The 71502-nt window shown below is 46.2% G+C and overlaps 4 protein-coding genes across 5 annotated transcripts; 2 read left to right on the forward strand and 2 right to left on the reverse strand.

The window, feature by feature from the left end:
- Positions 1 to 19523: 19523 nt before the first annotated feature.
- LOC125536074 (probable protein arginine N-methyltransferase 3) lies at positions 19524 to 23142 on the reverse strand. The gene is made up of 7 exons (XM_048699198.1): positions 22745 to 23142; positions 21967 to 22419; positions 21742 to 21839; positions 21242 to 21320; positions 20899 to 21159; positions 20653 to 20820; positions 19524 to 20364 (listed from the first exon to the last, which is right to left on the reverse strand). Exons 1-7 carry the CDS (start codon positions 23048 to 23050, stop codon positions 19924 to 19926), a joined length of 1806 nt encoding a protein of 601 aa, XP_048555155.1. The 5' UTR covers positions 23051 to 23142; the 3' UTR covers positions 19524 to 19923.
- Positions 23143 to 23180: 38 nt separating this feature from the next.
- On the forward strand, positions 23181 to 25434 carry LOC125536075 (thymidylate kinase). 2 transcript variants are annotated; one of them, XM_048699200.1, is made up of 7 exons: positions 23181 to 23328; positions 23432 to 23494; positions 23583 to 23912; positions 24081 to 24192; positions 24283 to 24342; positions 24744 to 24848; positions 25087 to 25434. In XM_048699200.1, exons 2-7 carry the CDS (start codon positions 23448 to 23450, stop codon positions 25195 to 25197), a joined length of 765 nt encoding a protein of 254 aa, XP_048555157.1. In that variant the 5' UTR covers positions 23181 to 23328; positions 23432 to 23447; the 3' UTR covers positions 25198 to 25434. The 2 variants fall into 2 exon arrangements, with proteins under 2 accessions (XP_048555157.1, XP_048555158.1); XM_048699201.1 differs by lacking the exon at positions 23432 to 23494.
- A 2164-nt stretch (positions 25435 to 27598) lies between these two features.
- LOC125536077 (chemocyanin-like) lies at positions 27599 to 28466 on the forward strand. Its single transcript, XM_048699203.1, has 2 exons — positions 27599 to 27945; positions 28080 to 28466. The coding sequence occupies exons 1-2, from the start codon at positions 27762 to 27764 to the stop codon at positions 28304 to 28306; spliced, it is 411 nt and encodes a 136-aa protein (XP_048555160.1). The 5' UTR covers positions 27599 to 27761; the 3' UTR covers positions 28307 to 28466.
- A 120-nt stretch (positions 28467 to 28586) lies between these two features.
- Positions 28587 to 31184, reverse strand: LOC125536076 (eukaryotic translation initiation factor 6-2). Its single transcript, XM_048699202.1, has 8 exons — positions 31049 to 31184; positions 30896 to 30961; positions 30170 to 30266; positions 29984 to 30069; positions 29859 to 29903; positions 29363 to 29493; positions 29159 to 29269; positions 28587 to 29068 (listed from the first exon to the last, which is right to left on the reverse strand). Exons 2-8 carry the CDS (start codon positions 30903 to 30905, stop codon positions 28811 to 28813), a joined length of 738 nt encoding a protein of 245 aa, XP_048555159.1. The 5' UTR covers positions 30906 to 30961; positions 31049 to 31184; the 3' UTR covers positions 28587 to 28810.
- Positions 31185 to 71502: the final 40318 nt, after the last annotated feature.

The raw sequence follows: 71502 nt of genomic DNA on the forward strand, positions 1-71502 counted from the left end.
GATCGCTGGAGCTGGCACACTTTGTTAGCTCCCTTTGGATCGACAAAACCTTCTGGTTGCATCATATACAACTCTTCTTCCAGAAATCCATTCAGGAATGCAGTTTTGACATCCATCTGCCAAATTTCATAATCATAAAATGCGGCAATTGCTAACATGATTCGGACAGACTTAAGCATCGCTACGGGTGAGAAGGTCTCATCGTAGTCAATCCCTTGAACTTGCCGAAAACCTTTTGCGACAAGTCGAGCTTTGTAGACAGTAATATTACCGTCAGCGTCAGTCTTCTTCTTGAAGATCCATTTATTCTCAATTGCTTGCCGGTCATCGGGCAAGTCAACCAAAGTCCACACTTTGTTCTCATACATGGATCCCATCTCAGATTTCATGGCTTCAAGCCACTTTGCGGAATCTAGGCTCACCATCGCTTCTTCATAGTTCGTAGGTTCATCATGATCTAATAACATGACTTTCAGAACAGGATTACCGTACCACTCTGGTGCGGATCTTACTCTGGTTGATCTACGAGGTTCAGCGGTATCTTGTTCTGAAGTTTCATGATCATCATCATTAGCTTCCTCACTAACTGGTGTAGGTGTCATAGAAACAATTTTCTGTGATGTACTACTTTCCAATAAGGGAGTAGGTACAGTTACCTCGTCAAGTTCTACTTTCCTCCCACTCACTTCTTTCGAGAGAAACTCCTTCTCCAGAAAGTTTTCGAATTTAGCAACAAAAGTCTTGCCTTCGGATCTGTGATAGAAGGTGTATCCAATAGTTTCCTTTGGATATCCTATGAAGACACATTTCTCCGATTTGGGTTCGAGCTTATCAGGTTGAAGCTTTTTCACATAAGCATCGCAGCCCCAAACTTTCAGAAACGACAACTTTGGTTTCTTGCCAAACCACAGTTCATAAGGCGTCGTCTCAACGGATTTTGATGGTGCCCTATTTAACGTGAATGCGGCCGTCTCTAGAGCGTATCCCCAAAACGATAGCGGTAAATCAGTAAGAGACATCATAGATCGCACCATATCCAGTAAAGTACGATTACGACGTTCGGACACACCATTACGCTGAGGTGTTCCGGGTGGCGTGAGTTGCGAAACTATTCCGTAATTTTTCAAATGTACACCAAATTCGTAACTCAAATATTCTCCTCCACGATCAGATCGTAGAAACTTTATTTTCTTGTTACGATGATTTTCAACTTCACTCTGAAATTCTTTGAACTTTTCAAATGTTTCAGACTTATGTTTCATTAAGTAGATATACCCATATCTGCTTAAATCATCTGTGAAGGTGAGAAAATAACGATATCCGCCACGAGCCTCAATATTCATCGGACCAGATACATCTGTATGTATGATTTCCAACAAATCTGTTGCTCTCTCCATAGTACCGGAGAACGGCGTTTTTGTCATCTTGCCTATGAGGCACGGTTCACAAGTACCAAGTGATTCATAATCAAGTGGTTCCAAAAGTCCATCAGAATGGAGTTTCTTCATGCGCTTTACACCGATATGACCTAAACGGCAGTGCCACAAATAAGTCGCACTATCATTATCAACTCTGCATCTTTTGGTTTCAACATTATGAATATGTGTGTCACTAATATCGAGATCCAACAAGAATAGACCACTCTTCAAGGGTGCATGACCATGAAAGATATTACTCATATAAATAGAACAACCATTATTCTCTGATTTAAATGAATAACCGTCTCGCATCAAATAAGATCCAGATATAATGTTCATGCTTAACGCTGGCACCAAATAACAATTATTTAGGTCTAATACTAATCCCGAAGGTAGATGTAGAGGTAGCGTGCCGACTGCGATCACATCGACTTTGGAACCGTTTCCCACGCGCATCGTCACCTCATCCTTAACCAATCTTCGCTTGATCCGTAGTCCCTGTTTCGAGTTGCAAATATTAGCAACAGAACTAGTATCAAATACCCAGGTGCTACTGCGAGCATTAGTAAGGTACATATCAATAACATGTATATCACATATACCTTTGTTCACCTTGCCATCCTTCTTATCCGCCAAATACTTGGGGCAGTTCCGCTTCCAGTGACCAGTCTGCTTGCAATAGAAGCACTCAGTTTCAGGCTTAGGTCCAGGTTTGGGTTTCTTCTCTTGAGTAGCAACTTGCTTGCCGCTCTTTTTGAACTTCCCCTTCTTCTTCCCTTTGCCCTTTTTCTTGAAACTAGTGGTCTTGTTGACCATCAACACTTGATGCTCCTTCTTGATTTCTACCTCCGCAGCTTTCAGCATCGCGAAGAGCTCGGGAATAGTCTTGTTCATCCCTTGCATATTATAGTTCATCACGAAGCTCTTGTAGCTTGGTGGCAGTGATTGAAGAATTCTGTCAATGACGCTATCATCTGGAAGATTAACTCCCAATTGAATCAAGTGATTATTATACCCAGACATTTTGAGTATATGCTCACTGACAGAACTGTTCTCCTCCATCTTGCAGCTATAGAACTTATTGGAGACTTCATATCTCTCAATCCGGGCATTTGCTTGAAATATTAACTTCAACTCTCGAAACATCTCATATGCTCCATGACGTTCAAAACGTCGTTGAAGTCCCGATTCTAATCCGTAAAGCATGGCACACTGAACTATCGAGTAGTCATCAGCTTTGCTCTGCCAGACGTTCATAACATCCGGCGTTGCTCCTGTAGCAGGCCTGGCACCCAGCGGTGCTTCCAGGACATAATTCTTCTGTGCAGCAATGAGGATAATCCTCAAGTTACGGACCCAGTCCGTGTAATTGCTACCATCATCTTTCAACTTTGCTTTCTCAAGGAACGCATTAAAATTCAACGGAACAACAGCACGAGCCATCTATCTACAATCAAACATAAACAAGCAAGATACTAATCAGGTACTAAGTTTCATGATAAATTTAAGTTCAGTTAATCAAGTTAATTAAAGAACTCCCACTTAGATAGACATCCCTCTAATCCTCTAAGTGATTACGTGATCCAAATCAACTAAACCATAACCGATCATCACGTGAGATGGAGTAGTTTTCAATGGTGAACATCGTTATGTTGATCATATCTACTATATGATTCACGCTCGACCTTTTGGTCTCCGTGTTCCGAGGCCATATCTGTATATGCTTGGCTCGTCAAGTATAACCTGAGTATTCCGCGTGTGCAACTGTTTTGCACCCGTTGTATTTGAACGTAGAACCTATCACACCCGATCATCACGTGGTGTCTCAGCACGAAGAACTTTCGCAACGGTGCATACTCAGGGAGAACACTTCTTGATAATTTAGTGAGAGATCATCTTATAATGCTACCGTCAATCAAAGCAAGATAAGATGCATAAAAGGGATAAACATCACATGCAATCAATATAAGTGATATGATATGGTCATCATCATCTTGTGCTTGTGATCTCCATCTCCGAAGCACCGTCGTGATCACCATCGTCACCGGCGTGACACCTTGATCTCCATCGTAGCATCGTTGTCATCTCGCCAAGCTTATGCTTCCACGACTATCACTACCGCTTAGTAATAAAGTAAAGCATTACATCGCGATTTCATTGCATACAATAAAGCGACAACCATATGGCTCCTGCCAGTTGCCGATAACTCGGTTACAAAACATGATCATCTCATACAATAAAATTCAGCATCATGTCTTGACCATATCACATCACAACATGCCCTGCAAAAACAAGTTAGACGTCCTCTACTTTGTTGTTGCAAGTTTTACGTGGCTGCTACGGGCTTAAGCAAGAACCAGTCTCACCTACGCATCAAAACCACAACGATAGTTTGTCAAATAGACTCCGTTTTAACCTACGCAAGGACCGGGCGTAGCCATACTCGGTTCAACTAAAGTTGGAGAGACAGTCGCCCGCAAGCCACCTATGTGCAAAGCACGTCGGGGGAACCGGTCTCGCGTAAGCGTACGCGTAAGGTTGGTCCGGGTCGTCTCGTCCAACAATGCCGCCGAACCAAAGTATGACATGCTGGTAGGCAGTATGACTTATATCGCCCACAACTCACTTGTGTTCTACTCGCGCATATAACATCAACATAAATAACCTTGGCTCGGATGCCACTGTTGGGTTTCATAGTAATTTCAAAAAATTTCCTACGCACACGCAAGATCATGTGATGCATAGCAACGAGGGGGGAGAGTGTTGTCTACGTACCCACGCAGACCGACTGCGAAAGCGATGACACAACGTAGAGGAAGTAGTCGTACGTCTTCACGATCCAACCGATCAAGCACCGAAACTACGGCACCTCCGAGTTCGAGCACACGTTCAGCTCGATGACGATCCCCAGACTCCGATCCAACAAAGTGTCGGGGAAGAGTTCCGTCAGCACGACAGCGTGGTGACGATCTTGATGTACTAAGCAGCAGGGCTTCGCCTAAACTCCGCTACAGTATTATCGAGGACTATGATGGCAGGGGGCACCGCACACGGCTAAGGAATAGATCACGTGGATCAACTTGTGTGTTCTAGGGTGCCTCTACCTTAGTATATAAAGGACCAAAGGGGGAAGGCTGGCCGGCCAAGGTGTGGCGCGCCAGGAGAGTCCTACTCCCTCAGGGAGTAGGATTCCCCCCCCCCCCAATCCTAGTTGGAATAGGATTCGCGGAGGGGGAAAAGAGAGAGAGAGAGGGGGCCGGCCACCTCTCCTAGTCCTAATAGGACTAGGGGAAGGGGGAGGCGCGCAGCCCATGTAGGGCTGCCTCTTCTCTTTTCCACTAAGGCCCATCATAGCCCATTTAGCTCCCGGGGGGTTCCAGTAACCTTCCCGGTACTCCGGTAAAATCCCGATTTCACCCGGAACACTTCCGATATCCAAACATAGGCTTCCAATATATCAATCTTTACGTCTCGACCATTTCGAGACTCCTCGTCATGTCCGTGATCACATCCGGGACTCCGAACAACCTTCGGTATATCAAAATGCATAAACTCATAATATAACTGTCATCGTAACCTTAAGCGTGCGGACCCTACGGGTTCGAGAACAATGTAGACATGACCGAGACACGTCTCCGGTCAATAACCAATAGCGGGACCTAGATGCCCATATTGGCTCCTACATATTCTACGAAGATCTTTATCGGTCAGACCGCATAACAACATACGTTGTTCCCTTTGTCATCGGTATGTTACTTGCCCGAGATTCGATCGTCGGTATACCAATACCTAGTTCAATCTCGTTACCGGCAAGTCTCTTTACTCGTTCTGTAATACATCATCCCCAACTAACTCATTTAGTTGCAATGCTTGCAAGGCTTTAATTGATGTGCATTACCGAGAGGGCCCAGAGATACCTCTCCGACACTCGGAGTGACAAATCCTAATCTCGAAATACGCCAACCCAACATCTACCTTTGGAGACACCTGTAATGCTCCTTTATAATCACCCAGTTGCGTTGTGACGTTTGGTAGCACCCAAAGTGTTCCTCCGGCAAACGGGAGTTGCATAATCTCATAGTCATAGGAACATGTATAAGTCATGAAGAAAGCAATAGCAACATACTAAACGATCGGGTGCTAAGCTAATGGAATGGGTCATGTCAATCAGATCATTCTCTTAATGATGTGATCCCGTTAATCAAATAACAACTCATTGTTCATGGTTAGGAAACATAACCATCTTTGATTAACGAGCTAGTCAAGTAGAGGCATACTAGTGACACTTTGTTTGTCTATGTATTCACATGTATTATGTTTCCGGTTAATACAATTCTAGCATGAATAATAAACATTTATCATGATTATAAGAAATAAATAATAACTTTATTATTGCCTCTAGGGCATATTTCCTTCAGTCTCTCACTTGCACTAGAGTCAATAATCTAGATTACACTGTAATGATTCTAACACCCATGGAGTCTTGGTGCTGATCATGTTTTGCTCGTGGAAGAGGCTTAGTCAATGGGTCTGCAACATTCAGATCCGTATGTATCTTGCAAATCTCTATGTCTCCCACCTGGACTAGATCCCGGATGGAATTGAAGCGTCTCTTGATGTGCTTGGTTCTCTTGTGAAATCTGGATTCCTTTGCCAAGGCAATTGCACCAGTATTGTCACAAAAGATTTTCATTGGACCCGATGCACTAGGTATGACACCTAGATCGGATATGAACTCCTTCATCCAGACTCCTTCGTTTGCTGCTTCCGAAGCAGCTATGTACTCCGCTTCACATGTAGATCCAGCTACGACGCTTTGTTTAGAACTGCACCAACTGACAGCTCCACCGTTTAATGTAAACACGTATCCAGTTTGCGATTTAGAATCGTCCGGATCAGTGTCAAAGCTTGCATCAACGTAACCTTTTACGATGAGCTCTTTGTCACCTCCATATACGAGAAGCATATCCTTAGTCCTTTTCAGGTATTTCAGGATGTTCTTGACCGCTGTCCAGTGATCCACTCCTGGATTACTTTGGTACCTCCCTGCTAGACTTATAGAAAGGCACACATCAGGTCTGGTACACAGCATTGCATACATGATAGATCCTATCGCTGATCCATAGGGAACATCTTTCATATTCTCTCTATCTTCTGAAGTGGTCGGGCATTGAGTCATACTCAATTTCACACCTTGTAACATAGGCAAGAATCCTTTCTTTGCTTGATCCATTTTGAACTTCTTCAAAATTTTGTCAAGGTATGTTGTTTGTGAAAGTCCAATTAAGCGTCTTGATCTATCTCTATAGATCTTAATGCCTAATATGTAAGCAGCTTCACCGAGGTCTTTCATTGAAAAACTCTTATTCAAGTATCCTTTTATGCTATCCAGAAATTCTATATCATTTCCAATCAACAATATGTCATCCACATATAATATCAGAAATGCTACAGAGCTCCCACTCACTTTCTTGTAAATACAGGCTTCTCCAAAAGTCTGTATAAAACCAAATGCTTTGATCACACTATCAAAACGTTTATTCCAACTCCGAGAGGCTTGCACCAGTCCATAAATGGATCGCTGGAGCTGGCACACTTTGTTAGCTCCCTTTGGATCGACAAAACCTTCTGGTTGCATCATATACAACTCTTCTTCCAGAAATCCATTCAGGAATGCAGTTTTGACATCCATCTGCCAAATTTCATAATCATAAAATGCGGCAATTGCTAACATGATTCGGACAGACTTAAGCATCGCTACGGGTGAGAAGGTCTCATCGTAGTCAATCCCTTGAACTTGCCGAAAACCTTTTGCGACAAGTCGAGCTTTGTAGACAGTAATATTACCGTCAGCGTCAGTCTTCTTCTTGAAGATCCATTTATTCTCAATTGCTTGCCGGTCATCGGGCAAGTCAACCAAAGTCCACACTTTGTTCTCATACATGGATCCCATCTCAGATTTCATGGCTTCAAGCCACTTTGCGGAATCTAGGCTCACCATCGCTTCTTCATAGTTCGTAGGTTCATCATGATCTAATAACATGACTTTCAGAACAGGATTACCGTACCACTCTGGTGCGGATCTTACTCTGGTTGATCTACGAGGTTCAGCGGTATCTTGTTCTGAAGTTTCATGATCATCATCATTAGCTTCCTCACTAACTGGTGTAGGTGTCATAGAAACAATTTTCTGTGATGTACTACTTTCCAATAAGGGAGTAGGTACAGTTACCTCGTCAAGTTCTACTTTCCTCCCACTCACTTCTTTCGAGAGAAACTCCTTCTCCAGAAAGTTTTCGAATTTAGCAACAAAAGTCTTGCCTTCGGATCTGTGATAGAAGGTGTATCCAATAGTTTCCTTTGGATATCCTATGAAGACACATTTCTCCGATTTGGGTTCGAGCTTATCAGGTTGAAGCTTTTTCACATAAGCATCGCAGCCCCAAACTTTCAGAAACGACAACTTTGGTTTCTTGCCAAACCACAGTTCATAAGGCGTCGTCTCAACGGATTTTGATGGTGCCCTATTTAACGTGAATGCGGCCGTCTCTAGAGCGTATCCCCAAAACGATAGCGGTAAATCAGTAAGAGACATCATAGATCGCACCATATCCAGTAAAGTACGATTACGACGTTCGGACACACCATTACGCTGAGGTGTTCCGGGTGGCGTGAGTTGCGAAACTATTCCGTAATTTTTCAAATGTACACCAAACTGTTGGGTTTCATAGTAATTTCAAAAAATTTCCTACGCACACGCAAGATCATGTGATGCATAGCAACGAGGGGGGAGAGTGTTGTCTACGTACCCACGCAGACCGACTGCGAAAGCGATGACACAACGTAGAGGAAGTAGTCGTACGTCTTCACGATCCAACCGATCAAGCACCGAAACTACGGCACCTCCGAGTTCGAGCACACGTTCAGCTCGATGACGATCCCCAGACTCCGATCCAACAAAGTGTCGGGGAAGAGTTCCGTCAGCACGACAGCGTGGTGACGATCTTGATGTACTAAGCAGCAGGGCTTCGCCTAAACTCCGCTACAGTATTATCGAGGACTATGATGGCAGGGGGCACCGCACACGGCTAAGGAATAGATCACGTGGATCAACTTGTGTGTTCTAGGGTGCCTCTACCTTAGTATATAAAGGACTAATGGGAGGCTGGCCGGCCAAGGTGTGGCGTCGCCAGGAGAAGTCCTACTCCCTCTGGGATAGGATTCCCCCCCCCCCCCAAATCCTAGTTGGAATAGGATTCGCGAGGGGGAAAAGAGAGAGAGGGGGGCCGGGCCACCTCTCCTAGTCCCTAATAGACTAGGGGAAGGGGAGGCGCGCAGCCCATGTAGGGCTGCCTCTTCTTTTCCAACTAAGGCCCATCATGGCCCATTTAGCTCCCGGGGGGTTCGGTAACCTTCCGGTACTCCGGTAAAATCCCGATTTCACCCGAACACTTCCGATATTCAAACATAGCTTCCAATATAATCAACTTTTACGTCTCGACCATTTCGAGACTCCTCGTCATGTCCGTGAATCACATCCGGGACCTCCGAAACAACTCGGGTATATTCAAAATGCATAAACTCATAATATAACTGTCATCGTAACCTTAGCGTGCGGACCCTAACGGGTTTCGAGAAACAATGTAGACATGACCAGAACATGTCTCCGGTCAATAACCAATAGCGGGACTAGATGCCCATATTGGCTCCTACATATTCTACGAGATCTTTATCGGTCAGACCGCATAACACATACGTTGTTCCCTTTGGTCATCGTATGTTACTTGCCCGAGATTCGATCGTCGGTATACCCAATACCTAGTTCAAATCTCGTTACCGGCAAGTCTCTTACTCGTTCTGTAATACATCATCCCCAACTAACTCATATTAGTTGCAATGCTTGCAAGCTTTAATTGATGGTGCATTACCGAGAAGGGCCCCAGAGATACCTCTCCGACACTCGGAGTGACAAATCCTAATCTCGAAATACGCCAACCCAACATCTACCTTTGGAGACACCTGTAATGCTCCTTTATAATCACCCAGTTACGTTGTGACGTTTGGTAGCACGCAAAGTGTTCCTCCGGCAAACGGGAGTTGCATAATCTCATAGTCATAGGAACATGTATAAGTCATGAAGAAAGCAATAGTAACATACTAAACGATCGGGTGCTAAGCTAATGGAATGGGTCATGTCAATCAGATCATTCACTTAATGATGTGATCCCGTTAATCAAATAACAACTCCTTGTTCATGGTTAGGAAACATAACCATCTTTGATTAACGAGCTAGTCAAGTAGAGGCATACTAGTGACACTTTGTTTGTCTATGTATTCACACATGTATTATGTTTCCGGTTAATACAATTCTAGCATGAATAATAAACATTTATCATGCTATAAGGAAATAAATAATAACTTTATTATTGCCTCTAGGGCATATTTCCTTCAGCCCATGTCGACGCTGCGTCGGATTTCATGAACACTGAGCGGTGTGCCGCGTTGCGCCACTCCCGCTGCGTCGCCTGCCTGGTCGCCCTCTCCTCAAGCATGATGATGTTGCACAATGAGGAGGGGCTGCCATCACCATGACAACCAGGTAGTGGAGGAGGCACCCACACGCCTTTGTGATCGTCGATGACACCTGATCCTTCACGGCCTTGCCACGCCAGTCGTGGCGCAGCGGCGTTGTCAGTTGGTAGAAGCAGCCATACCGTCTGTGCACCGACAACATCGGCTCATTCATCATGCGTCATCAGATTTGGACGCCGTGGTTGCACGGGGGGACAACAGCTCCTCCCTCACACAGTGGAGAGGCAGCGACACAGACTCCTCCTTGATGCAATAGCGCGGCGGCGACGCCATCTCCTCCTTGACGCAGGCTGGTGGCGGCCAGGGCAGCGGCGAACCACAGTAGCACAACAACCACTCAATCATGCGATTGATCTGCTAATGGTACCCCTTGTCTGTCGTCGATGTCTCCGCGAGGAGGTGCAACTGCTGCGATGGCCACTCCTCCTCGTCGGTGAAGATGATGATCTCCTCCTTCTCGGAGGAGCCGAAGGCTGTGAAGGTCAAGCACTGATAAATCTATATTCCGCGCATTTTTAGAGCTTATTTGTTGCATTTTCTTTGCATATATCATGCCTCATTGAACTAAATATGTGTCCATTATGCATGATTACCAATTTTCACACTTTTCATCATGAGAATTGCATATTAGTGTTTTTATTTGTTTTTTATTAATTTTCTTTGTTTTTTCATGTCTATGGGTGTTTTGGAGCAACCTAGGACTAAGCACGACAAAAGGACAAAAGATGGGTTCAATATGGAGGATTTCCGGCACCATACTACGTTTCAAATAGTGGGAATAGCCATTTTTTCAAAACGCTCCAAATCAAGATATAATACCACCCGCGCGTCGGTGTCACTCTCACGATTCCAACAAGCCCAAGAATTTCAAAAACGAAGTTCGGATGAGGAAATTATGCCTATTTTACCGATGAGTCCAGAGCACAAGGCGGCGTATAGTAAGCCCCCGCGCGGTCGTGTCGGCAGTCATACCAGGTGAAATCAAGCCTAAAAGTTGCTCTTTCAGACATAATTCTTCATCGATTTCGTCTCCGTTTGTTCCCACGAGATCCTTCGCCAATGAGGAGGGTTTGGGAGAGGATTTGGCTCACCTTGAGCCCTTGGATGCATCACATCAACGGAGGAGACCGAGGAGGCGTCCTATATATGCACCTTCAACCCTAGACGCCGCCAGCTCATCTCTATCATCTTCCACAAGTCGTCACCATCCAAGATCAATCTCTACTGCTCCATCTCCGCCACCATAGAAGAAGAGACAAGTCCAAGGGAAAAAGAGAAGGCTCCATCACCTTGCGCACTGACCTTCAGGCTGGTGCCATCTCCACCGGCGCCGCCTCCATCACCACCATGGCCTATTCCATCATCATCGCCATTACCCTTAGCGCCGCCACGCCGCCATCACCACCACGCTGATACGTCTCCGTCGTATCTATAATTTTTGATTGTTTCATGCCAATATTATACAACTTTCACACACTTTTGGCAACATTTTATATGATTTATTTGGACTAACTTACTTATCCAGTGCCCAGTGCCAGTTCCTGTTTGTTGCGTGTTTTCGTTTCGCAGAAAATCCATATCAAACGAAGTCCAAACGCGATAAAAATTTACGGAGAATTATTTTAGAATATATGTGATTTTTGGGAGTTGGAATCGCCGCAAACGGAGGCCCACATAGACCACAAGACACCAGGGCGCGCCAGAGGCCCCTGGCGCGCGGTGGTGGGTTGTGCGACCTCGTACGTCGGTTGGAGCTGTACTTCAGGCGCAAGGAAGCTTATATCCGGAAAAAAATCGTGTTAAAATCTCAGCGCAATCGGAGTTACGGATCTCCGGGAATATAAGAAACGGTTTTTGGCTAGATCTGGAGAGTGCGAAACAGAAGAGGACAGAAAGGGAGATCCAATCTCGGAGGGGCTCTCACCGCTCCCATGCCATGGAAGCCAAGGACCATAGGGGAAACCCTTCTCCCACTTAGGGAGGAGGCCGAGGAAGAAGAAGGAGGGGGGCTCTCTCCCCCTCGCTTCCGGTGGCGCCGGAGTGCCGCCGGGGGCAACGATCGGGACGGCGATCTACATCAATAATCTTGCTACCGTCAACACCAACTCTCTCCCCCTCTTTGCAACGGTGTAACACCTCTTCCCCCCGTTGTAATCTCTACTTAAACTGATGCTCAACTCCGTATATTATTTCTCAATGATCTATGGTTATCCTATGATGTTTGAGTAGATCCGTTTTGTCCTATGGGTTAATTGTGATCTTGGTTGGTATGATTGTATATTTTATTTATGGTGCTGTTCTATTGTGCCCTCCGTCTCGCACAAACGTGAGGGGTCCTCGTTGTAGGGTGTTGCAATATGTTCATGGTTTACTTATTGTTAGTGTTGCGGGGGGTGACAGCAGCCTAAACGTGGATAAGTGGGTTATGGCGTATGGGAGTAAAGAGGACTTGATACTTAATGCTATGGTTGGGTTTCACGACCTTAATGATCTTTAATAGTTGCGGATGCTTGCTAGAGTTCCAATCATAAGTGCATATGATCCAAGTAGAGAAAGTATGTTAGCTTATGCCTCTCCCTCATATAAAATTATAAGAATGATTATCGGTACTTGTTATCGATTGCCTAGGGACAAATGACTTTCTTATTGACAAAAACTAACCACTTTTATTACCTTGCAATTTATTCGTAGTTTTATTCTCGCAAAGTACTCATAGTTTTATCCTTGCAAAATAGTTTCATACTTGTTTCCGGTAAAGCAAACATCAAGTGTGCGTAGAGTTGTATCGGTGGTCGATAGAACTTGAGGGATTACTTGTTCTACCTTTAGCTCCTCGTTAGATTCGACACTCTTACTTATCGAAAGATGCTACAATTGATCCTCTATATTTATGGATTATCACACACCTTCTCCCTTCTTCGGCTCGATGTCGGCTTGTAACTTGACTCTTTGCTTTATGTTTCCTGTTTACATGTTTGAGTAGTTATACTTGTTCTCGAGGATACAAATGAACTCTTTATTATTATACTATTTTACTTCAGGCGGTCCTGGTACGACCGCTCCCAGTCGTACCGTTGCTTGTACCAGAGCAAAAATCCATTTGATTCATTTTTTTCGTCTGAGGTGGCAGAGATATTTTCTAACCGTTCGTTTGCTTTCTAATTAGCATTAATTACCTGTGAAACTCTGTAACCTGTAATTCTCTATAGCAATTATGTTCTCTTTTATTTCTTTTTGCCGGTTGGGTATATGAAAATCAGAACCGATGTTTTTATGTTTGTTGTTGTTTTCACACGAGCTTGGACTTTATGTGGTTATATGTATGAGATGGTGCTAACCGTATAAAAGATCCCCATGAACCGCTTGGTTGCTTCAACTTGACACACTCCACCGACAAGTACACGGTAATGTTTTCCAATATGAACTTCGTCCAAATAAAAGTTGCTTAGTATCAAGTTTCTCATCTTAAGTGAGAGTCTCTCTTTTTAAATAAGCATGTAGGAGGTTGCACATTTGTGTTCTATATTTTGTCTCACCTGCACTTCATCCAAACCTAGGAGCGAATATGACTCCTAGACCTAGTGTGTTGACTTAAGCGAATAAATCAATCTTCGTAAAACAATTATTTTTATTCACTTGTCACGCTAATCCTTCATGCTAAATCCTAGGATTTGTTCCTGCTTTGTCTTGTACTTCATATGGTAGTGCCCACGTTGTGACTTTAGCTAATCCTTCATGCTAAACAATTATTTTTCGCCTCGCCCATGTTGTGACCAAAACATCGATCATATCTTCATATGGTAGTGCCCCCTTTAGACTTGGGTCCTCCTTATTGAGTATAATATTTATTAGGAAGTATATGATAGACTAGGATTTGTTCCTGCCTTGTCTTGTACTTCAAGTTTTTTTAGGAAAGGCCATCATGGCTTGCTTTATTAATTGTTCAAAGGCAGTACATCATCCACAAGTACCGGGACTAGGCAGCTCGGTGGCTCCTCAGTCCAACTAACAGAAGTCTTATTATAATAAGAAAATTGAGCAAGCACATGCGCTGCTTTATTAAGCGTACGAGAACAATGCTTAAAGACGACCTTCCCGATCGAAGTAGACACATCCAGGCATTCCGCAAAGATTGCAGCTGCCGCATCCCACCATATGGATTGTCCGTCACAATAATTTATCACCACTTGTGAGTCCGATTCAGCTTCCACCCGAGGAAATCCCAAAGAGTTAGCAAATATGAGCCTGTCCCTCATTGCCATAGCTTCAGCCATCGTTGCATCAGCAGCATAGTCTAAGTAGATGCAATGTGCAGCAAGGAAGTTGCCTTTTCCGTCCCTAATCACAGCCGCGGTTGCCCCTCTTCCTTCATCTGGATAGAAGGCCGCATCAACATTTAGTTTCACATACCCAATATCTGACTTCATCCACCCCAGATGCTTGGTCCCTGATCTAGGTAGAGAAGCTTCATAAAAATTATTTGCAATTGCCAACACCGAAGTATGCCATCGCGTAGCAGGTGTTGGCTTTCCATCATGTGTCAATTCACGTCGTATCCACCACAAGTACCAGCATGCCACCAAAAGGACTTGCTTTACCGATAGGTTTGTTTTGATCGCAAGCATCATCTCTGGCTGAAGGAGTAAGTGCTCCAGGACTACCGATCCTGATCGATCGATCCGCAAAGCATCCCGAATAATGCTAGTCATGCTGAGTCTCTCCCAGAGTTCTCTTGCATTGACACATTCAAACAAGAGATGGCAGATATCTTCTGCTGCTTGATGGCAAATAGGACAAGCTCCATTCCCTCCCACATGTCTGTTAACGAGAATCGACTTTAAAGGGATTATTCCATGTAATGCCCTCCATCCAAAAATCTGAATTTTACGAGGGACTTTTTGCTTCCATAGCATTCTCCATACTGCCGGTGCTGCAGACCCTCCTGGGCGACCCATTATGTTTGCATGGTTCTGAAAAGTATGAATCCACTGTACCCGATATGCTGATTTAACAGAAAAAAAAACCTCGCAGTTCCGGGTGCCAAGCTATAAAGTCATCAAATGCACCATAGTTGAGTGGGATTTGGAGAATTCTAGTGGTGTCCACATGATTGAATATTGATCGAATTAACCCCTCATCCCACTTCCCCGTCATTGGATCAATGAGGTCATTTACCTTAGTCAACAGAGTTTGCCCCCTTGGCGACACAACTCGCTTGTCCGGACTCATCGGGATCCACGGATCAGACCAAATTTTCACATTCTCCCCTGTACCAATTCGCCAAATGTAACCCAGTTTGAAAGTTTCCAGACCTTTTATGATGCTCTGCCAGGTAAACGACGCTCCATTATTTAAGGTGGCTTGAAGCAACGAATTATTTGGAAAGTATTTTGCCTTCAACACTCTCGCACACAAAGAGTCTGGGTTGGTTATCAATCTCCAAATCTGTTTAGATAGCATAGCCAGATTGAAAGAGTACAGATCACGAAACCCCATACCACCCTCACATTTGGGGTAGCAAAGTTTCCACCGTGTGTACCAATGCATTCTTCTATGTTCCTCATCATCCCCCCACCAAAACTGTGATATTAGGTCAGTGATCTCTTTACATAAGCCTTTAGGCAGACAGAAGACAGACATAGCAAACACTGGGATAGCCTGTGCAACAGATTTTAGCAAGATCTCCTTCCCTCCAGTTGATAACTGTTTTCCATCCATCCCTTAAGTTTCTCCTTAATTCTTTCATAGAAGTGTCTAAAACAATCACTCCTATCTGCTCCTACCATTGCTGAAAGTCCAAGATATTTATCGGATAAAGCCTCAGTATCAACATGTAATTCCTGACGGATCTCAGCCCTTGAGGCCTCAGGTACATTAGGACTGAAGAAAATGCTGCTCTTTGCCAGACTCACCATTTGTCCCGAGCTTTGGCAATAGGCTTCTAGAATCTGCTGTAAGGAAGCTGCATTTAACACATCTGCTTTCATGAAAATCAAAGAATCATCAGCGAATAAAAGGTGTGATACTGATGATGCATTCCTGCACACCCTGATTCCCTCTATGCCACCAGCTTCTTCTTCAAACTGCAGTAGACTAGAAAGACCCTCTGCACATAAGAGAAAAAGGTAGGGGGATAGGGGATCCCCCTGCCTGATGCCCCTGCCAGGAACAAAAACATCTGTCTCTTGTGAATTAAATCTTACTCTATATTTGACAGAACTCACACATGCCATCATCATTTCAATCCATTGTTCATGAAACCCTAGCTTCACCATCATATCATGCAGGAAAGACCACTCGACTCTGTCATATGCCTTATGCATGTCCAACTTCACTACACATAACCTAGTTTGGCCACCTCTTTTATTCTTGATTTTATGCACACATTCATAGGCAATAAGAATGTTATCTGTTATCATTCTACCCGGAACGAATGCACTTTGCGAGAGAGAAATTATGTCAGGTAGAATACTCTTAAGCTGGAGGGCTAGCATTTTAGATATTATCTTATATAAAACATTACATAGACTGATGGGTCTGAATTGAGTTACCAGCTCAGGGTTCTCCACCTTTGGAATCATAATAATGGTTGTACTGTTCCACTCTTCCGGGATCTGACGAGCATTAATAGCAAGCAATACCTCCTGGGTAATCTCCTCTCCCAAAATATGCCAATACTTTTTGAAAAATATTGCATGGAGTCCATTAGGTCCTGGAGCCTTCAAATCTCCTATGCTGAACACGGCTTTTTTAACATCTTCAGTCGTATATGGAGCCATCAAAAAGGTATTCATCCGATATGTCACCTTCGGTTGAACTTTTTCCAACACACTTGGATCTGTATGTTGCACCTCAGACGTGAATAACTGTGAGAAGTAGTTCTGCACATGTTGGTTTAACTCAGCCATACCTTCTATCCAATCGCCTCCAGCACTTTTTAGTTTCTTAATGAAATTTCTTTTTCTCCTCGCCGACGCAAAGGCCTGAAAAAAAGTTGTATTTCTATCCCCACTCATGAGCCAAGTTGCACGCGATCTTTGCCGAGACTGAATCTCCTCAAGTTCAAGCAAATACTCAATTAGCTCAGCTAGTTCTTTTCTCTTCACCTCGCTCTCATCATTCATTGGCCCCGCCATTACTTTCTCAAGTTCTCTCTGAGCTCTTCTCAGCCTCTTCTTTGGTTTCTTCAGAAGCCGCTGGTCCCAATCATGAAATCGCTCGTGCATTTTATTTAGCTTCTCATACATGCCATGGGCAGTAGGGTCTGCCTCTACTTTCTCCCATGCCTCACGAACAGTAGCATCAAAGATTTCTTCTCTCAACCAACGTGCCTCAAACCTTTTCACTTTTGCATTGTGTCCACCCGTCGAGCCACCAAAGTAGTCTGTATCTAAGCATAGTGGCCTATGGTCCAAATGATTATACTCCATGTTCTGGATCGAGGCATTAGGAAACATTGCAGACCACTCATCATTTGCAGCCCTCTATCCAGTCTCATCATTAGGAAACATTGTACTTCAAGTTGGTCATTATACTCCTATATATATATGCTCACGAGGCTCAAGCAATACAACAACAATTTCACCAATCCCTCTCTCTCCTTCTAACATGGTATCAGTTGCCGGGTTCTAAACCCTAGCCGCCGCCGCTTCCGCACCCGCGCGCCGCCCCTGGGATGATCTGCCTCCATGACCACCACCGGGGGCCGCGCCGCCCGTACCTAGGCTTCGCCCACCGGTCGTGTTGACCGGCTGCCCTAGAAAGTCCTTTTCCCGAGCCCTTGCTCCGGGTTTTTTCACTCTCTTGCCGGTCGTTTTGATCGACGTTTTTCTTTTTGGTTTTCCGGTCTATGCTTGATCGGTTTGCGTTGCCTGCCGCCGCCGATCCCCGCGCGCCTCTACTCCGACACCGACGCGGCCGGCCGGCCTCTTCACCGACCCGGCAGCCTCGTGCGACAGGCGGCCCCTAACGGCCGTCGTCCGCGCGTCGGCCCGCTCGTCGATCTATGCCGGCCATCACCGCCCTGTCCTCGAGTTCAGCGCGCCCCTTCGTCGATCGAGCAACGGGCTGCCGCTGCGCTGCCCCGTCGGGCCGCAGCGTCGCCGCCCCGTGGTTCTCCCCGTGGCTGCACCGATCCGCGCCGTCGCTGCGTCGCCCCTTCAGGCCGTAGTGCGGCGGCACGTGATCCCCGCCGCCGCCCTGAGGCCGTTCCCGTGGTTGCACCAACTCGCGCGCTGCCGCTGCGTCGCCCCTTCGGGTCGTAGTGTCGCGGCCCGCGGTCAACAGCCGCACCGAGGCCGTCCGCTCAGGGTCGTTCCCGAGGCTGCACCGACCCTCGCGCTGCCGCTGCGTTGCCCCGTCGGGCCGTAGTGAGCGTGGCACGCGATCCCTGCAACCGCCCTGAGGTCTTCCCCGCCGCCGCCCCGACCTGCCCGCCGCCGTTGCGTCGCCCCTCCGGGCCGTAACGTTGTGGCCCGCGGTCCACCGCCGTCCACACGCATTGACTTACACGTGATATGCGTCGCGCCGCCTCCCTTGGCGCGGGAACGTCACCGTCCACGCCGGTCTTCGTCACGCTGTCGGGTTCATGATCGCCTACTTCGAGCACCACCGCCGCGCTCCTTCTCTAGCCGCCGGGTGCCGCCTCCTTAGGCCGCTGCCGTCGCCGTTCTTCTTCCCGGTCCACGGCGACTACCTCGACACCGGCCACCCCGACTCGACATCGACCACGGGTCCCTCGCACGGGTACCTCGACCACGGCTACACCACCCTGCGCTCTCGGCTACCGCGACAAACGGCACAAAGGGCTATCGCCTTGCTTGAGCAACCTCGTCGGTTTTCACTCCAGCCATGACTTCCGCGATACATCGACCGTTACGACTGTGGGGGGTGTCCATCGGCTTACCTTCGGATTCTTCTCCAGTCTCATCGTCTGCGTCGCTACCGTTGTGACTGCGGGGGATGTTGAGTATAATGTTTATTAGGAAGTATATGATAGACTAGGATTTGTTCCTGCCTTGTCTTGTACTCCAAATTGGTCATTGTACTCCTATATATATACCCATGAGGCTCAAGCAATACAACAACAATTCCACCAATCCCTCTCTCCTTCTAACACTCCTCGTTGAGGGCTACGACTGCTTCAAACCACTTCTTCCTTCGGCCTTTTTTTCACGGAGACTTCTTTCTTAGGCCTTGTACAATGTTAGATGCTTCGAGAGGTGTTTTAAAAAATAAACCGGATTTTTTTAAAGCACCGATGTCTATTTCTACAGGAGAGACGTCTAATTAAGTGTCTGCCCGATACATATAAACACGGTGTTTAAAAAATCTGATTTATTTCTCCAAGCACCTTGCATTGTACACGACGTTAGCACACTAGTACACTACTAGAGGACTGCGTCGACGGAACATACCCATCAAAGCCCTTGTTTCAGTCTCGCAGTCTTTCCTTTGTGTAAAAAATTATCTAAAAAACTTCTGTTCCAGAAGAATATTCATTTTAAAAGCTCGTCACAAAAGAAGTTGCACATAACGCTATTAAACCCTACATTTTGCAGTTTATTATGCAGCTAAGGAACAGCGATGGTGATGTACTCCCACTACGAAAGTGGAACATTTCCACTTGTATCATGTGAACATCTTACATTGGTGGATTGATATTCAAATTTGCCCGGGTTCATTTCACAGGTACACACATCTCACAGGACACTAACTCACACTGGCCACTAAAAAGTATACCTTCAGCCCGCTTTCATCTTCACCTGAACTTCAGTTGGACCAAGTGCTCCCTACCACCATAGAGAAGTTTTCAACTCAACCTAAAGATACGAAGAATCGCTGTGGGTGACCGAACAGCTCCGACGGTGGAAAAGGTAAAGGGCAAAATTTCATCACAAGGGCAGCACTTCGCTCAAAGGTTGAAGATCTGAGCTGGCCAGCTGTGCTTCTGGCCATCTGAGCTGATTCCGGTGGTTTCGATTGATATGTCTATGCTGCGGTGCTCGGAGGCCCTCACGATGCTGATGCGGGATCTGATCGTGGCAGCTGGGCACTCTGCTGAGCCAACTGATGCAGATGAGCCAACGACTGATTTCTCATTTGTAATCGCTACGGGCTCTTCAAAGGTGAAGATTGTTTGCGACCAGTGAGTTGGTGTGGAGAAAGGAGAGGTGGACAGGACCACAGGCTTGTCCTTGCAGAATCTGTCCGTGAAGCCAGTGTCAAACCACAAGACAATGCCATGGCACCAGGTTACTCCTGGTACAGCAGCTGCACCGCTTTCAGGAAGCCTTAGCTCCAAGCTCGCGGTGAAATCCATTTCACTTTCCTTCATAGTTGCCAGATCAAAATACTGCATATACAATAAGGAAACCAAGATGTTAGATTACAAATACCTGCATTGTTAGGACATCTGAGCACAGTGGATCAAATATTGTAATTATTGATTCTTTGGTACATTTATTTTTATCAGGAGCCTTTGAGTACATTGACTCTGTGAATTACACTTAGTAGTGAAATATAGAATTTATATCCATAAGTCTATAAAAACTAACTTCTTTAGCTCCATATAGCAATCATCTTCAGCAAAAATGAGGAAGATTGAGAAGTGAAATAAGTATTCAGAGTTCCTAGGACTTACATGGAGTACAGCAGTATCTGTCACAATATCCTTAGAATCAAGTACATCAACTACAGGAAATCGAGCCGAACTCCCTGTTACTTCTTTGCCAATACATGACATATCAAAGCCATACACATTTTCCCAAAATGGTAAGCTAGTTCCACCCCTCCCAAAACCAGCACCAAGCTATGGAACAGAAGAAACAAGTTATCAACTGCAGAAACTGGAGACAAACAATATAGGCAAGCATTGCTACAAACTTACAATTGTTGCAGTATCCGGGAGAATAGCACCACCAGGTTTTAGGAAATGATCGCGTGCATATATGACTGAACTGAGCATGGATTCATACAATAGGCAGTATCCCATCCACTCACTTACTAACACATCAAAGCCATTGGGTGGAACTACTATTTTATGGTCTAGCTCTTCAGCCTTGGTATGCACAACACTTATCACTTGAGGGCTACCTTTTTGTTTTGTTTGCGCATTCTCGTCATATAATAAACCATTATTTTTTGTCACCTGCATTTGTTCTATAACTGTGAGACAGAAATCATGGTACAAAGAGACCAGAAGTTTGGCATTATGATTGGGAAAAGCATACTTGTGTAGCCACAGAAGACATCTTTGCACTCCCATCAACCGCAACAACTCTAGATGCACCAGCCTTCGCTGCAAAAAGACTATGAGAAGAATCTGTCAGCAACAGCCCAAAGGCAGGGACAGAATGACAATTCACTATTAAGAATAATGATATCAGTTAAAGACCAGCCTTGCACTTTGATGATATGAGCACTAGACCACATGCAATCAGTTCGAATCGAATATTGCATTTAGAAATTTAAACCAAATCAGAACTCTCGCTAACAAGCTATTGAGCATACTGGACCTAGTCAAGCGATTATTATTATTTATTTATTGCAAAAGAAGTGATTATTTTACTTTTACTTGTACAAATCATAATTATTACCAGTGTTTTTCTTTCTCAGTAGTTTATGCGCAGTGTGCCTGGGCTGAACCCGAGACTGCCACCAAGCATCAGGCGTCATGGTAAGACAAAGTAAACCACGATTGCAAAAGCATTTCGCATCCTACATTACATACCTTAAAATTCCTGTACCACAACCAACATCCAGTACAGTTGCTCCATTCATGAGGCTAGGGTTGTCCAAAAGGGCATCTCTGTAAGCGTCTGTTCTTACCTGAAAAGGTTGGGCACAGTGGGAGAGTTAGATGATATTGTGAATCATAATAGCCCATATGTGAAATCAAAGCAACACGCATATGTTGAAGGAACCTATTAATCACATATGACAAGAGTTCACGTACTTTGTCGCCCAGCATCTCCCTATGAATGCCAAATGAACTATAAGACCCAAAGTAGTTGTCATCCACTTTTTTAATTTCCTTGGCAGTAACACTAGCACGTGTAATCTTCAGCTGCCTATCAGTCTGTTCCTCTGAAAGAGACCCATTGTTATCTCCACCATTACTTTCAGTAGTAACTGCTTTCTCAAACCTAGCACTGATGTCAGAACAATCGTCGATAATGGTGTTTAGACCATTCCCCTGCAGTTCACCTGACCTCCCATTGCCCGCTGAACACTCCCCTGTTTCCACTGGCATCTCACAGTCCTCGTCATCTTCATCATCAAAGATGGACAAACTGTGCAGCAGCGAGTCATCTTCCATGAATGGCTTCAGGTATGAGTCCTCCGCCCATGGAACCTTCCCCTCAAGTTGGGAAATCTCTGGGCAGCTCCAACACTTATTCTCTGCAACCTACATACCAAAGGACCCATAAGTCATGGAATGCAGCAAACAAGCACAAAATTCAACAAAATTGCTATAGACGCAGCCTATATATCAATCATAAGGCCCATAAGCCATGGAATGCAGCAAACAAGCACAAAATTCACCAGAATTTCTATCTAAGTCAACCATGAAATGGAACTAGTGGATTGGTTCCTGACACTGGTAACCTCATACGACCACAAAAGTTTTAGCACAGCAATTAACTTCGCGCTGTGCGTAATCGATAGTGAAACAATCGAGCTGAGAAGCTGCTCGGCGCGGTCATGGAAGCAAGGGGGGAGAGGAGGCGCACCTTGGAGCGCACAAAATTGATGAGCTTGATGCAACCGTAGAAATCCAGCCCGAGCTCCCGAACGAGCTTGTGGAAATCGAACCCGTGCTCGGAGCCGCAGTGCGCGAAGAGGGGGCCGTCGGAGTCGAACCGCGCGCTGCAGAACAGGCAGAGGAGGCCGCCGCCGCCGCCCGCCGCGTCGTCGCCGTCCGACTCCCAGTCGTCCCACCCCTCCTCCTCCTCCTCATCCTCGTCGTCCTCGTAGTCGTCGCCGTTGTCCCGGGGCAGCTCAGGCTTGGGCGGGAGCTCGCGCGCCTGGGTCGCCATGGCCAATTTGCTTCTTGGTCGAGGGAGGAGCAGCGGCGAGCGGCTCGGTTAAACCCTAGGCGAAAGCTTAAGCCCTGGACGGATGAGGCTAGTGATTGGGCTGGGCCGGGCCGTGATATCCGAAAGAGAGAGGCTGCAAGGTGGGCCCGGCCCATAAGATGTAGAGAAGACCCGAGTCTCCGGTCTCCACCAACCCGCCCTTCGTCTCGCCCCCTTCCTCTCGCCGTCGGCGCCGCCGCCATCCACCGGAGACAGCCGTCCGCCGCTACCCGGCCCAGGTAAGATCTCCTCTCATCTCCTCTTTCCCCCCTCCACACCATCGCGCTTGTAAGAATAGAGCGTCGAGGCCTGGAACAGCACTGATAGAGGGCGGAATCGTAGGTGTACTCGCCTGTGCATGACTGCGTTGGTTCGGCTCGCCGGGAGAGCAGCTTCTTGGAGCAGGTGAGGCTCCAAGACTGAAGCTCCCCTCAACCACAGTCCGCGTGCATACAACCTTGAGCTTACTGTGTGCGTGCGATCTTCCTCGCAGGGGCGCCGCCAGCATCGCGGCTCCACGTGGCCTCGGCTTGTTCCCGCAGCGCAGGGCCGCGTTCCAGGGTGCGAGGATGGACAACGGCGGCGGCAAGGGCGGCCGCGGCGCGCTCATAGTCCTGGAAGGGCTGGACAGGAGCGGCAAGTCGTCGCAGTGCGCCCGGCTGCTGTCCTTTCTGGAAGGGAAGGGCTGCGCAACCGAAGGGTGGCGCTTCCCGGACAGAGACACCAGCGTCGGGAAGATGATCTCCGCGTACCTTTCCAACGAGTCGCAGCTCGATGACCGGACCATCCATTTGCTATTCAGCGCGAACCGCTGGGAGAAAAGGTTTGTTGGTGTTGTGAAATCTCAGTTTATGCAGTCTAATAGGTATTCAGGTCGAAAGAAATTCTTGGGTGGTGCCTATGTGATCTGTAGTATGCACACTGTGTGCAATAGTTCAGATGTTGGTATGGTTCTGAATATGGAGCTGTTTGTTGGGTTTGTCATGTACAGAAGTTTGATGGAGAGCAAGCTACTTGGTGGAACCACACTCATCGTTGACCGCTACTCTTATTCTGGAGTGGCATTTTCTGCTGCTAAAGGACTTGATATTGGGTGGTGCAAGGTCAGCCAGATACCTGTTTAACAAGCTTGAGGCATGCGCCTTCTTATGTGTGAAATGCTGACAAGTATTGCCTATTTTTTAATATTGCAGGCCCCTGAGGTTGGACTGCTAGCTCCAGATCTTGTAATATATCTTGATGTACAACCAGAGGTACTGCATTGCTCCTAATTCTTTCTATGGGTTCAAAGCAACTAATATTTAGGTTATGCATTGCTTGCAATGCTTATTTCATGCTTTTGTACCTTTGAATGGTTCAGTTCCCTCATACTGGGTGATGATGGCCACCATATGCCCATAATCCTATATCAAACAACCATACAGATAAAACTCAGTGATGGTGATGCACCTAAGATGTTCATCTATATTCAGTGACGAAACAAACAATATGTGTCAGTTGTATGTCATTCTGCTTAAGGTAGGAAACATGAAAAATCTGTAGTTGAGCATATTCTTTGCACACTTAGAATCTGTAGCAAAAAGTACCCTTCTCTGCAGTTGATTACTCGGGTAATCCGAATTTCATAAAGGTAAATCTGAAATTCCTGTTTCAGAAAGCGGCCGAAAGAGGAGGCTATGGGGGTGAAAGATACGAAAGAGTTGAGTTCCAAAAGAGAGTTGCTGAGCATTACTATTCACTCCGTGATTCGACATGGAAGGTAACTTATGCCACACAAAAACGTGCTGACATAGGGCCCTGTATTTGCTTTGCCACGTTTGCTCGCAACTCAGAGTCCATGTGAGGTATATAGTCAAGGAGGTGCAAGTTGAAGTGAAGCAGTATACATGTCTAGAATTTATGGAAGAACAAACTGAGGAACCCTGCCGTAGATTCTTTTGCAACCGTTTTTCATGTGAACCTCAATGGCTTACTGCATTTCTTTTTCTGTCATGAAGGTCGTCGATGGTTCCCTTCCCATGGAGACCGTGGAAGAACAGCTAAGAGAACTAGCCATGAATTGCATTTCAGAATGCCAAGACAAGCAACTTACCAATCTTCCCTGGTAGAGTGGGACAAACCAGAGTCACATTGGCACTCTCTTTAGTGTGTGATTGACTGTTTCTCCGTTAGATCTCTTTTAAGTGTGTGATTGACTGTTACTCTGGATGAGATTCAGGCACATCATTTCTTTCCCCATTTATGTGTGTGATGGACCCTCAGCATTGCTGATTGCTTTACCCATTTATTTACTCTGACACCTGCGCGCAGATCCTCGATATATCTATGAAGTGGCATTTTTTTTCCACGGAGCTTTATATAGTGGTCTCGTACCATTTACTGAATCTGGTGTGCTTTTTATTTCGAGTAAAATGTATCTGAAACATTGAAAATGTGTCAATTTAGTCCAATAACTTTGAAATTGCAGTTTTAGGTCCTAAAACTATTGGAAGCGTGCCAGTTTAGTCCTATAACTTTTAAACTGCTGTTTGGGATTCCAAAACTATATAAGTTTGTTCATCTCAGGTCCTAAGCTTGCATAGCTAGCATTGACCTACCGTTGTGTCGCTTGGAGATGCTTGAATTGTTGCGACGTTGACCCAATGGACCTACCAGGTTAACTTCTGCGTCGTCCCGCACTAGTGACTATTTCCCAGCGTGGCCATGCTTGTGCACAAGCAACAACATGCACGACCAACTCTACAGCAAGGGTATAGGGGCAAGGACAATGCCATGAGAGGGGGAGGGGGGGGGGGGGGGCGTCCTCCATCCTGATTGGCTTGATGTCTCTTCAGTGGCCGCGCCCAGGGAGAGGGATGTCATCCTCCATGCTGACCGGCTCGGGGTCTCCTCGGCGTCCACGCCAAAACCTCTTAGCGAGGTTGCCTTGTAGCTCATGGGCGCGAAGGTGGAGGGCATGCAGGTTACAACACACACTATGATGTTGAAGCGTATGGACCACTTTTGGGGGAGTAAACACATATAAAGTGCTCTTTTGAAAAAATGTACTCCCTCCGTTACAGTTTAGAAGGCACAGTTAAATTTGCGTGCGTTTCCACAATAGACAAGGTTTAGGGCGTATTGCATTTATTTCTAGTGGCTAATTAGTACTCCGATATACTATTTCTATATGCATGTGTAGTGTGAATGCTATTTTTTAACCCATCTCACAACCAATAGATAACCACCTAGATCCCAGAGAATTTTCAAGTGCGCCTTCTAAACCGTGACGGAGGGAGTACCATAGATGCTGGCCATGAAAGCTTAGGACCTGAGACGAACAAACTTGCATAGTTTTGGGACCCAAAACTGCAGTTTTGAAGTTATAGGACTAAACTGGCACACATTTAATAGTATTGGGACCAAAAACTGCAGTTATGGAGTTATAGGACTAAACTGACACACTTCAATAGTTTTAGGACCCAAGCTGCAGTTTCAAAGTTATAGGACTAAACTGACACATTACCAATAATTTTAGGACTTACGATGCATTTTACTCTTTTATGTTTTATATGGAATCCTTTGTTCCATAATTCATTTATTTATCTCAGTAGCTGCATATGACCTATACAAAGTGCCTAAGTAGCTGATCCCCACTTCTTTTTATTTATCTCAACATGAACACATGCCATCTCATTAAAAGCCCACCTCGACATTGATGATCATTATCAGTTGATCCCCATTACTTCTATTCGACTCAACATGGACAAATCCCACCACAACAAAAGCTCACCACGACACGATATGTGAAAAGGTTTTTCATTATATTATGCGACTTATACTCAATAAAAACTAACTATAAAATTATCAAATGCAAATATGTATTATTAGTTTTAGTTAATATATTAATAATAATAATAATAATAATAATAATAAACATTCATATTTCATACCATCAAATCTCACAACAATAGATTGCAACTAAATCCCGCAGCAACGTGCTAGAGTATGGTCTAATCTAGTTATTACTATATACTTATACATGGGTCCAGGGCGCCACTTTTCGTTTTTCTCCACGCCTTGCATGCTTCCATGGAACAAGGCATTCTTCTAAGGCTGGTCATAGTGGGGAGTAACTTAGACTAGTGTCATATGCATGACACTAGTCTAAGTTACTACCCCCATAGTGCAAAGTATCTTAGTAGTAGTGTCATAGTTGGTTTCATTTATTGACTTATAGACTCATTTTACCTCGGGAAGCGCTATGTTACAGTAACATATTATGTTACTCCAAGCACCTCTCTCCTCATTAAATACTTGCCACATAATCAAAATTGTTTCGGGATGTGTTAAGTTACTAACTAAGTTACCCCACCATGACTAGCCTAACTCAATTATTGTCGGTTGATCGTCGGCGGCCGGTCCAACCCTTAAATTCCTTTCCACTTTACGCTTTCAGAAAGGAAAAACATATGCGGGGTCGTAGTATATTGCCGGCAGTACTTGATTTCCACACTCCTTTCCGCACACTTGGCCTCACACGTACTCACGTCTGCACTCCGGCGAGCCTATAAAACCACGCCGGCGACGCCATTGTAGCAACAGCCACCGTACCCTTCACAGTCCACACTTGACAATCTGCTCTGTTTCTACTCGAGCTAGTGACTGATCGGTATTCGGTAGCTAGCTAGCAATGGCGGCGCGGGGAATTGCAGGCGGCAACATGGCGGTGGTGGTGGGCGTGCTGCTCGTCTGCGCGTTCCTCCACGCGGGGGTGGCGGAGTCGGCGGAGTTCACCGTCGGCGACGGCGGCGGCTGGTCCGTCAGCGCCGGCTCCTGGCCCAACGGCAAGCGCTTCAAGGGCCGCGACGTCCTTGGTACGTACATCCTCTGTTTCTAGATGTAACTAGAGATAGGACATGCATACATACATACATACATACATGGATCGATGTCTGCTGCATGAAAATTGGTGGTTGATGCATGCGGATTTGGGTACGTGTGCATGCAGTGTTCAATTACGACCCGACGGCGCACGACGTGGTGGCCGTGTCGGCGGAGGGGTACCGGGCGTGCGCCGCGCCGAGCGGCGCCAAGGTGTATAAGTCCGGGGCCGACCGCGTCACGCTCGCCCTCGGCCCGAACTACTTCATCTCCAGCGTCCCCGGCGACTGCCAGGCCGGGATGAAGATCACCGTCACCGCCGCCAAGCAGGGCCGCATCGGCGGAGCGTCCTAATTCAGTCTACAATATACCAAGTTCTCGGCCCATGTGTTGATTATTATGGTAAAGGTGTACTGTGCTGTTTTATTTCCACTACGTATGTGTAATGGTTTTGTACTCGTATACAATAAGCGAGCAAAAGGCATGTGCCGATTATCATTTTGATCTGCCATCACACAGCTGAGGACCTGTGCATATTTTTTATGTAACGGAGCAAGATGTTTTTCCAATTGCAAAAACAACAATGCATGAATCGTCAATGTAGATGTAGCCAAAGTTGGGCAATGCTCGAATATAAAACCAACATCACTCGCAGTTATAAGATTCTAATATCACAAAAGCGCAAGAGCACGTCTTCCAATACCGTAAGCTTTACGAGTACAAAGCATATAAGTGTGTACTTCCAGATTCAGAAGACAGACAGAAGTAACAGCTTAGACAGGCACGTTTTTTTTGCTACTGTCAACCAAGAGTACAGCTCAAGAACCAACCACACCGCACCGCATGCCCTTTGATCATTTAGACATAGCTGTCAATCAGCGACTTCCTCATGTCATCGACGATCGCCGTGGGCTGGCCTTCTCTCAACTTGAAGACGCTCTCAATGACGGACAGCTCGGTAGCCGTGGTGTCTGAGCCACAGAAGGCGGTCCAGTCGTTCACCGTCATGCCCGCAGCAATGACCTCGCTACCACGGTTCACGGTTCCAGCGACAAGAGGGACTTGGAGGAGTGTGGACAGCTCATCAAGATCTTCAATGGATGTGTGAGGATGGACCTGTGCCACAAAGGAATTGCACATTAACAACTTAACCAATTTTTGCAGAAACATGTAGATCAGAGGTATGCAAATGCAGCAACAACATACCAGTCCACCCCTGTTAGAGAATGCACAGTAGCTGCCAACAAGGATATTTCCTGCAATCGTCTGACGGAACACCTCAACCCCAAGCACATCTGCAATAAGCTCCTCAGTTGCCTGGGGAACCAAACAGGAGATAGTTTAGTTGAAGGTAAGCTAGGAAAGGCACAGGGTCAGCAAACAGACATCACTAGGGATGTATAGGCATACCTTGTCAAGGTCAGGGTGTGTGAGCGCAACATGGTCATTGCAGGATATGCAATTGCCAAGGGCAGACAGCCTTTCATCGATGCGCTGAACAACCACTTGATCAGGTATGCAGTTCCTCAGATGCTGAAGCTCTAGAAAATTTTGAAATCCCATAAACATAATAAGCATCACGAAAATCATAATATCACTTGCCTACAGAAATCATGCCTCTCTAGTTGCAAGATTTCTAAGAACTGATACATTACAAGTGCCTGAAGAAACCAGCCTCTATATACATACCAAATCTCTAAGCAACTTCTATGTAATTCCAATAGTATCAACAGTCCTGAAGTACTAAAATCAACTTGAAAGTGCATGCTGGCAGAAAGCAACTTCGTATTCAAAGCATATTAAACCATAAGAGCACTGTGCAGTACGTAACAAGTCAACAACACACAAGACATAACAGAATTATGCAAACAATTGCATCGTAGATTGAGGTACTGTAACAGAGTACCTTGATCAGTGGTTGTGTGTGGCAAGAGAAGTCCATTCTTGTTTCCTGGGGTCATCAAGGTGGTGGTAAGTACACTACAAGTGAGTGAATAGCTCAAATGACTGAATATAAGTTCAAATGCTAACCAACGCAGAGGCGACCAATTATTCTAGTGCCACCGATAGAGGTCTTGACCACAGGAATGACATCTGCAAGCTCAGACTCAAATGTACTGCATAGGTATTCAAAAGATCAATCAGTTAGAGCTGGTTATTCCTCTGCTTCCACCAAAAGTCCAAAGAGCTAAACCAAAGAAAACATCCATTGCTAACCTGTAGAAATTCTCTGATCCTCCAATTGCAACCAGACAGTAGGCATTTGTGAGCTTGGAGAAAACACCAACTTCACAGTTGTTCTCAAACTGGATACCTACAGAAACCACATAGCAAAGAACAAGGTCAAAACCCAAAGGCTACAAGAAGCAGAGTTGCCACAAACAGTACAGCAACTCAGACTAGAAGGGTAATGACTTGTACTGAAAAATCACATAGGAACTTCTAACACTTATCACAGGCACAAGAGCATCCACTTGGAGGTGTACCACATGATTAAACATCACGATTTCATATTCTCAGAGCACAACAGCACCACTTGTATATGAAATGGGGATGTGGTTAACTTAACTGCAATCTCTCATCAGAGTGCGCAACAAACAGCTGCTCATCACAAACTCAAAGCTAATCTAAACATTAATTCGAACTCTAAATCCTAGATACCGAAGAATAAATCATATCCAGACAGTTGAGAATCCTTTCGAAAGGACCAACCTACAACATCTCTAATATGCTGCCTAAATACCAACTGTTCTCAACATCTAGCCACGAAATCGACACTCCATAACATCCCCTAAACGCGCACCGCAGCCGCGGCGACCAACCAATCAGTCAATCCGAACAGTGAAAAAACCGAGAGGATTCGACAGCCACAGCCGCCCCTTCCGATGCCACTGAATTCGTGGGGGACAAAACTCGCACTGGAGAAAGGGACGGGGAGCTTACGGGTCGCCATGGTCGATTCCTCTTCTTCGCCTCAGCCGCTTCTCGTCTGCAGCAGCAAGCGCGCACCTGCAGATCAAACGCGCGGATGATTCAGCGAGCGGCCGGGCAGGGGAGAGGGATCGCTGGTGCGGGAGAAGGAAGCGGGCGGCGAACCGGGAGGGGGCGGGGGCCGGGGGGCGGTGGCCGCTGCGGTGGGAGCTAGGGTTTGGGAGCTCGACTTCCGAGAGAATGGGGAACGGGGGGGAGAGCCGTGGCAGCGTGGTATATGAGCACGGGCCGCTAGGAGAGACGGCGGCGGCATTGTGTGGGCCGGACGGGCTGGTCCTGTTAGGTCGAGACGTCACAGCCGGCCCGTGCTGATGCTATGGCCCGAGGCTCTCATTCGTGTGTACGGCCCACCCATCGCCGTTGGGCTTCTCTCACTGCGAAATGTTTTTTTTTGAAACTTAGTTCGACTTTATTCAGTCATAAAAGGCAGGGATTTCTATCTGCAAAATACATTCTGGAGGATCATGCACCCAGACCATACTACGATTATTCGCTACTCCTTCCTTTGCTAGTAAATGCGCAGCTCCATTGGCTGTCCTCCGAACCCATGTCACCTTCCATTCCGGCGTCGCTAGCAGATTTTTCACCTCCTTAATCATTGGCCCCAACGTGGAAAGATCATCATTTTCACTCGGCAGCTTCCGTGCCACATCTTGGCAGTCCATCTCAATATGTACCTTTGCAAGGTTAAGATCTCCAGCCATCTGGGCAGCTCTCCTGCATGCTTGAAGCTCCGCCAATGCTGGATCACCACCATTAGGGTAGCTCTGACACGCCGCAGCAATGAAGGCTCTGTCTGCATTCCGGAAAACCCCCCCCCCCCCCCCGCGTCCCCCTTCTCTCCTTCTTTGGTAGTTGCACCATCAACATTAGCCTTAATCCAGCCATGATCAGGAGCGCTCCACTTCTGTATTGGTATAGATCGAGGGGTCTTGCTGTCCTTACCATGCACCTGCTGCCACTCCTCCATGAGCCTCTTGATCATCGTAACCATGTCACTCGCCTCCTCGATCCTCGTCCCTTCACGTGTGTTGTTTCTTGCCATCCACGGCGCATACAGGCCCTGCACCGTGATCGCTCGGGCATCGTCCAACGCATCACCAAACCAGGACATGAGCCATTGGGATAGTGCACTCTGGGAACGAACTGACTCCGGCGGGATCGCCACTGGTGTTCCCAACTCCGAGCACACCAAGGTCCAGAATTTTGCTGAATGAGGGCATTGCCAAAACATGTGTAAGTTTGTCTCCTCCCTTCCACACACAACACAAAACACTCCCGGTTTGATCTTGCGCCTATGCAACTTCGAGCCCACCGCAAGCCCATTACGGATCAGACGCCACGTGTGGATCTTCATCCTGCCCGGCGCCACTGTATCCCATAGATTCATCCATGCTTTATGGCTCGCTCCCGATGAAGAGGACCCAGGATTCCCGCTTTTAGCCTTCCTCAGCGCCATACCAAGATGGTAAGCTGATCTGACCGTGAACTCCCCGTTCTTCGTATAATTCCAAGCGAGATAATCCTCCACCATCGGCCCCCCTACTGTTATCTTCCTGATATCGCATGCTTCACCGGGAGGAAACATATGTTGCACCTTCGCCATATCCCAGCCCGTGCCCGTTGCATTCAGCAGGTCACCAACTCTAGTTATACCCGGGACAAAAACCTGGCCAGTGGCTTCAGGCTGCCCTTCCGCGGGATCCAGTTATCGTGGTGAATCCGGATTCTGGATCCATCACCAATGCGCCAAATAAGCCCTTCTAACAGCAGTTCCCGATCGTGAATTATGCTCCTGGATGTAAAGGACCCCCCCCCCACTCGGACAAGTAGCATTAAAAATAGAGCTATCTGGGTAATATCTAGCTTTGAGTACTCTTGCGCACAAAGAGTTTGGCACCTGAAGCAACCTCCAAGCTTATTTTGCAAGCAAGGCTTGGTTAAACATTTCCGGGTCCCTGAATCCAAGCCCCCCTTCTTTCTTCCTCGTGCACATCTTATCCCATGCAATCCAGTGTACTCTCTTCTCACCGTTCTCCTCACCCCACCAGAAGTTTGAAGATATAGATGACAGGTTCCTGCACATTTTCTTAGTGAGTTGAAAACAGCTCATGGTGAGAGTTGGAGTAGACTGAAGCCCTGACTTGATCAAAACCTCCCTGGCCATCTTGGTTAGTCCTTGTCCCTTCCAACCTGACACCTTCCCTTTAGCGCTCTCCTTGACATACTGGAAAGTTCCCTTCTTGGATTTCCCAACGACTGTTGGTAGGCCCAAATATCGCTCGCTGAGCGCCTCCGAAGAGATGCGCAAAGTTTGCTTGAGAGCCACCTTTTCATCCTCATCACACCCATTCCCAAAAAATATTGCTGATTTATCCAAGTTTACTTTCTGTCCTGAAGCCCCCTCATAATCCTGCAAGATAGCACGTAGGCAAAGATAGTTATCTTGAGACCCTTCCAAGAACACAATACTATCGTCAGCGAAAAGCAAATGAGTGACCGTGGGGTCAGTGCTCCCAAACGAGACACCCTTGATCCTCTTTTCCTCCTGGGCGTGTTTCAACAAAGCTGAGAATCCCTCGACACAAAAGAGAAAAAGGTAGGGTGACAAAGGATCCCCTGCCTGAGTCCTCTAGATGGGAGAAATCTGTGTGAGAGACCACCATTCAGCTAAACCAAAAAACTTGCTGTCCTGACACACCTCATGATCATCTCTCTCCATTGAGTAGAGAAGCCATACTGTGTCATCACCTGGTCGAGAAAAGTCCACTCCACCCTGTCATATGCCTTCATCATATCAAGCTTAATCGCGCAAAGTGGTTTCCTCCTCTTCCTCTTCCTAATTGCATGAACGCACTCATAGGCCACCAACACGTTATCCGTTATTAACCTCCCTGGGATGAACGTACTTTGCTCCTCCGCTATCAGCATTGGCAACACCTACTTGAGCCTGTTTGCCAATGTTTTTGACGCGATCTTATACAATATATTGCACAAACTAATGGGTCGGAACTGAGCCAGCATCTCCGGTGAAGCCACCTTGGGAATCATCACAATCACGGTGTCGTTAAAGACCTTCCGGTGTCGTCCTCCCCGCCAAGAAATCACGAATAGCTGCACACACCTCCTCTTTCACCAACGACCAGTGTTGTTGGTAAAACATCGCCGGGAATCCATCCGGGCCTGAAGCTTTCGTTGGTCCCATCTGAAATAATGCTTTCTCAATTTTCACATCTGTGAACGGTGCTGACAATCTAGCATTCATCTCATCCGTTACGGTCGTCTCAATGTGTTGCAAAATCTTGTCCACATCCCTTGACCCCTCGGATGTGAACAACTTCTCATAAAAGTTTGCAGCCATCACACACATGCCATCATCATCAGTACATTTAGTTCCATCCTCCCTACGTAACGCCTTAACCGTATTTTTCCTCTTCCTATGCGAGGCTCTGTTCTGGAAGTACTGAGTGTTTTGATCGTCGTATTGTAACCAGTCCACTCTTGATCTCTGCTTGTAGTATATCTCCTCTCGCTCGTATAACTCATGCAACTAGTCCTCAATGTCTTTTATCTCCTGCCTATATACTCACTGGGAAATGTTTTGAAAAACCTAATATACTCTGTCTCAAAAAAACGTAATATACTCTGGAAATCCTCGATTCATGATAAACTGGAAATGACATTTCTAACTTCCATTAAAGAGGTTTTAACTTACAAAATTTCACATTAATTTAACAAATAATTTTCATGTATTGCAATATAAAAAGCACGAGTTAAGATGGTAATTTTCCGAGATTTTTGAAAATTTTAGTGTCGTGTTATAGTTATTCTTCCAAGGTTGTGGTAAAATATTATAATTTCATCTAGTCACTCATATGTTGCTAAATATTTACTGTAGATTTGTAAATATCACCCAAAGTTTGTGAATAAATGGTGTACCTTCCTCTAATTACTCAGACGTTTTGGAAACTTCATTGTAATTCTGTAATCAAAGGTTGTGAGAAAATGGAATACCTTTCCCTAGTAACTCATATGTTTGGTATTTGTTGCATCTTAACTACTTTGATTTGATCTTGTATGTACCAGAAAATTTGTGTTCTCCATGCATGCGTATATTGTTTTTATGTGATATTTCTACAAAAAATAAATTGTTTTTGGGATGTGCATGTTATCTGAAATATTCAAAGAAAATATTTCTACATTTAACATGAAATTATACGATGATTTGACACGTGTGGGTATACAAGTAAACAATACTTGTGGGTATACAAATTTACTGCTGCAATACACATCCTTCTATCACATCATGGAGAAAACAAGTAAAATTTATGAAGGAACAATACTCACAAATATCCACAAATATGTTTCAACTGTGTTATTCAAACAAACAAGTTACAATGCCTCGGACCGCACATCTTGGAGGTTCGCTCGCCTCCACCGGCTACTCTGATGGCGACAGGAGGAAGGGAGCATGTACTTTGTGTCCGCTCGTCTCCAGTAGTCTACTATCTTACTTAGATTTTCGGCTGTCTATGGCTTCGTCGACGGCGGTGGATATGGCACTGTTAAATAAGTTTCTGTTTCAAATCTTTCACCAAAGTTGTGGTTCTGTTGTCTATCGATGTTGGATCTAAGAGGCGGTGTCTACATCGTCTCGGGTCCTTTGGATTTGGGCAGGTGCTTGCATGTGTCGGTGCATTGCTATTGAGGTGATGGTCTTCTTCTCCATGTTCTTTGCCGTGGTGGTGTTGTGATCAGCCATTGGGGTGACGTTCTTATTGTTTTCCTGACAACAATGAGACTATGGTATCATTTTTTTCACTTGGTGTCTCCCTAACGTGACAGGTCGCTCTCTAGTGATTCGTGCTCCCGCTCTATCGCTGCGCTGCTTTCACCATCGTCGTTGCGAACAGTGGCGGAGCTTGAGCCAAAAATATGGGGGAAGGGGGGCATGGGCTTGAGGGAGGGGGGGGGGGGCAAACATAATTATTTTCAACTGATGTTTAGTGAAAAATAAGCTTAATAGACAGGGATATTGGCTTGATTTCCTTTGAGCTGGGGGAGGGGGGGGGGGCATGGCCCAGGTTGGCCCCCACTAAACTCCGCCACTGATTGCGAAGTGGATGAGAGTTTTGTTTAGGGCATGGTTTGGCTCTAGGACTTTTTGTCTACACAAGTCTTCTGCGATGGCGGCTCGGGATGTTTGTTCACCTGGACCTTAACACGACGACTTTCTGACTGTAGGACAGGTGTTAGGTCGGCTTCGGTGATGGAGCGGCAGTGGCGGCACACGTTCTACTCTGAGTTCGCGTGGCTCTCCGAGAACCTGCTTGTGTTTTTAAGATGTCTTGTATCGTGTGGCTCTCCGAGAACCTGGTTGTGTTTTTTAAGATGCGCCGTATACGTGGGGCGCAGTCGAACCAGCACGGTAGCTTTACTGCCAGCTCATGGGCCCGCGGAAGTGCGGAGGAGGAAGATGCCCAAGGAGAATCAACGAAACGATGGACGCGGCAAGGGAAACAGAGCAAATCGTTGAGGGAGAGCTGGGCGGTGCGGTGCGGTGCGGCGGAACACCATTGTAAAAGCTTTTTCTCCCAGGAAGGATAGGCAGGGGACCAGCTCGATTTGGATCTGGACACCGATGACCCGAATCTGGCTGGCACTCATACAGTATCATCCCTGGTAATATTCCCTCGATATCGATCCGGGGAGCTGGATCTGTGCGAGTGACTGAACTGAACCTCTTTGACAGGCACGGTAAGTTCTGTACTTCTATCTGTCAGCTGGTCAGTCCTCACAAGCCATGTGATGCTACCATTACCATGCAGAGGAGAGCTGCGCGTGAAATTCTGTAGAAGAAGAGAACGAATGGTCCACAGGAGAACCGACCCAGTTATCCTCTATCCAGTCCTCCCGATAAGCGCTGCTGACGACGACGAGCCTACAGTTTTTCTCGCCATCTCGGTCGGTCGTTCGTTCGATGGATGCCACAATGTGCCGCAGCCCGCGCAGATTATTACGCACGCGCGTACGCACGCACGCCCGGATAAGACAGCGACGAAAAACAGCGCTGGAATCCGGAGCGCGGACACCGCTGCCGCCGTTGGGTTCCGTTCCCCGAAAGCGACCGCCGATCCCGATCCCGTCCCGGCCCCGCCGTGTGATGCGGCTCTACGCAAATTAAGCAGATCAATCCCATCCGCGTTCTAGTAGAAAGGAAAGAAGATGGCCGTCCAGATCGATCCATCGCACACTATCTTTTCTTTTTGCTATTTTAATCTGATTGCTTGCTTGCTTGCTTCGAGTGCAAAGAATGGATTTTTTTTTGAACTTCGGCGACTTTAATTAATTCATAATCATATCCTTTACAATAAGCGGAATCAGGAAATCAGGAGGTTTATCAAGCCACATCCTTGACTCCTGACCTAAGAAACTAAAACGAGCAATAGTATGAGCGCACTCGTTTACATCACGCACACAATGATTTATTGTCGCCTTGCCGAAAAAACTCATCAACCTTCGACAATCATCAGTAATTACTGTACCTGACGCCCGGTAGTCATCTGGATTCTGGATAGCTTGAACAATCTCCATAGAATCACTCTCAATGGACAAAGAAAAAATGCCCATCTACTCAGCAAGTCGTAGTCCCAATAATAGCGCAAACGCCTCCATCGTTGGAGCGTCCATTGCATTCGGTTTATATTCCATGGCCGCTGCAACAAAACCTCCCTTCGAATCTCGTAAAATAGCACCACTTGCCCCTGCACCTGAGTCAACATGATATGAAGCATCAACATTAAGCTTTATACAGCCTGATGCTGGTCTAGACCATCTAGTCTGTCGTGGAGGAACTAGCTTCTTTTCTGCTACCCAGTTAGCAACGATACCCCTAATCTGTAGAGACGATCGTGCTGGCGTACCAATCTCTTTATCATGGGACACTTGACGTCATTCCCACCAGATATACCAACACGCAACCATAGCCAATTCCACTACATTTTCTCCCTGGAACGAGACACCACCAGGTAAATTGGAGCATATTATCTCATCAAGTATCAATGAACCAGACCTATGGTGCTCAGCAATTGCGGCCACATTCGCGCCTAGGCCGAGTTCCTCCCATACCTCTCTAGCTCTGCCACAGATAAATAACATGTGCTTAAGGTCTTCAGGAACTACCTTGCACACCGGATAAGTCACTGGAGTTTTAATGTGTTTGTTCGCTAAATTACAGTAACAAGGCACAATTCCGTGTAGAGCTCTCCAAATAAAAATATGGATTTTGGGGGGATACTCAAATCCCAAAGTAATTTCCATACCGAATGTGATTGGTACATGACAATTTTTGGCCAATTGACGTTACAAGGATTATGCAAATTCCGCTTCCATCCCAAGAGCAAACAGATTTCATAGCATGGCAATTATGCAAGTTTGGGAGATTTACTGTCTGTTCGGCTTATCATGTGGAATGGAAAGCGGAGTATCGGACTAGAGCGGGTATTGATACTGGTGTGGGAAGGAGTGCAAAGAATGGATTAATTCAAGCGACTGCCTTCCTTCCTTCCTATTGCTCGTCGTAGTATATTACTCCTACTTCTTTGGCCCATCCGACCTGCCTTTTCATTCAGCTACTATCGCATCACCCGCTTAATTGATTGCATTACGCCTTGTACAATGCTAGATACTTAGGGAGATGCTTAAAAAAGTAAACTGATTTTTTTTAAAGCGTCGGTGTCTATTTTTTCTACTGAAAAGACATATAATTAAACGTCTAATATATAGATAAGCACTAGTATAAAAACACAAGACTTATTTATCTAAGCACCTTCTCTAAACGCCTTGCATTATACAAGGCCTTAATGATACGGCTTTGGAAGAGGATGGGTGGTTTAGTTTACTTCCGTGCCCCAATGGTGTTTCACCTGTTACTTTTCCATTCTACGCAGTTTATAGGCGCCATTAGGTGGAAAGTCTAAAGGCGCCAGCCGTCCAGCACACTGCCTATATGCAGAAGTGTTATATTACTACTAGTAAGTACCACCAGGCTACCAGCTTGATCATAAAATCGGATGGTTTTAGCAGGTGCAACCTAAAGGACTTTGTGGGCACCTGCAGCCGCACGCAGGGATTAAACATTCCGCCGACGGCTCGTGTTTCACGATCGGCCGGTTTAACAATTTAGTTTTCGCCTCTGCACATGAAGGTTTGGATGAATGATTGGATTAGAACTACTCCCTCCATTCTAAAATATAGTGCGTCCACGTTTCTCGAGGTTTAACTTTGACCATAAATTTAACTAACGAGACTAACTGAGGTGGACGAAAAAAATTATATAATTGAAAACTTCTTTCGAATACGAATTCACTGATATAATTTTTGCTCCCGTCGCAATCGGTCTTGATAGTTAAATTTACGGTCAAAGTTGAAGCACGAGGATAGAGGAAGCACTACATTATGAAATGTAGGGAGTACGTAACGGGGAAGAATCTCTCATCTGCCTCGTGTTTTCACTGGTGTTTAGTACCGCCCACGGCTCAAGTGAAATTCTCCTTCAATTTAAGTAGGATACGAGATCGCCCAGGTCGCTTCCGCGGGCGTTTGGGCGAAACCCTAACGGCCGCTGCCGTCCCCTCCCCTCCCCCAGCTGCTGCCAGAGGGTGCCGCCAGCGAAGCCCAGTTGGCGGTAGGGCCCTTATCCCTCCTTCCTTGGTGGCTACGGCGCGGGATGTGGCGAGCGGGCGTGGAGCACGACGCTCCCGCAGGGCGTTGTCGCAACGTCTCGAACGGGCGGGCCTTGGATGCGGCGACGGCTGCGTGGCGAAGGTGGCGGGGCAGGGCAGCGGGGCATGATGGCGGGGCGGCTGGTGCTGGTTCCGTTAGATCTGGCACTTGGGGTCGCGGGCTGTGAGCAGCGAGGGTCGGTGTCCTCCGTCATGGCGGCGATGGCGTCAAGATGATGGAGGCCGCGGTGTGGTGGTGGTCCTTGTACTCTTGTCGCATCACGACAACGACCAACATGATCGATCCTCCTCGATCCAGCTGTCGACGTGTTCCAGAACTACTGCCGAAGATCTTGCCCAAGGATATCTGGACCATATAGTATCTGGTCGTGCATGTCCATATCAGCCTACATGGCTCCGGGAGGGCGTGTCGCGAAGCTCTGTTGTTTGTTGACACCATGGGACATGTTGGCATCTCGATTTCCATGGCACAGACAGCAGCGGAGAAAGTCTTGATGGCTAAGATCGGAGAATCAGTAAGGCGGATGGGGCCTTGTAGGCGATGGAGTCAGCCAGATGTTTGATAACTTCCAGTAGCAATAGTGTCAAGTGGGGGCGGCAGCACGTGAAGATTTCATTTTTGGTGGTGCTCCTCGGGTGCCGAGTCATGACTTTCACGATGAAAATCTAAGGTCTGGCCTTCATTGGTTTGTGCCTCGCAATTGCCTTGTTGAAGGTATTGTTTTGAGAGCCCAGTCTTTCTCCAGGGTGAAAACATATGATCTTGGATCGGGCGACGACGACGCTTGTGTACTATTTCCTTCTTGAAGGCATCACATTTGAAGGCCTTTTATATTTTTCGGGTGTTGTCTTTGGTGGTGGTTGTGTGTGATGTTCAAAGGAGATGATCACTTTGGCGAGGCCATTTTTTCCTTTTCCTTTTCTTTTCGGGTTGTGTGCATCCTAGGTATCTTTGTGACTTCTTGTTGGCACAGAAGCCGGGTCTAATTGGTATATTCGTGATATTAATATATCCCCTTTTCAAAAAAAGAGGGGACCAGTCGACAAACACGAATGCGAGAGCCAGCCATCTAACACTGGTCGTATATAATTGAAACCGCATTTAAATTAACATGACAAAATTCGTACAAACACGACGGACTTCATCAAAATTCGGATATAAAATAGTACAAATCATCCATATATAACATGCCAATAAGGCCCTGTTTGTTTCAGCTTCGCTTAGATTTTAATCAGCCGTGGATTCGCTTCAATGGCGAAGCTGAGTACACTTTGAGGTGCTTCTGGAAATTGCACTAAAAATAATCAAAGTCCAGATTTAGCCTCATTGGAAAAGCTGATTCCAAATAGTTGTTTGTTTCAGATTTTAGATTCGGCTTCACTGGTAAAGCTGAATCTGGTCCCGGAATCCAAAACAAACAGGGCCTTAGGCTTCATCCAACAGTGTATGTATCTAAATGGTCGTCTCTATGTCCCATGGTACATCACGACAACGCGTACGTGCTACACAATATACACATTGCACAACCACACATACGGCCAACCACGCATCTACTATCCCTATAAAAAGAAGAGAGAGGCGGATCCAAATAATCCGAACCGTCTATTTACTAAATCCAAGGGTCTAAAATATCTCCGTGTTTAACGCAACAAGCCACGCTTAAGCCACGATCATTAACCCACGCACCCTTTCGGAAAAAACCCGTTGCGCACTACGCCCACGCCCGCAGGACCTCTCCGCTCCTCCTTCCTCCCACGCCGGCCGCAAGCGTCCCTCGCCGCCCCTGCCTCCTGCGCTGGCCGCACGCCTCCCCTCCCTCGCCGGCCTGCCTCCCGCGTCGGCCGCCGCCACTCCCATTCCGACGACTGCTCCGGTCGCCGCCCCTACTCCTGAGGGCGCCGGGCGCCGAGAGGTCTAGGGAGTGGCCCATCGATACCGTCCTTCTCTGCTTGGTGGCCTCCATGGATGTGGGAGACCAGGTCGCCAGATCCGTCGTTGGCCGACCAAGGCTCCCCGAAGGACGGCGGCCGGAGCCTCGCCATCCACCTCCAACAGCCGCCTGGCACCCCATTGCTGCCCGCACGTCGCGTCCCTTCCCGACCAACATCGCCAACAACCTCCCAGATGCCGACATCGCCGGGCCTCATCGCCTCCCTCCCTGCTCCCCTCGCCGGACCTCCCCGCTGCCACCACGCAGAACTGGCGCGCTCCCCGTTGGCTTTTCGACACCTCCACGAGCAGGCGACCCACGCGCACAACACTCTCCGCTGCACCAGGTGCTTGTGTTATTGCCTCAAAGATTGTGGTGTTAATCTTTTAGGATCACTAACTTGCTGGATTAATTTGTTCTGTCAAGTGAGGAAGTGATGGTGCACGAGGACGAGCTTCCTGGACAAGAAGATCTCTGTATGCTTCTCGATGGTGCAAAATTGAGGTGTTCTTAGTGACCTGTTCTGACTACTGATGGACATTATCTAACACATGTCTTTGAACTGAAAAATAATATAGTTGTTAAATGTTTATTCAGTTCAGAGATGCAAATATAATACCAGTTTGGTTTTTTTTCTATTTAAGGTCTTTATGTAAAATTTTCTTCATACTATGCTTGAAACAGTTCACTTTCTATTTAAGGTCTTTATCTAAAATTTTCTTCATACATTGCTGACCTAATTATCAGTTTGGTTTCAGTAGATATTTTTAGCTATTAATGATAATTAGGTCCAACTTTTTCTTTCATTTGGAGCAAGTTCACTTTCGCCTTATTATTGCTCTACATACTGATACAAATCTAGCAGATTGCTCTTTTCTGGACACCTGCCGCCACACTAAGTACTATCTCACTTTTCCTTTTTTTATTTTTCAGTGACAATGAACACGAGTGCATATGCTTTGTTGAGTGGTGTTCATTTACTTGATTGATCCATAGGAACTGGAGTTCTAGAAGAAAAACTACTGAGCTTTATTTCTTTTGTAACCATTGCAAAGAGGTGAACTACATTTTGGGCATATGTTCATGTACTATTCAGGCTCAGAATCATTTTTAACAGTTTTTTTGGACATTCTTCCTCATGGACCTGCCTGTTACAGTATTATTTTTTATGAGAACAATACAACTTTTGAACTCAGCCTATAATCATCGACCTCTGCTTACTGTAAGTTCGAGCTCTGCTCTGGAATTGCTTTGATTGACTATCAATTAGCATGCACCTCTGACATGTATTGGCAAATGCAGCCGTGATGGCGGGCCGTTCCAAGAAAACATTTATGGATGAATAGATGGTTGCTTTCATATGCCAAACTTGTTGAATTCTTCTGTTCTTTGGGTATGTATTTTCTGAAGAAAAAAGGTGGGATTTCCACTAAAAGCCATATAGAGTCTGCTCAATTGGTTGATGAGCAATGTTCTAGGTGCACACATCCTCATTATGATTTTCTTTTGAGTCAACTGAATAGTGTAGTGCCATTTCCACTACAAAATTTTCTCCAGTCTCAGTTTAATGCAGCTTATAAGTGGTTTGTGTTAGGTTGATCTCTCCACCGAGCGGGCTCAACGGCCCATCGGGCCCTGATCTATTCGTGCCCTGATCGAGGGCGCCCAGCCGTTCTATGGTTGGTGGGCCCCTGTGACCTGCGATATATAAAGAGGTGGGGGCCGGGGCGCACGTACGAGGTTCACCGCGCCGCCAGACTCCCCACCGATATCCCCTTCCGATCTAGGGCAATCGCAGTGCTCACGGGAAGCACCACTGCCACCTCTCCATCTCGATCTCTCTGCTACCACCGGCCTCTACTTCACCATGGCCGGCTCTGGATCGAGCTCATCCGCACCCAAGGAAGGTAGGTGACCAGAAAGATCTAGCCTACATCGATCCAGTGGATCTAACCATGGTATCAGGCCATCTTGGTTAGATGTTTTTCGGTAAAAAGATAAAACAGAAAAGAAAAGGAGATCCCTACCCCCAAGAACCCTAGACAGGGCAAAGTAAACCACCGGATTTTGGCCTTGGGCCTCACCGGCAAAGAGCGCCACCGCACGGCCGCGCCTGTTCCTCTCGATACCCACACGCATCGGCAAGCCGAGGTGAGGGGACGAAGAACCACCGGAGCTAGCAATTGCTCGCGAAAAAGAAAGGAGAAAGACACACACAAAAAAGCAGGGGGTTAGCACCGCGGCCAAATCCCTCGGCGGCGGCGCGCTCACCGCTAGGGAGGACGTGCGACCGATGAGGAGGATAGCCACGACGCGATCTGGCCGCGCTCTTCCTCTCGCTGAAAAGAAAAAGGGGTAGCCTCTCTGTTTTTTCTCTCTCTCATGGAATGGAAGGGGAAAAGGGAAGGTGGCTCTCGCGCGGTGCGGTGGCTGCACGCCGTCGCCGACGGAGCCCCAACCCGGCTACAGGGGAGCAGAGGAGGCCCAGCCGCGTCGCTCTCTCTCTCTCTCTCTCTGCCACAGGAGCAAGAAAAGGGGGAAAAGAAAAAAAGAAAGGGAGAGGCGCGCGCGGCACGGTGGCTCTCGCCGCCGTCGCCGGCGGCCGGGGCGGCCGGCCGGAGCGCTGCAGATCTTCTCTGCCTCACCGCTGAGAGAGAAAGGAATGGTGCAAGAGATGCAGAGAGCGGCGCGGGGGAGGAGAAGAAAATGACTAGGGTTTCCCCCTCCCGCGGGCGCTGGCTCGTTTTGTTCGACAGAGAAGCACGGGCCATCGTCCGATCCCGTTCGACGGTCCCGGTTGAAAACCTAAGCCCTCCGCGGGCCTATTGGGCCGAGAGGGAAGGACTGGCAGCAGTCCAGGCTGGGCCGAGGCCGCCAGCTGCGGGCGCCACCGCGCGCGCTGGGCCGTTTTTGGCCAGGACAGGTGCGCACAGTGCGCGAGCAGGCCGGCGCTGTGCTACTGCTATTTTCTGTTTTTTAAAGAATAGAAAATTTCCAGAAAAAGAAAAGTTCATGTATTTTATAAAGTAAAAGTTTCTGTAGAACTAAAAAAGTTCATGATTTTTATTCGGTCATAGAAAAGTTTCCGTAAAAAGTAAAAAGTTCGTGAATTTTTATTCATGTTTTTCCGCTGCGTAAATACATAATTAATGCTCTTTTACACAGAAAATAAAAGTTTATATAGTATTAAGTTTTTAAGAGCATGTTAAAGTGATTATTAAAATGAATATGATTATGTTATTTTTTATGACCAACGTTGTTTAATAACATGATCATGTTTTATTATTGAAATTTAAAGGTGCATTTATTTCTAATATTTTGCCAACGGTAATATAGATTTAATTGCATAGACAATTATATGTTTAATTTGACCAACGTTAGATTAATGCATATGATTGTTATATTGATGTCACTTAAATTGTGATTTCAGGAGGCTTTCACTTGATGAGTTGCCTAAAAGAAGTTCCGACACTCAGAGGTGACAACCACACTGAGTGGAGGAAGAAAGTTGAACTGGCATTTGTTTGTGCTGATCTGGACTGGGTTCTAGATGAACCACAGCCGGTCAGACCTACAGAGCCAGTAAGAGAGACTACTGAGGATGATGCTGCATGGGCTAAAAGGAAAGGGGATTATGCTCCTTTGGAGATGTCCTACATCATAGCCAACCAAAAGTGGGTCAATGCAAATAAAAAATGCATGGCCTTTATAAAGAATACCATTGAGAGCACCATTGTGGGCTCCATTGCAGAGTGCACTTCAGCAGCTGAGTTGCTAACAAAGATAAAGAGCCAGTTCACTGGCTCTTCAAAGATATATGCCACCCAGGTGTTAAAACAACTTGTGACAGAACAATACACATGTGGTGGAATAAGAGAGCACATCCTGAGGATGAGCAATATGGCAGCAAAGTTAAAGCCTATGGACGAGGATCTGGAGATCAAACCAAAGCTCCTGCTCCACCTTGTCATGGCTTCACTACCAAAGGAGTTTGAAACTTTTGTTGTGAATTATAATATGTCACCTGGAACATGGGACATAGAAAAGACAATTGCTATGTGTGTCCAAGAAGAGGACAGACTAAAAGCTTCACATGGTGGAACACTCAACTATGTGAAGGATCATAAGAAAAAGAACTACAATCAAAACAACAAAAGTTCTCCTTCAAAGCCACAAGGAAAAGCTCCCTATCAGCATCAGCGTCAGCAACAGTCTTTCCCAGTGGACAAAGACACTTGTCTCCACTGTAAGCAGACCGGGCATTACAAGAAAGACTGCCCTGTTTGGCTGAAGTCCTTAATGGCAAAGCAAGGTAACAACATTGTTTCCTTAGTAAATGAATCCTTGTACACACAGTTTTCGAAATATACTTGGTGGATTGACTCAGGGGCAACTGTTCATGTTGCAAATTGTTTATAGGGATTCCATTCGACCCAGACTACGCTAAGAAGAGAAGGAGGCATTGAAGTAGCCAATGGAATAAAAGCAGAAGTTGAAGCTGTCGGCGACATCTCCTTGGAGTTAGCTGATGGATTCAAGCTTCTACTTAGAGATGTTCTTTATGTTCCTTCATGTAATAGAAACTTAATTAGCGTTTCATGTTTGGACAAACAAAATTATGAGTGTTATTTTGGACATGGCAAGTGTGCCATCTGGTATAATAATGCTTATGTTGGTAATGCTTTACTACATGATGAGCTTTATCTGTTATCACTTCGTGAAAAAGTGCATTCTGTATGCAATGTGAATGAACATGTTTCTGCGTCGAATAAAGAACAAAAGAAAAGAAAGAGAACATTCGACTCATCGAAATTATGGCACTGTCGCTTGGGCCATATTTCGAAGGGGAGAATAGAAAGATTAGTCAAAAGTGAAATTCTTACACAGTTAGAATTCTCAAACTTAGAACAACGTGTAGATTGCATTAAAGGAAAGTATATAAAACAAATCAAAAAAGGTGCAATCCATAGCTCAAGCACACTAGAAATCATCCACACCGACATTTGTGGACCATTTCCGGTGAAAAATGTGGATGGATATGACTCGTTCATAACATTCACAGATGATTACTCTCGCTATGGTTATATTTATCCAATCAAAGAAAGATCTGAAGCATTGGATAAATTTAAAATATTCAAAGCTGAAGTTGAAAATTAGCATGATAAAAGAATAAAGATAGTAAGGTCCGACCGTGGGGGAGAGTACTACGGTCAACACACTCCATATGGCCAAGTCCCTGGACCTTTTGCAAAGTTCTTACAGGAGACTGGCATAGTTGCCCAGTATTCAATGCCGGGTGAACCTCAGCAAAATGGAGTAGCTGAAAGGCGCAATCGTACACTTATGGATATGGTGCACAACATGATGAGTTATTCCAACTTGCCATTGGGATTATGGATGGAGGCGCTTAAAACTGCCATTCACATTCTCAATAGAGTACCAAGCAAGTCGGTGCCCAAAACACCGTACGAGCTATGGACAGGAAGGGTACCCTCCCTACAACCACTAGTAGAAAACAGGGCTATGGTCCAGGCCGGCTCAGCCCATTAGTCCCGGTTCAGTCTAGAACCGGGACCAATGTGGGCATTGGTCCCGGTTCGTGAGCCCAGGGGGCCGGCCGGGCCACGTGGGCCATTGGTCCCGGTTCGTCTGGACCTTTTGGTCCCGGTTGGTGGGACGAACCGGGACCAATGGGCCTCGCTCCTGGACCACCACCATTGGTCCCGGTTGGTGGCTTGAACTGGGACCAAAGGCTTCCCTTTAGTCCCGGTTCATGTCATCAACCGGGACCAATGAGGTGCCTATATATACCCCCTCGCGCAAGAGCAGAGCACAGTGCTCTGTTTTTTCTGGCCGAGGGGGAGAGGGCTTTGTGGTGCTCTAGCTCACCTCCTATGCACATGAGGTGTTCGATGGAATGCCCGAGCCACACTACTTAAGCTTTCTCCTCTCGATGATGATGAACTTCTATTAATTTGGACACTTAATTATATATAATGCACGCAGATGAACCGGCAATGGATGTACGGTGACAGACACACCCGCGAGTACATTAAGGGCGTGCATGAGTTTCTCGATGCGGCTGAGGCAAACAAGCAGAATGGTTTTATGTGTTGTCCATGCACTGAATGTGGGAATACGAGGTCTTACTCTAACCGGAAAATCCTTCACTCCCACCTGCTTTACAAGGGTTTCATGCCACACTATAATGTTTGGACGAGGCACGGAGAAATAGGGGTTATGATGGGAGACGGCGAAGAAGAAGAGTACGATGACAACTATGTGCCCCCTGAATACGGTGATGCTGCAACGGGGGGAGCTGGTGAAGATCAAGAGGAACCAGACGATGTGCCCAATGATGCTGCCATGGGTGAAGCTGCTGAAGATCAAGAGGAACCAGACGATGTGCCCGATGATGATGATCTCCGCCGGGTCATTGTCGATGCAAGGACGCAATGCATTAGTCAAAAGGAGAAGCTGAAGTTCGATCGCATGTTAGAGGATCACAAAAAAGGGTTATACCCCAATTGTGAAGATGGCAACACAAAGCTCGGTACCGGACTGGAATTGCTGCAGTGGAAGGCAGATAATGCTGTGGCTGACAAAGGATTTGAGAAGCTACTGAAAATATTGAAGAAGAAGCTTCCAAAGCATAACGAATTGCCCGACAGTACATACGCAACAAAGAAGGTCGTATGCCCTCTAGGATTGGAGGTGGAGAAGATACATGCATGCCCTAATGACTGCATCCTCTACCGCGGTGCATACAAGGATCTGAACGCATGCCCGGTATGTGGTGCGTTGCGGTATAAGATCAGACGAGATGACCCTGGTGATGTTGACGGCGAGCCCCTCAGGAAGAGGGTTCCTGCGAAGGTGATGTGGTATGCTCCTATAATACCATGGTTGAAACGTCTGTTCAGAAACGAAGAGCATGCCAAGTTGATGCGATGGCACAGTGAGAACCGAAAGAAAGATGGGAAGTTGAGAGCACCCGCTGACGGGTCGCAGTGGAGAAAAATCGATAGGAAGTACTGGGATGAGTTTGCAAAGGACCCAAGGAATGTATGGTTTGCTTTAAGCGCGGATGGCATTAATCCTTTCGGGGAGCAGAGCAGCAATCACAGCACCTGGCCCGTGACTCTATGTATGTATAACCTTCCTCCTTGGATGTGCATGAAGCGGAAGTTCATTATGATGCCAGTTCTCATCCAAGGCCCTAAGCAACCCGGCAACGAAATTGATGTGTACCTAAGGCCATTAGTTGAAGAACTTTTACAGCTGTGGAATAGAAACGGTGTACGTACGTGGGATGAGCACAGACAGGAGGAATTTAACCTTAAGGCGTTGCTGTTCGTGACCATCAACGATTGGCCCGCTCTCAGTAACCTTTCAGGACAGACAAACAAAGGATACCACGCATGCACGCACTGTTTAGATGACACTGAAAGTATATACCTGGACAAATGCAGGAAGAATGTGTACCTGGGCCATCGTCGATTTCTTCCGACCAACCATCAATGTTGAAAGAAAGGCAAGCATTTCAAAGGCGAGGCAGATCACCGGAAGAAGCCCGCCATGCGCACCGGTGATCACGTGCTTGCTATGGTCAATGATTTACACTACGTAATCTTTGGAAAGGGTCCCGGTGGACTAGCTGTTCCGAATGACGCTGAGGGACACGCACCCATGTGGAAGAAGAAATCTATATTTTGGGACCTGCCCTACTGGAAAGACCTAGAGGTCCGCTCCTCAATCGACGTGATGCACGTGACGAAGAACCTTTGCGTGAACCTGCTAGGCTTCTTGGGCGTGTATGGGAAGACAAAAGATACACCTGAGGCACGAGAGGACCTGCAACGTTTGCACGAAAAAGACGGCATGCCTTCGAAGCAGTATAAAGGTCCTGCCAGCTACGCTCTTACGAAAGAAGAGAAAGAAATCTTCTTTGAATGCCTGCTCAGTATGAAGGTCACGACTGGCTTCTCGTCGAATATAAAGGGAATAATAAATATGTCAGAGAAAAAGTTTCAGAACCTAAAGTCTCATGACTGCCACGTGATTATGACGCAACTGCTTCCGGTTGCATCGAGGGGGCTTCTACCGGAAAACGTCCGATTAGCCATTGTGAAGCTATGTGCATTCCTCAATGCAATCTCTCAGAAGGTGATCGATCCAGAAATCGTACCAAGGCTAAGGAGTGATGTGGCGCAATGTCTTGTCAGTTTCGAGCTGGTGTTCCCACCATCCTTCTTCAATATCATGACGCACATCCTAGTTCATCTAGTCGACGAGATTGTCATCCTGGGGCCCGTATTTCTACACAATATGTTCCCCTTTGAGAGGTTCATGGGAGTCCTAAAGAAATATGTCCGTAACCGCGCTAGGCCAGAAGGAAGCATCTCCATGGGCCATCAAACAGAGGATGTTATCGGGTTTTGTGTTGACTTCATTCCTGGCCTTAACAAGATAGGTCTCCCTAAATCGCGGTATGAGGGGACACTGACTGGAAAAGGCACTCTTGGAAGAGACTCAATAATATGCAGGGACGGATATTCTTGGTCTCAAGCACACTACACAGTTCTACAGAACTCTACCTTGGTGACCCCGTATGTCGATGAACACAAGAACAGTCTGCGCTCCAAACACCCGGAGCAGTGCGACGACTGGATTACATGTGAACACATCACGACTTTCAGCAGTTGGTTGGAAACACGTCTCAGAGGTGACAACACTGTTTGTGATGAGTTGTACTTGTTGTCCAGGGGACCATCTTTGACTGTATTGACTTACAAAGGATACGAGATAAATGGGAATACATTTTACACGATCGCCCAAGATCAAAAGAGCACCAACCAAAACAGCGGTGTCCGCTTTGATGCAGCAACCGAGAGCGGAAAGGACACATATTATGGTTACATAGTGGACATATGGGAACTTGACTACGGACCTGATTTTAAGGTCCCTTTGTTTAAGTGCAAATGGGTCAATCTGTTAGGCGGCGGGGTACAGGTAGACCCACAGTACGGAATGACAACAGTGGATCTGAAAAATCTTGGGTACACTGACGAACCGTTCGTCCTAGCCAATGATGTGGCACATGTTATCTATGTGAAGGACATGTCTACCAAACCGAGAAAAAGAAAAGATAAGGAAGCGAATACATCATACGATGAGCCAAAGCGCCACATAGTTCTTTCAGGAAAAAGGGACATCCTGGGAGTGGACGACAAGACAGACATGTCTGAAGATTATGAAAAGTTTCATGAAATTCCTCCCTTCAATGTCAAGGCTGACCCAAGCATCCTAATAAACAATGAAGATTATCCATGGTTACGACGCAATAAGCAAATGACACAAGCGAAGAAAAAGTGAAGACTTTCTCCCGCAATAAGCAAATGCTATGTGGGTGAAATTATGATACCATCCCAACTTTGATGTCTTATGGTTCGGAACTTTGATACTTCGAAAGTGATTGTCCATTTTGTACACGAAGTGCATCAAGTTTTTATCGTAACCCTCTCTACTTTTTGGAACATGCTATGTGGGTGAAATGATGATACCATGCCAACTTTCAACCTTTTCAGAGTTCATTTTGAAATGCTTTCCAATTTCAGAGTCATTTAGCTCAAAGAATGAATTAATAGCAAACAGAATGAACTACAAAACTTTTATGAAAATAAAAACAATCAATTAAAATATTATGTTATGATCAACTAAAATAAAACTATAATATTCTTCAATAGCAAAAAGAATATATTTTTTGTGACCTAAAATCAAACTATAAGTATTTAATTGTAAGTATAAATAAAAAATAAATAGCAAAGGAAATTTTTTTTTCTATTTTTACAGTAAAGTTATTCATAAACTAGTGATTCACACAATATTTTAAAAATTCAAATTTAAACTATTCAAAATTTAAAACTAATGGCACTAACAGAAAGTTTTATAATTTTTGTGACCTAAAAGCAAAAAGAAATCACTAAAAAATTGTAAGTATTTAGTTTTAAGTAGAAATAAAAAAAGAAAAAACCAAAAACATATAGAAATAAAAAATAAAAAACCAAAAAAAATGCCTGCTACTGGGCCTCCACGGCCTGAATACGACTAGAAACCCTACATGGCCAGGATTCAGGCCCGCAGAGGCCCAATAGGCCCACAGGCAGTAGCAAGTTTAGGCCCGAAATCCTGCATTAGAGAGGAGCTCGAATGGGAGGCCACATCAGCGCTTATAACCAGTGCTGGCGCCTTCAGCTAGCGATGTGGGACAAACTTTTGGGCGCTGCCAGCACAAGGGCATTGGTCCCGGGTGGTGGCACCAACCGGGACTAAAGGGGGAATTAATCACGGTTCGTGGCACCAACCGTGACCATTGCACCCCTTTAGTCCCGGTTGGTGCCACCAACCGGGACCAAAGGCCGCCGCTTCCCGCCCTTTGGGCTGCCGAAAATTGGCCTTTGGTCCCGGTTGGTGGCACCAACCGGGACTAAAGGGTGCATTAGTCCCGGGTCGTAGCACCAACCGGGACCAATGCTTTTGGTATATAAGCTGGACTTGTGAAAATTTTACAACTTCACCGTCAGTTCGTGCCCGACGCCCCAGCGCTGCTCCTCGTCGCCGTCGCCATCATCGCCCCTGCCTCCGACGCCACATCGTCGCCGCGCCGGCCCCTGCCCCACGCCCTAGCCCCTTCCCGCGGCCCGCTCCCGCCCGCCGACGCCGTCGCCATCATCGCCCCTGCCTTCCCCGCCGTCGCCATCGCCAGAGCCCCTGCTGTGAGCCGCCGCGCCCATCCGGCTCAAAGCATGTTTTTTATTAGATTAATTTCTTATTAGATTTATTACATTAATGTTTTTGTTCACATCATGTTTTTGTTCATATATGTATTTTTTTGTTCATTTGTGTATTAATGTTTTTGTTGCATATATATAATTTTTTTCAATGTATATATGTATGTGGTAGCTATATATGCATGATGAGGGGGGTGGGGGTCGATATACCCCCTCCCCGATAATTTCAACATGAGCGGAGAGGTCGATATAGCCCCTCCCCGACAACATGAGAGAGGGACGAGGGGTCGAGAGAACTAAATAAGATGATGATGTTTATGATGTTTTTTTCCTGTTGATGATATGATGATGTTGATGATGTTTTTTTCTGTTGATGATATGATGATGTCTTTTTTCTGTTGATGATATATATGATGATGTTTTTTTTTCATATATGCATTTTTTCATATATATGATGATGTTAGTGGAGAGGAAAAAGTAAAATAAGGAAAAGGAAAATAAGTAGAGAAAGAAGGAGAAGAAGAAGGAGAAGACGAGGAGAGGAAGAAAAGGAAGAGGAGAAGAAGAAAGGAATAGAGGAGAAGAAGAGAAAATTAGAATATATATTCTATTTTCTCTTTTCTCCTCTATTCCTTTCTTCTTCTCTTCTTTTTTTTTCTTCTTTTTTTTCTTCGACACATGGGGGGGGGTCGAGAACGTCGGACATTCATGAGAGAGGCGAGGAAGAAGGGGAAGAAGAGGGAGAAGAAGAGGAGAGGAAGAAGAGGAAGTCTTCTCCTCTATTCTTTCTTTTCTTCTTTTTTCTTCTTCTTCTTCCTCTTTTTTTTATCGGGAACGAGGGTCATCGAGAGGTCGAGGAGCGGTAGAGGAGAAACCCTAAATAGAAAGTATCGTCGGTGTGAGATACATGTACCGTCGGTGTCGGACACTACACCCACATCCCACAAGTGGCGCGGGCTTCGACGCCCACGTCACTTGTGGGACGTGGATGTAGTGTCTGACACCGAAGGCCACATGTATCTCACACCCACGATACTTGCTAGCTATTTAGGGTTTCCTCTACCGAAAAGAAGAGGATAAATAAATAAGAAGAAGAAAAAAGAATAAAAAGAAGAGGAGAAGAAGAAAGGAATAGTGGAGAAGAAGAGAAAATAGAATATATTCTATTTTCTCTTTTCTCCACTATTCCTTTCTTCTTCTCCTCTTTTTCTTCTTCTTCTTCTTCTTCTTCTTCTTCTTCTTCTTCTTCTTCTTCTTCTTCTTATTCTTATTAGCCGGAAGTAGAGAGAGGTTTCCTAGTGTCAAAGTATTGAAGAAATCCATGCCTTCATCATTAGCCAGAAGTAACCAGGGTATGTTGGTACGAAGTTCTGCAAAGTTGTTTTGGAATGGAGTCCCGGATAGAATAATCCGCCTTTTGGTACGAATTCAGCAAAGGCCTTCCAAATAGCGATATTCGGAAGGCTCTTGCTGAACTTTGTATCAAAAAGCGAATTATCCTATCTGGGACTCCGTTCCAGAACAACTTTGAAGAGCTTCGTACCATCATGCACATGTTACTTTCGCCTAATAATGAAGACATGGTTTTGTTGAATCCCTTGACACTAGGCAACCTCCCGACCCCTCGGCGATCCTATCGAACATGAGAGGAAGAAGAGGATAAAAAAAGAAGAGGAAGAAGAAAAAAAAGAGGAGAAGAAAGAATAGAGGAGATCTTCTCCTCTATTCTTTCTTCTCCTCTTATTTTTCTTCTTCTTCCTCTTTTTTTATCGGGAACGAGGGTCGTCGAGGGACATAGATGTAGTGTCGTCGTTGTCGATATATACCCCCTCCCGATAGCTTACTATGATTAGGTAGCTAGTTCTACGTTTGGTACTAATATATCCATCTGTCATGTTTGAATAATAATTGCCATGTTGTAAATATTTGTAGAAACTATGGACACCGTCCTAGACGAAGCAACAAAAGAAGCGTTGTTGAGGGACATAATCGCAGAAGGAAGTGATGCCATCTCGTTGTTTCTCAACGAAACCGATGGTCTGGAAGGAGAGGGTGAACAAGCTGGCTACGGTGACCTAATGCCGGTGCAAGAAGAAGAACATGAGGACGGCTCCGGTGACCCAATGCCGGTGCAAGAAGGAGACCGTGATGACGGCTCCGGTGACCGAACCGAGTCCGGCCAGGTATATATATTAGTTAAGCCTATGCTGACTAGCTGATTGATGCATTCATTGTTTTGGTATGTACACATATTAATTAAGTCTTTGTTCTTTTTTCTAGCCCTCCGAATCGAGCACAACTTCGGTAAAGAGACGAGGCCCGAAGAAAAAGTTGAGCTCGGATGAAAAGTTTGAGATCATAGCAATCGCGCCTGACGGCCAACCTATTGAACCCCTCCGGACAAAGAGCGCATTTGTTGCTCAGTGCGGGGTTCTAGTTAGGGACAAGATCCCGATAAGCATCCAGCAATGGTTTAAGCCGGCTACAGAAGACCCTGAGGTGTCTTATGTCAATGATATGCAGAAAAATGATCTTTGGACTGAGCTGAAGTCAAATTTCACCCTACCGCCTGAGGATAATCCAGAGAATCCAGTTAAAGAGAAATTAATCAAGTCTTTTGCTCTGAAGAGGATGGCAGAACTATTCAGGAGGTGGAAGAAAGAGCTGAATAAGTTTGTCGAAAATAATGAGACACCAGAATTCAAGGGCAGATATGAGAAGATCAGAGATCACTGGCCCGCATTTGTGGCCCACAAGACATCAGAAAAGAGTAAGAAGATGTCGGCGACAAACATGTAAAATGCTGCGAAGAAGAAGCTTCACCATCGCACGGGGTCAGGTGGCTACCTCGTAGCCCGGCCTAAGTGGTCCAAGACTGAGAATGATCTGGTTCATAAAGGGATCGAACCAGAGACAATTAACTGGCCAGACCGTTGCCGGACTTGGTTCTTCGGGGCTGGTGGAACACTGGACCCTGTAACAGGGAAGTGCATTTGGACGAACGATCAAATGGACATGCCAGTCAGTAAGCTTAAGCAGTATATCGAAGCAGCGCAGGAAGGGACGTTCTTTCCAGACAGAGAGAACGACGAGCTCACAATGGCCCTCGGGAATCCTGAGCACCCTGGACGGACACGAGGCACGCCAGGCTCCATTCCGTGGAAGGTTGGGTTTCCGGACGCAGGCGGTTACAAATCCCATGAGAGGAGGAAAAAAGTGCAGCAGACCCAAATACAGGCGCTGCAAGCAAGGGTAGACACGATAGAGGAATGAGAAGCAAATCGCAGCAAACGTACTGCCGAAGCCTCCCCCGAAGCTACCCCGCCATCTCAGCGCAGAAGCAGCGTGGCTTCCACCGAGCTGCTTCAGTTGGACATGCCTTGATGGCTCCTGCCAGCTATCCCGTGGATGCTATAACGGAGTCTCAAAATTGCCACCTTATGACGCAATGGATGAATTTGAAGGTCAAGGCGGCTGTTGGCTCTGTTTATCCTACTGATCCCAGCGCAACTTTTCACTGCCGGCCGATTCCAGAAGGATATGCTAGGGTGATGGTGGATGAGATAACGGAGGGATTTGAGGACCTCCAGCTTGACCACCCTACCGGTGAAGGGGAGACTCGGCTGGGGTCTGCTTTGAAGACTCCATGCCTATGGCGGAAGGAGCTCATCAACCTTCCGAACTGGACGCCACCGCCTCCTCCTCCTCCTCCTCCTCCGGCGAGTCAGGGCACTACGCCTCCACCGCCTCCTCCTCCGGCGAGTGACGATCAGGGCCCTCGGCCGGCTCCTTCTCCGGCGCGTGGCGGCACTCCGCCTCCTTCTCCGCCTGCGCCGACGCGCCCGAGCAGCCAACCTCCTCCTTCTCCGCCTCGTCAGCAAGGGCGGAAGAGACCTGCCGCCACTCCAGCTGCTCTGGCGCGTCGTAGTCCTTCTCCTCCGCCGCTTAAGCAAGTAAAGAAGACAACCGCTCCATCTGCTCGGTCGGCGTCTAGCAGTACAACCAGAGGCGGGAGGACATACAGATTCGGTCCTTCTCTGAAGACTCCAGAGAAGTTACCATATGAGAGGACCCTGGAGGAGAACGCCGAGATCGCGCGAGAAGAAGTGAGGAACTTCTTTGAAGGGGTGAAAGCAAAGAAACATCCACCTCCGGAGGAGAAGGTAGATCGGGTGAAAGTGAAGCGCACTCTGGCTGCCCTGACAAAACCACCGAAGTCTGATCCGCCGAAAGGAAACTATGACCGCATTATTGGAAAGGAATTTGCCGAAGCGGAGTGGTCAGGAAGTACTGTCAGTGATCAAAGGCTGAAAGAACGACGAGCTGGGAAACAAATTGCCCAGCTCGGTGAACAAGCGAAGCAATCGTGCCCCCCGCTCAAGGTGCCTAGCCACAACGTCGATAATGATCCGAGGATGGTGCCCGGTTATAGCAATCTTGCAGATTACCTGCCCGACGAAGTACATTATGAACCCATGGAGGTGCGGATACAAAGATACGAGTACGGGAAGCCTCTCGTCAAAGATGAAAGATCTCTATCAACGATGATGCGAAGATTGCATGATTGGTACTTGAAAATCTGCAGAGACTCTGGGGGGAGGAGTACTTTGTATGTGAAAGTTAAAAAGGAGCATGACCTCGTTGGAATTGATCTGTTGCCTGTTCCATTTGAGGAGTTCTATCAGTTTTTCAATCAATTGGCCCTCGATAAAACAACGGTCGCCTGCTACTGTCTGTAAGTAGTACTACTTCTATCATTAAGTTTCTCTATATAGCTTAGCTCTTTCATTGCATGTATTTATAATCATCCTCACTATATTATGCAGATTGAAGATCGCCGAATTGAAGAATAGACAAGTCGGTGATATTGGGTTCATTAACACATATCTCATAGATGCAACTCAGGTTAAACTTCATCCCGCAGCTACCGAGGCCAGCTTGCTACGATCGTTCGTAATAAATCAAAACAAAGATATAATACTCTTTCCTTACAACTTCAGGTGAGTGTTACTGTCTTGTGCGTATTCGGTTTCCCTTATATATTAGTCAAGGTTATAGTAATGTAATTCATGAGTTATGCATGTGTGTGCAGTTTCCACTATATTCTCCTAGAGATTAAGCTTGAGCAGGGAGTAGTAACCGTCTTGGACTCTAAACGAAAAGATCCCAAGGAGTATGCGGACATGACTGAAATCCTCAAGAAGTAAGTTAAATCGATCATTATCCACCATATCAGCAATTTTGTTCATTTCCTGATATCAAGTAATTGTTTTCTTTGTCCGGCAGGGTTTGGAGAAAATTCACCAAAACAGTTCCGGGACTGCCGAAGGAGCTGGAATTTAGACACCCGAAAGTAAGTACTATAGTAGCATGTTCCGCGCATCTCCTAGTGATTCAAGTGCTAGTTTCATCAATACCATTTAGCATTCTTGCTTATAAGTTTGATTGACCTCTATTTCTTGTAAAGTGGTTGTGGCAGGAACAAGGGAATGATTTCTGTGGATACTACATCTGCGAGTCCATCCGCCACACGACCTGTGAGCGGGGCGGGTACTCTAACGAACAATATGAAGTACGTAAATAACAACATTCACAATTTTATTTTATTACCATCATTTGTGTTGAGTTTCATTCATTTATATATATATATATGTATTGACCCCCTTCTTCAAATTAGATGTTTCGGAAGCGGGATGAACTCCTAGCACCAGCTCGCATGCGAGCAATTCAAGAGGAATTGGCGGCATTCTTTCTTGACCACGTGATCCCTGAAGACGGAGAATTCTATGTGGACCCTGAGTCCGTATGATTATATTTGTAAGAGATAATTATTGTATATATGTAGCCGGTAGTGTCAGATAGATATACGAGAACTTGTTGTTCGACCAATCTCTCGGAGAAGGAGAGGTGGTCGATATCACTTCTCTCTGTATATATGCATATATGTTCATGACAATCTTCTGTTTCCTTCGTTTGCTTACTAGCTAGCTAGCGTGTCTAGTCCTCTCTATATACGTATGTATAGTACGTAGCGTCGACCAAGCACGGACATAACAGAGGACACTTCTCTCTATTAATTATAACTAGCTAACACAATATATGAAACACCTAAATTAACCCCCCAAAACCCCCAAACCCCCCCCCTTTCAAAAAAAACAAAAACCCCAGCCACAGAAGTGCTGACGCGTGGATGCCTATTGGTCCCGGTTGGTGCCACCAACCGGGACCAAAGGGTCTCCTGACTGGGCTCTGCGCACTGCCCACGTGGAGGGCCTTTAGTCCCGGTTCTGGATTGAACCGGGACTAAAGGGGGGAGGTATTAGTACCGACACTTTAGTCCCGGTTCCGAAACCGGGACTAAAGGCCCTTACGAACCGGGACTATAGGCCCTTTTTCTACCAGTGAACACTTCAGGGTGTGGGGTGCCCTGCTGAGGCCAAAATGTTTAATCCAAACATTGCAAAGTTAGATCCCAAAACAGTAAGTTGCCACTTCATTGGCTATCCAGACAGATCAAAAGGTTTTCGTTTCTACTGCCCAGACAGATATACAAAGTTTGTAGGAACGAGACATGCAGTCTTCTTTGAGGACGAAATGATGAGGGGGAGCTTGGTAGCTCGGAAAATTGATCTTGAGGAGAAGAGGGTGCATGCACCTAATCCGATGATTCAGGAGCCATTTTTCTCACTACCAGTTGCAACTCCACCCATGAAAACCTTGGGGGTAGACCCGGAACCTGTCCGTCAGGAGCCGACTAAACCCATTGTTGAGCATGAAAGGGAGGTGCAACAGCAAATTTTAGAAGAAGTGCCAGAAGTTGAGGCACAGAACGTGCCAGAAAATGAGGCCCTAAGAAGGTCTACAAGACCAAGAAAGCCAGCTATTTCTACTGACTTTAAAGTTTATAACACAGAAACGGTTCATATGGAAAAAGATCCCACCTCATATGAAGAAGCCATGAGAAGCCCTCATTCATCGATGTGGACAAAGGCAATGGAAGACGAGATGAAATCAATGAGTTCCAAAGATGTTTGGGACTTAGAGGAAATTCCTAAAGGAGCCAAAACAGTAGGCTGTAAATGGGTCTACAAAATTAAGTATGACTCTAAAGGGAATATAGAAAAGTATAAAGCACGACTCGTGGCAAAAGGATTTACACAAAGAGAAGGGATAGATTACAATGAGACATTTTCTCCAGTCTCATGTAAGGATTCCTTCAGAATCATAATGGCATTAGTTGCTCATTTTGATTTAGAATTACATCAAATGGATGTTAAGACGTCATTTCTGAATGGTGATTTAAAAGAAAATGTCTACATGAAACAGTCTAAGGGTTTTATCATGGAAGACAAGGAAAATATGGGATGCCGCCTGAAGAAATCCATTTATGGATTAAGACAAGCCTCTCGGCAGTGGTATCTAAAGTTTAATCAAACGATTAAAAGTTTTGGATTTAAAGAAAATATTGAGGATAATTGCATTTATGCAAAGTTTAAAAATGGGAAATATATTTTCCTAATCTTGTATGTGGATGATATCCTGCTTGCTAGTAGTGATGTTAGTCTACTACAAGAAACAAAGAAATACTTATCCTCAAATTTTGACATAACAGATCTTGGTGAAGCATCATATGTTTTGGGCATAGGAATTCAGCGAGATAGGAACAGTGGAGTGTTAGAAAAGGTTCTTAAAAAGTATAACATGCATGCGAGTAAAGCCACACCTGCTCCTATAGTCAAGGGCGATAGTTTTGGGAAATTCCAATGTCCCAAGAACCAGTACGAGATCGATCAAATGAAAGCAGTACCATATGCTTCGGCAGTTGGCAGCTTACAGTATGCACAAGTGTGCACTCGCCCTGACTTAGCTTTTATCACCGGGGTACTCGGTAGATATCAAGAGAATCCAGGCATGGAGCACTGGAAGATGGTAAAGAAAGCATTGCGTTATGCGCAAGGCACGAAGGACTACATGCTAATATACAGGAGAAGTGAATCCCTAGAGATAAAAGGGTATTCAGACGCAGATTTTGCGGGGGACAGAGATGATAGAAAATCCACGTCAGGATACGTCTTCACTCTCGCTGGGGAGCTATTTCGTGGAAAAGCTCCAAACAGTCAATAGTTGCATCATCCACGATGTATGTAGAATTCATAGCATGCTCCGAAGCCACGGGGCAGGCGATATGGCTAAAGAAATTTGTACCCGACTTGAAAGTGGTAGATTGTATTCACAAGCCACTAAAGATGTACTGCGACAACCAACCCGCAGTATTTTACGCTCACAACAACAAGTCGAGTAATGCTGCCAAAACAATAGAGATAAGGTATTATGTTGTGAAAGATAAAATCCAGGATCAAACTATAAGTCTCGAGCATATAAGGACAAAGGATATGCTTGCGGATCCGCTAACGAAAGGCTTACCACCCAATGTGTTCAAAGAACTCATAGCCGGCATGGGTTTAAGGGAAAGCCTTATGATTCCTGGATAGGCCCAAAAGGAACAGAATTTGTTTCTGATCATAACGTATGTTGTAGCTGTATGATTCTAACGGAAATTAAGTTGTGATGATGAAACATGTTCTATGTACCAATATGTGATGAAACAAATAAACTAGAAAGTATAAGGTTAAAAGTAAAAGTTGAGATCAAGGGGGAGAATGTTAGGTTGATCTCTCCACTGAGTGGGCTCGACGGCCCATCGGGCCCTGATCTATTCGCGCCCTAATCGGGGGCGCCCAACCGTTCTATGGTTGGTGGGCCCCTATGACCTGCGATATATAAAGAGGTGGGGGGCCGGGGCACACGGTACGAGGTTCACCGCGCCGCCAGACTCCCGACCGATATCCCCTTCCGATCTAGGGCAATCGCAGTGCTCACGGGAAGCACCACTGCCACCTCTCCATCTCGATCTCTCTGCTACCACCGGCCTCTACTTCACCATGGCCGGCTCTGGATCGAGCTCATCCGCACCCAAAGAAGGTAGGTGACCGGAAATATCTAGCCTACATTGATCCAGTGGATCTAACGGTTTGTACATCCTGCAGTATACTGATGTAATAATTTCGGATAGTGCTTTCCAGTAGCGATTTATCAATTTTTGGTTTGCAAATCAGTTATGAATAGTACTGTGCATACACACAGGTGTGTGCAAATTTCGTCTTAGTTGTAGTTGTACTTGCTACATATGTTTCAAAGTACCACATTTTTTAGTTTTAGCAATGGACACGTCTCTGGGATGTAAATTTGGCCATTACTATTTCTATGGATATTTTAGTAAGAAATAAGGTATGTCCCATGTTTCTCATCCTTTATGCATAAAACTATTTATGCCATCCCTACAAAATTAACTTTCAAAAAGACCATGCAGATTTTAATAGGTTCTAGGAATATCTTAAGAAACCAGTGTAGACAACTTGGTTGCCTCATATATGATATATCTTTGCTTAGATCGATCTGTGTATGCTACATATCGTAGGCTGGTGGGTTCCCTTGCTCAGATCGAGTAATAGTTGAGGCCACAGAAGTTGAAGGCGAAGGTGAAGAAAGCGTTGTCTTGATCGGGTGACGAGGCGTCATAGGAGGCCGGTAATTATGATTGCTGATGAGCCTTTGATTTCAATTTGCCTCGGTGTCGCTCCCTTTTTACAGTCTTCAGTCACTCGGTGTCGTCCGCTTTCTTACATTTTCTGATGGGCCTTTGATTTCAGTTTGCCTCTTATATTTTTTTTCTAAGTTCCTCTTTTCCATGGTTATGTTCTGATATGTTGTAGCATGTTAATTTTTTTGGTCAAGTACTTCCCCGGTTCCTAAATATAGGACATTTTGGCAGCTGTGCGTGGCGATGGCCTCACGGAGGCACACCGGTGGTGGAGGGCTTCTTATCTCTTAATTAGGTCGTCACAGATGTGCGTGAACAATGACCCTACAAGCAATGGCATGTCTCTGTGTAAGCCATGAAGCTCCTAAGTTTCCATGATCCAGGTGTGGTTGTCATCTTTCTGATGTGTTGTGCATAAGCATAAGTAGTAGATTTAATTTATATTCATGAATGTAACTCATATCTAGACAGATTTACCTTGAACATGCTTAAAGTATATAGTCAGCTTGTATGAATGACGCATATCATGTGTTTTATAATCATTTATAGAACTCTTTGTAATGCTTTGAATAATAATTTGCTAAACAATATCTAGAAAAGATAGCTTGAAGGAGCATGTGTAATTACTTCCATATATTATTTTAGAGTATCTGAATCCATATATGATTCATTATTGGTATCCAATGTTTCGCTTGTAAGCTACTTGGAAGTATCACTATTCAATTATCTTGGGTGAGGTTACTAAATGGAGCACCATTTATAGCCACTGTGGAGTTGGAGTTGGTTTGTACAAAACGAGAACTTATTATGTCTGTTCATAAGTATTTCTACTGAAAATGCAATCTCTAAGAACTCCATATGCTGCTCATACCATGTCATAACTAGATTTGAAATTCTGAAGAATCCCATATTCATGCAAATAGGTATTCTTTGTCACGAAATACACAAGTGGGACAGTTAAATAGTTAATTATGATGCTTTTTTCATTAGATGATTCATTTTAGAATTAATTTACTACTGGATTTTCAATGGACCCACACTACACAACACACACACACACATAACAAAAAAAAATCATGTTTCTGAACTGAACTATCATTCTTTGGCGGAACTCATTTTCTGAACTGTATCATATGAAGTCTGTATTCTCAACAAACATGTGAAGTTCCATTGTTCTTCGTAATAATTTAGCTGCCAAGCATTTGTTAAAAAGGGGCTGTTTCTTCCCTTTGTACTTGGCTGAAATATTGTTTTATTAGGAAAATTCTGCATATTTAGTATATTTGGAGTCATTTGTTTGCAGATTTGGTGCCGTTCTTGCGAGAACACAATTGACATGTCGTGCGGAGTAGGAGATTTTTCACTGGTTATTATACATGTGTGAGACCTCAGAAGTTACAGGGGAATCAGTGACGCCACATTCAAGATCAGAATTAGTTTTTTTAGGGAATGATAAGAGAGTTAGTGAGAATGAGGCAACATGCTTTTCTTAGATTTGTTCAGAATGACGGGGCTGCGGTTTTGGGAGCTTGGCTGTATGGACCCGATTGTAAAACTATCTACTCCTATCAATAGATATGACATTGCTCATGTCAACTTCTCAAAAATAATATACTTGTTTGCGATGGAATATGAGTGTACTTTCTTTAAGATGTAATACAAAAAATACTTGTTTTTGTGATGTAATAGGGATATACTTCATTTTTTTTGTGTGCGCGCGTGCTCGCACGCTCATATTTAAGGATTTCGTGAATGGAATATTGTACTTTTGTGCGACGAAACAAAACATTCTTATATAATCAATTTGCTTCACATGAATATAACTTTATCTGATGCTTGAGATGATTAACAAGGATCTAAAGTGTATTAGATTTTTGGATGACCAAGCACTTATTACAACAAAAAATGTTTGTCTGTACATTGAATTTGCAACTACAGAGGTTCAGACACCTTATCAAAATATTTTCTCTGCAATTATTTGGTTAAATCTTGCGTCTGAAAATTTATGTAGGATGTTTTTCTTTTTCGTTCATAAGTCTAACTAGATGGATGAGATCTTTTTTATATTATATTGTCGTGCGTTGCACGTGCAAGCTTACTAGTCACACAATAACTCATCTTCCATGCTCGAGTACCCTGCCATCCTTCGTACTCTAAAAAAATGACATGGCGTTCAAAAATTAGCTCAATGACATTTGATCGAACAACTGTCGGGTGTGGTATCCGCCATGGACGTCATCGACAGAGGAGGAAGAGTGTACCTGTCTATGAACGGGTCCTGGATGGACAACACCGTCCTAAAAGGCGAGCGGGTGTGCCGGTGCTAGCTGCGGAGGTCCGGCACTGTCTGTGTGCCAGCCTGAGAGTTACATCGACGGCCACAAAGGAGGAGGCTGAGGATGCAAAGGAGGGGTGTGGCGGATTGGAAGAAAATGAGACGTGAAGAGGGGATTCAGTGGGTCGGGGGTATCGGAGTCCTGCATGGCTGCTGTCCGGATTCCAGCAAAGCTCCACCCCTAGCCCACTTTCCTTGTAAAAAACGCGTCCGGCCTGCTCAACGGACCGATACAGAATCGCGTTGGATATCAAAACATATATGAATAGTGCGGTCCGGACGTATACGAGCGATCTAGATGTCCCTACAGTGTCTTGCATGATGGCGTTTGCTATTCTATTCAGTACAAAATAGTCTCGAAAAAGGATCTTGCAGAATAGTTGTCGTACAATGCCAAGCTTGGTAACGGCGTACAATCAACAAATTACCCGAAAACGGTAGCAGCGTGGCGTGCATGATTGCGATCAGCACCATTATTCGTTTCTTTCACAAAAATGGCTCCTAAAAGAATCTCGCACAAATGGCTATGGACTACGGTACAAACTTACAATCAACATATTACTCGAAGTGCCAGTAGCGTGCATGATTGCGATCACCATTATGATTCTCATGGACAATACTGACCAGCACACGCTTGTTCTGCTGCCAGTGCACGGCCACTCGATCTTATCCAAAAAAAGGGCTAATAAAGCATTCACAAAAATTCAAACTGATAAGCTGCATCAGATGCTCAATTATAGCATGATCCGGGAGTTGTTTAACCATTTGTCATCAGCATTAGTTTACAAATATAGACGCTTGATTCTTGGTAACCACTCGTTGCTTCTGGTTCCCGGCCCGTGGTTTGTGGTTGGGGCTGATCTGACCGGAAAACAATAAATAACAAGATGTTGAGACCAAGCGTGCTTCCGACTCCTGGGATGATCTCAGCCTCTAATCTCTTCCCATCGGTTGCTTCTGGGTCAGTGCAACCAGACCGATGTCTGATGCAATCATTGAGCAGGACCGTGAGCTCACACTGTGACGCGCGCGCTTCTGAGTCCATATCCTTTGTTTTTTTTAGAGAAAAGGCCTTGGCCCGACTTTATAAATAAAGCCACACGGCAGCGTCACAGACCCGAATAACCCAAACAGGTAGCGAAACACCGCGAATCCAGCGAACGAAAGCCTGGAGCAGGTGAAAGAAGTTTCAGAACAATACATGGCACCCAGCCATACTCGGCGCGCAGGCCGGAGGGGGAAAGAAGACTACCACCAAAGATACAGAACCACCGCAGCAAAGATCATCCGTTTGGGCCCAGCCCTGAGAAGAAGGATGCCGAAGCCCGAATTTTGGCGATGAGCACGTCCAGGGCATCCCGATCGTCTTCTTTAGTCAATAATCTCCACTGCTGCAATATGATACAAGATTTAAAAAGAACGTCAGCAGGTTTAGATGGAAAGATATGTTCAATAGTAAATTTGTTCCTAATAGTCAAAAGAGCCCAACATAAGGCACCCAAGCCAACCCAAAACACCCTCTTGGTGACCCCAACCAGAACCTTGGCTAGGGTCCTAAGCTCAGAGAAGGACGAGGGATTCCAAGAGACCTGAAGCCATGAACTGACACAGCTCCAAACGAACTTAGCCAGGACACAATGGAACAAAATGTCGATCCCGGACCATTGCGCTTGCGAATTTGGTCAGCCGCAGGAAGCCGGCCTCTGAAAGCTTGCCAAAGAAATATCTTAATCTTAGGAGGCACTTTGGACTTCCAGATATTAGAGAATCTATTCGAGGGGGTACCTCCGATTAGCCTAGAGTAAAGTGACTTGACCAAAAATCTGCCAGAAGACGAATGAGGCCAAACAACAGAGTCCGGAGCTTCCGAGAGCACAGGGAAGAGGGCAGAAAGACTTTGCCAATCCTCCAACTCTTCAGGAGACAGGGAACGGCGAAAAGCCAGGTCCCAATTATTATCCGCCACCTGCACGACGGAGATGTCCGGCTTAGGACAGTAAGAAAACAAAACCGGGAACTGAGCAGCCAGAGGAGCATCTCCACACCACCAATCCCGCCAAAAACGAACAGACCTACCATTACCCACGATAAATTTAACATGCTCCAAAAAAATTGGTCTGACTTTGACAAGGTTCTTCCAGAATTGAGACCCTCGTCTAGCAGAAGCAAACAAGGGGCTAGATTGAGGGAAATACTTGGCCTTGATGATAGAGTACCAAAGAGAATCGGCCCCAGTAGTCATAATTTTCCACCACCACTTAATTAATAAGCATTTGTTCATCACCAACGTATTAATAATGCCTAACCCCCCAAGGTTCTTAGGCCGACACATAAGCTGCCACTTGACTAGTCTATATTTCCGCTTATTATCCGCCGCATTCCAATAAAATGCACCTCTGTGTTTGTTAAAGCCAGCGTGAGTGCCAGCCGATAGGAGATAAAAGCCCATAAGGAACATATGAAGGGATGAAAGACAGGAGTTGATTAAGGCCACCTTGCCAGCGTTAGTTTTGTGACGCCCCCGATTTAATCGTACACTAAACATACACGCAAACGTGTACGATCAAGATCAGGGACTCATGGGAAGATATCACAACACAACTCTACAAATAAAATAAGTCATACCAGCATCATATTACAAGCCAGGGGCCTCGAGGGCTCGAATACAAGAGCTCGATCATAGACGAGTCAGCGGAAACAACAAAATCTGAGCACAGACATAAGTTAAACAAGCTTTCCTTAAGAAGGCTAGCACAAACTGGGATATAGATCGAAAGAGGCGCAGGCCTCCTGCCTGGGATCCTCCTAAACTACTCCTGGTCGTCGTCAGCGGGCAGCACGTAGTAGTAGGCACCTCCGGTGTAGTAGGAGTCGTCGTCGACGGTGGCTCTGGCTCCTGGGCTCCAACATCTGGTTGCGACAACCAGGTAGAAGGGATAGGGGGAAAAGAGGGAGAAAGCAACCGTGAGTACTCATCCAAAGTACTCGCAAGCAAGGAGCTATACTACATATGTATGCATTGGTATCAAATGGAATAAGGGTATCATATGTGGACTGAACTGCAGAAAGCCGGAATAAGGGGGGATAGCTAGTCCTTTCGAAGACTACGCTTCTGGCAGCCTCCGTCTTGCAGCATGTAGAAGAGAGTAGACTGAAGTCCTCCAAGTATTATCACGTAGCATAATCCTAACCGATGATCCTCCCCTCGTCGCCCTGTGAGAGAGCGATCACCGGTTGTATCTGGCACTTGGAAGGGTGTGTTTTATTAAGTATCCGGTTCTAGTTGTCATAAGGTCAAGGTACAACTCCAAGTCGTCCTGTTACCGAAGATCACGGCTATTCGAATAGATTAACTTCCCTGCAGGGGTGCACCACATAACCCAACACGCTCGATCCCATTTGGCCGGGCACACTTTCCTGGGTCATGCCCGGCCTCGGAAGATCAACACGTCGCAGCCCCACCTAGACCAACAGAGAGGTCAGCACGCCGGTCTAAACCTAAGCGCCCAGGGGTCTGGGCCCATCGCCCTTAGCACACCTGCACGTTGCGAACGTGGCCGGAAGCAGAACTAGCCCCCTTAATACAAGAGCAGGCTTACGGTCCAATCCGGCACGCGCCACTCAGTCGCTGACGTCACGAAGGCTTCGGCTGATACCACGACGTCGAGTGCCCATAACTGTCCCCACGTAGATGGTTAGTGCGTATAGGCCAGTAGCCAGACTCAGATCAAATACCAAGATCTCGTTAAACGTGTTAAGTATCTGCGAACACCGACCAGGACCAGGCCCACCTCTCTCCTAGGTGGTCTCAACCTGCCCTGTCGCTCCGCCTCAAAGTAACAGTCGGGGGCCGTCGGGAACCCAAGCCCACCTCTACCGGGATGGAGCCACCTGCCCCTTCAGCCCCCATCTCCGAACAGTATCATAAGTAATGTAACTATGTAAAGTATATAGTATATGCCCGTGATCACCTCCCGAAGGGATCACGGCCCAGTAGTATAGCATGGCAGACGGACAAGAGTGTAGGGCCACTGATGGAACACTAGCATCCTATACTAAGCAGTAGGATAGCAGGTAATGGTAACAACAGTATTAGCAAGGATAGGCTATGCATCAAGATAGGAATAACGGAAAGCAGTAACATGCTACACTACTCTAATGCAAGCCGTATAGAGAAGAGTAGGCGATATCTGGTGATCAAAGGGGGGGCTTGCCTGGTTGCTCTGGCAAGAGAGAGGGGTCGTCAACACCGTAGTCGTATTGGGTAGCAGCGGCGTCGGTCTCGGTGTCTAGCGAGAGAAGAGGGGGAAGAAACAATAAATATAATGCAAACAAATGCATGACGATGCATGACATGACAAAGCGTGATGCTAGGTGTGCCCTAACGCGGTACGAGGTGGTACCGGTGAAGGGGGGAAACATCCGGGAAAGTATCCCCGGTGTTTCGCGTTTTCGGGCAGAGGAGCCAGAGGGGGAAAGTTACGAGTTCGATAGGTTAGGGAGGTGTGGCGGACGAACAGGTTGCATATCCGGAATCGTCTCGACATTCTGAGCAACTTTCATGTTGAAAATATTTTAATCCGAGTTACGGATTAAAAGATATGATTTTCTAAAGATTTTATTAATTTCTGGAATTTAATTAATTATTTAAATTAATTCGAAAAACAGATTAATGACATCAGCATGATGTCATGCTGACATCAGCAGTTAACAGAGTTGACTTGGTCAACCTGACCAGTGGGTCCAGTGGGACCCACCTGTCATACACTGTTTATGCTAATTAGGGTTTAATTAACCTAACTAATTGATTAGACTAATTAACAGGATTAATTAACTTAATTAATTAATTAATTATTTTATTTATTATTATTATTATTATTCATCATTTTTTTTGTTCTGGGGCGGGGCCCGTTGTCATAGGCCCAGGGGGCCTATCGGGCGCGGTTAACGGGCGTGCGCCCGTGCGAGGGCACGGGGCAACAGGGGTATCGGCGAGGCCGTAGCCCGGCACGGTGGTGCAAGGCCGTGGCCTCGGAGAGGCCAGCAGGGGGCACGGGCGCGGCGCGGCCTGGGGCCAGGCGCGCGACGGCGGTCGACGGCGGCGACCGGGGCGGCTTGAACGGCGTCGAGGAGGGGTACAGGCGCGGCTGGGGGCGGCAAGGGCCATGGTGGCCGTGAGCGGGAGCTCGTGCGGCGGCAGAAGCAGATGCAGCAGAGCCGCGGGCGAGCGCGGCGCGCGGGCACGGGGAGGAGGAGGACCGGGACGCGAGGCGCTGGGGGGGGCGCCTGACGCGGCCAGCGGGCGCGGGGGCCATGGTCAGCGTGGGTGCTGGGGCGCACGAGCTCGCGCGGTGGCGCGTCGAGCAGGGGAGGGAAGGAGAAGGGAGGGTCACGGCGCGGAGCAGGGTCTGGGGCAGTGGGGGTCGAGGAGGAGTCGGGGATGACGGGCGGCGACGGAGTCGTGGCGCGCGGTGGTTCCGGCGAGCGGTGACGGCGGCCTGGGACGGCACCAGCGACGGGGTCGGGGAGGCGACGAGCAACGGCGTCGGCGGGCAACGGCAAGCGGCGTCGGGCAGCACTGGGTGGCGGGGCGCGGCCGTCGGGGCGGCGTCAGGGGCAGCGACCTCGGGCGCTGGGGGGGTTCGATCCCGCCCCCAGATCGGATCGGGAGAGGGGAAGAGGAGTGGGGGGGTGCGAGTGGGGCGACGGGGTGGGGTTAGGGTTCGGTCGTGGGGATAAGGGGTGGCCGGTTGGGCCGGTTCGACCGGGCCGGCGGAAGTGGCCAGCTGGGCCGGTTGGCCCAGTCGGGCCAGGGACACTTTTCCTTTTCTTTGTTTTTTGTTTTTTTTGTTTTCCCCTTTTGTATTTTCTTTTATTATTTCTTTTCTGTTTAATTCATTTAAAAGTATTTAGGCATTTTATAAAAATGTGTTTACTTCACCATAATTACCGATGCAATAATAGACATAGCCCGAACATTTTATTTTAATATTTGAAAACTTTTGTCGTTTGACTTATTTAGGATTTAAATTTGAAACGGTTTTGAATTAACCCGAGATTAATTACAGTGACAGAGGTGACGTGTCACCATTAACGTGAGATCACTGTAGCGTGATTATCTGGGCGTTACAAATCTCCTCCACTACAAGAAATCTCGTCCCGAGATTTAGGAGGTAGAAGGAAACAGTGGAGGGTATTCATCGCGAAGACGATCCTCGCGTTCCCAGGTGGCTTCGTCTTCAGAGTGATTCGACCACTGGACCTTGAGGAACTTGATTGCCTTCTGACGGGTGCGGCGTTCAGCTTGGTCGAGAATGCGGACCGGATGCTCTTTATATGAGAGGTCCTGTTGCAATTCGAGCACTTCATGGTCCACTGCTCGGATTGGGTCCTTGAAGCAGCGTCGAAGCTGCGACACGTGGAACACATCGTGAACCTGAGAAAGGTTCGGCGGAAGCTCCAGTTGATATGCCACCTTTCCACGCCTTTCGAGAATATTAAAAGGACCAATATAGCGGGGAGCTAGCTTTCCTTTGATCCCGAAGCGGTGTGCACCCTTCATTGGTGTAACTCGAAGATAAGCCTTTTTGCCAGGTTGATAGACCATGTCTTGGTGATGACGGTCATACTGACTTTTCTGACGTGACTGAGGAGTCTTGAGATTCTCGCGAATAATGCGAACTTGTTCTTCGGCCTGTTGGATAATATCCGGACCAAAGAGTGGACGTTCCCCAGTTTCTGACCAGTTCAGAGGGGTTCGACACTTTCGTCCATATAGCACTTCGAAGGGGGACATCTTCAGACTAGCTTGATAGCTATTATTATAAGAGAACTCGGGATATGGAAGAGATTCCTCCCATTTCTTGCCGAATGAGATTACACAAGCTCGAAGCATGTCTTCGAGAACTTGGTTGACACGTTCAACCTGTCCTTGCGACTGAGGATGAAATGCAGTACTGAACGACAGATGAGTTCCCATAGCTTCTTGGAAACTCGCCCAAAACCTTGAAGTGAATAAGCTGCCACGATCTGAACTGATAACCAGTGGAATACCATGAAGTGAAATAATTCTGCCCATGTAGAGAGTAGCAAGCTGACTAGCAGTGATTGTCTCTTTGACCGCCAGAAAATGTGCAACTTTAGAAAGCCGGTCAATGA

Source organism: Triticum urartu, chromosome 2 (genome assembly GCF_003073215.2).
Source record: "Triticum urartu cultivar G1812 chromosome 2, Tu2.1, whole genome shotgun sequence".
Classification (NCBI taxonomy): Eukaryota; Viridiplantae; Streptophyta; class Magnoliopsida; order Poales; family Poaceae; genus Triticum; species Triticum urartu.

Bases quoted from the DNA above. Each gene is read 5' to 3' on its own strand.
- LOC125536075 (XM_048699200.1), top strand. From the start codon at position 23,448: ATGACTGCGTTGGTTCGGCTCGCCGGGAGAGCAGCTTCTTGGAGCAG. The intron at 23,495-23,582 runs GTGAGGCTCCAA...TCTTCCTCGCAG, and splicing joins AGAGCAGCTTCTTGGAGCAG to GGGCGCCGCCAGCATCGCGG. The intron at 23,913-24,080 runs GTTTGTTGGTGT...TGTCATGTACAG, and splicing joins GCGAACCGCTGGGAGAAAAG to AAGTTTGATGGAGAGCAAGC.
- LOC125536076 (XM_048699202.1), bottom strand. The intron at 29,494-29,858 runs GTACTCTGTTAC...AAAATTTTCTAG, and splicing joins ACACACAACCACTGATCAAG to AGCTTCAGCATCTGAGGAAC. The intron at 29,270-29,362 runs GTATGCCTATAC...TTGGTTCCCCAG, and splicing joins CACACCCTGACCTTGACAAG to GCAACTGAGGAGCTTATTGC.
- LOC125536074 (XM_048699198.1), bottom strand. From the start codon at position 23,050: ATGGCGACCCAGGCGCGCGAGCTCCCGCCCAAGCCTGAGCTGCCCCGG. The intron at 22,420-22,744 runs GTGCGCCTCCTC...TTTGGTATGTAG, and splicing joins TCAATTTTGTGCGCTCCAAG to GTTGCAGAGAATAAGTGTTG. The intron at 21,321-21,741 runs GTATGTAATGTA...TTCTTCTCATAG, and splicing joins TGTGGTACAGGAATTTTAAG to TCTTTTTGCAGCGAAGGCTG.
- LOC125536077 (XM_048699203.1), top strand. From the start codon at position 27,762: ATGGCGGCGCGGGGAATTGCAGGCGGCAACATGGCGGTGGTGGTGGGC. The intron at 27,946-28,079 runs GTACGTACATCC...GTGTGCATGCAG, and splicing joins CAAGGGCCGCGACGTCCTTG to TGTTCAATTACGACCCGACG.